At 47.3% G+C, this 71839-nt stretch overlaps 3 protein-coding genes and 2 pseudogenes across 3 annotated transcripts in view; 3 read left to right on the top strand and 2 right to left on the bottom strand.

Annotated features, from left to right (window-relative positions):
- Nucleotides 1-863, bottom strand: part of LOC136494763 (UDP-glycosyltransferase 73C7-like) — a 1772-nt gene extending 909 nt beyond the window's left edge. The window contains exon 1 of the mRNA XM_066490937.1: nucleotides 1-863. This exon is cut by the window's left edge and continues 909 nt beyond it. Within this exon, the coding sequence (XP_066347034.1) occupies nucleotides 1-674 (674 nt within the window). The 5' untranslated portion in view covers nucleotides 675-863.
- Nucleotides 864-29559: 28696 nt separating this feature from the next.
- On the top strand, nucleotides 29560-35985 carry LOC136492468 (protein NRT1/ PTR FAMILY 2.13-like). The gene is made up of 2 exons (XM_066488475.1): nucleotides 29560-29658; nucleotides 34717-35985. The coding sequence occupies exons 1-2, from the start codon at nucleotides 29560-29562 to the stop codon at nucleotides 35983-35985; spliced, it is 1368 nt and encodes a 455-aa protein (XP_066344572.1).
- A 424-nt stretch (nucleotides 35986-36409) lies between these two features.
- Nucleotides 36410-37797, top strand: LOC136492467 (protein trichome birefringence-like 8; annotated as a pseudogene).
- A 1997-nt stretch (nucleotides 37798-39794) lies between these two features.
- On the top strand, nucleotides 39795-52064 carry LOC136492642 (MAP3K epsilon protein kinase 1-like; annotated as a pseudogene).
- Nucleotides 52065-70966: 18902 nt separating this feature from the next.
- LOC136492466 (uncharacterized) overlaps nucleotides 70967-71839 on the bottom strand; it is a 2287-nt gene continuing 1414 nt past the window's right edge. The window contains exon 2 of the mRNA XM_066488474.1: nucleotides 70967-71322. Within this exon, the coding sequence (XP_066344571.1) occupies nucleotides 70967-71322 (356 nt within the window). The remainder of the gene's footprint in view (nucleotides 71323-71839) is intronic.

Genomic DNA, 71839 nt, shown 5'->3' with positions numbered 1-71839 from the left:
ACGCTGTTAAACACGACGGCGCAGCTCTGGGCCTCCGCGGCACGGAAGAGAGGGAGGTTCGCCAGCGCCTCCTCGTTGACCTGCGCCCTGTTGACCCTCACGGGGTGCGGGAAGCCGCCGGGGACCGCGAACGGGCCCGTGAGCACCACCTCGGGACGGTAGAGATGGAGCGCGACCATAGCCGCCGCGGCGAAGGCGCCGATAGTGTGGAACGTGACGTGCGGCACGCCGCAGTCGCGCGCGACTCGCGGCGCCCAGTAGAGCACGGCGTCCGAGACGACCGCCACGGGCCTGCGGCCGTCGTGGGCGCGGATGGCGGCGGTGAGCGCCGGGGCCAGGGCGGCCTCCGCGGCGGCGAAAAAGGTCGGTGCGAAGGAGGCCTCGTCCGGGAGGAGGGAGAAGTCCTCGTGCCCGCCGGGGCAGCGGAGCGGCGCCGCGTGGACCGGCACGGACGCCGGCGCGAGGGCCGCGAAGTGTGCCGTGGTGACGATGGCGGCCGTGGTGGCGGTGGCGGCGGCGACCTCGTGCTCTGCGCGGGAGGCTGCGGAGGAGGCCGCCGCCTTGGCCGCGAGCGGGACGAAGTGGCTGCGCGCGAGGAATGGCACGAAGACGAGGTGGAGAGGCGCGTCCGGGCGGCGCGCGGCGACCGCGCGCGATCGCTCGGCCTGCGACATGTCCGAGGTTTGGTGTGTCGTGGGCTGTGGTGAGGCTGGCCGGTTTGCGGAGGATGGACTGGACTGGGCTTCTTTTCAGGGTATTGGGTTGGGGGAGACGCAGATGCGTGTGGGACTAGGCCCCCTGAACTGCCGGTCATGAGAAATGTGCCTTGGATGGGCTGTTGGGATGGTGCGTTCCGTTTGTGAGTTGATTTGATGATGGGGACTGTAACCGTTGCATCCATGCACGAGCACACAGAAGAAATTAGATAAAAGAGACTTGAGATGAGTAGTATATTTGTCTCCAACACCGTTACCATCGCTGATGTAAAAGCTCTCTGCCCATTTCATATTTTTAGGTTTTTCAGTTGCCTTTTCAGTGATTGTCGGTGTTTCGAGTTGCCACCGACTAGTAAATTTTTAATATTACGTATCTGGCTCGGACGGTGTGATAAGAGGACACGAGGTTTATACTGATTCGGACAGAATGTCCATACGTCCAGTTCGTTGCTGCTGCTCGTGTTACTAGCACTGAAAGTTCATAGTAGGGGTTACAAACAGTCGAGAGAGGGACATGTCCTAAGTCTCTGATGAGAGGAGCGAACGCGTGGCGAGAGCTCGGCCGCTTCCCGGCTGTGTGCTTGTGTGTTCTGATCAGTTCGGGGTTTGATGAGTTCCAGTCCAAATCGATGCGATGTGTTGTCATGTCCCTTATAGGACGCTCTGCTTTCTCTTTTATAGGCCAAAGGAAAGCACGGGTTACCGTGGAGGGAAAAGAGGAGAATGAGAAGGAGAAGAAGTCCTCCAGGATCATTGGGTCCTTCTTTTTATTTACGCGGGTCCCGCCGACCTTGTAGACGTCAACAGGGACAGCTCCACGCCGCGGCCCTGTTCGTCACTGGCGCCATGCACAGGCGTCGTCTCCTGGTCATGGCGCTCCACTCCGTCCTGACAGACGTCATGGTGAACTGACACGCCTGTCAGTCCTCGTATGAGGATTAGGCAGAACAGCACCGGTACGTCCGACGCTATTCCTGATGTGACTCCCTAGGTATGGCCCGTCACGGCTACGGATTATATTGGGGCGTGCCGATCACCTCCCTAGTGTCAGAGCTTTGACATAGGTCCATTCGCTTGGACCTAGAGTGGTTGGCGGCAGTATAGGTCTCCGTCGGGAGAGATGGATCCCCTGGCCTTGGGGCCGGTCGAGGCGGAGTCCCCCCCAGAGGCTGGGTGAGGCGGAGCCAGCCCTCAGAGGTCGGGTGAGGCAGGCCCCGCGGCCTCGGTGTTGAGCGAGGCGGAGCCCGCCCTCAGAGGTTGGGCGAGGCAGAGCCCGCCCTCAGGGGTCGAGCGAGGCAAAGCCCACGGCTTCGGTGTCGGGCGAGGCAGAGCCCGCCCTCAGAGGTCGGGCGAGGCGGAGCCAACCCTTTGAGGTCAGACAAGGCGGAGCCAGCCCTCAGAGGTCGAGTAAGGCAGAGCCCACGACCTCAGTGTCGGGCGAGGCAGAGCCCATCCTCAGAGGTCGGGCGAGGCGGAGCCCATCCTCAGAGGCTGAGCGAGGCGGAGCTTACGTACCTGGGGTCGGTTGGAGCTGTAGTCATGCTCTTGACTGCTCAGATGAATTAATGTTGATGGTTATTAGCTCCTCTTCGGGTATCCTAGTATTGGTCCCCGACAGTGATACAACTGTATATGCATTTTGACATAGTAGTATGTATGAGTATGGTATGAACTATGAAGCACTGAAGCTGAATGAAGATATCATATATGTAGGGCCTCTTTGATATAGGGCCAAGGGGATGGCCGATGCTCCCTAGCTGCAACCCGGCCTATTTGATTTGCTTGGCCCAGCTAGCGGATAGCTTCGCGCGTGTAAAATGCACTCTCTCTCCTGCATCCGGAGAACACTCCTAGGGTTCGTTTCTTTGGAGCCAGGCTTCCTCTGTCCTCATGCGGGCGATTTTAGAGCGGCAGTGGCTCGTGCGGGCTCGCGTGAGAACAATGAAACTTCCTCTCGCGCTCCTACTCACCGAAATCCGCTGTCTTTATATGCCGCCCTCGCTGCCTTCTTCTCCCTCCTCCAGCTCCGTCTTCCCCACTGCGTTCGTGTTGAGTGACCGACAGTGTTGGTGTGGTGGTGGTACGGCGCTGCGAGCTTCTTCCTCTTCGATCTTTGTCTCCATTCAGGCGGTCGGGATCCGCTTGGCCGCAGCGCTGCTGCGCCTCCTGCCATCGTGGATGCGATCGTCTTCCTCCTTTGGTGGTGCAGCTAGTCTCGGTTGGGGTCGATCTGCTTCGTCCCAAACCGGATCTACTTTTGCTTCCACTGCGGCTCTTCTCCTTCTCCGTCTTACGCTTCTTCCTATCTCTGTCGACTCCCTTGAGGTGAAATCCCCCCAAATCCCCTTTGCTTTCATTCTAGTGTTTCCTGTTGTCCTATTTTGATTTTGATTCTCTCTCTGTGGAATGATTGTTTGGGTACATGATGCTTGTGTAGTTGCTATCAATGTTGATTTCGAGCACTGAAACATTTATGCTGCATTGTTGATACTTTTCATATGGTCAATGATGAATCTGTCCACTGTATGCTAAAATGTCAATTCTTTCATGATCGATGATGATTCTATCCAATGCACTGGAGGCATTCTTTTTATACAGTCGTGCTGTTAGCTTTTGATATGAATGATCGAACTTTTATGTTGAGGCCAGCCAGGGTCTACTACAGTTGAGTTGTATGTTTGAATGTTGAATGCATGTAGATGGATCCAACTGCACAACGTGAGATGATGGCCAGGCAAGCATCTGCCATGGTTGTGGTTATGCTTTCATTTTTGGTCACTAGACTGAGAAGAATTAGGGCCCAACTAGAGCATGTCCCTTATTGTCCTAGGTTATTAAGCCAACAGTATAGGCTATCCACCCTCCAAATGATATTTAACAGCACTGATGCTGAGTGTTTGGCTATGTTGCGTATGACCAGAGCTCCTTTTTTGCTCTATGTAACCTTTTTAGTGGTAGAGGCCTTATTAGAGAAACCAGTGGGTGTTCTGTTGAGGAGCAGGTTGCAATATTCCTCCATGTTGTTGGTCACAACCAGAGGTTCAGGGTAGTTCACTAGTCTTTTAGGAGGTTCATTAAGACAGTTAGTAGAGTCTTCCACCAAGTTTTCTATGTTGTTGGTGAGCTTAGGAATGAAATGATCAAGCCTCCTACCACTGCCGCACATCCAAAAATCATGGGTAGCCAGAGATGGTACCCATATATGTAGGTACTTATTATTCATGTTTATCTGCCTTGGGTTTAACCAATTGCTGTGTTTGCACTTATCCACTATCCTACATATTTCTAGGACTGAGATGGGTGAGGGCAGCAAGACAACTGAGCTGCTCACTTCCACTGTGGGAGTAAAGAGAAAGAGGAGTAATTTCAGTGAGGAAGAGATGCTGAAGATGACTAACATGACTGATGCTATCGCACTTAGAGAGATTGGGCCTGCACATGTGGATCCTGGCCTCTATCTTGTAGTGAGGGAGATGCCTAGCTTCACCACAGAAGCTCTCATTGTTTCCAACACCTACCTGCTAAAAAACAAGGCCCTTGGCAAGGGCTTTTGTGAACATGGCAATCAGCCATAGGGACATTTAGCTAAGGAACTACCTTGCCAAGAACTACTATATGTAGTTCTATCCATCTAGGACAGCAAGGCAAGCAGGGGGTTGACTGTTGACATGTATAGTTCCTCCACCTCTCTCACTCACTCTCTTCTCTTTTGGGTTCTATTTTGGTATAGCTTCTATGCATGGTAGATGGCTGACCAACACCTGTCCTTTTGGATTTGCATAGTTGGAGGGTGGCTAACTATATCTGAGCAAGTGTAACTAGGTAGTTCACTTAAGTGCCTACTTGTGGGCTGAACCTTTATTTGGAGACAAACAGATGTATTAATTAGTAACCTCTGTTGGTTACTGCTACTGCTACTATATTTGTCACTTTATGTTCCTGTTGCATTGGGAGGACTGTATTACATTGTGCTTTTCATGGGTGTCATTGAACCCGTGGGACACAACCATTCCCTAGCAACAACATGCTCATACCATGCTGATGGCAGTGAATGGATGTGCCCATGGATTTCATGGCTTTCATGATTTTGGGGATGGCCTTGTTTGAATCTTCACTTCATGCTTTCATATATTTCTATCATTTCCTAGATTTGATACCTATGTTTCCATGAGTTGGTGCCTAAAGTGGGTTTCTGATCTGGCCTATGATGCACAATGTAGAAAAAAACAATGAGGTGGCTGCGCAACTATTTTATGTTGTTATTGTTTTTTCATGGCTTGTTCTTGCTGATTTTCATGACTGTCATCAAATCCATATGAACCATCCATTCTCTTGCAACACCAGTTGGATGGCGGCAGAGAATGGATGGCCAGATGGGTTCCATGGCAGCCTTGATGTTCTATTCCTACTTATTTGCAGTTCCAAAGTTGCTGCTTTTCTAGACTTGTTTGCTACATGTGCAGCCACCTGTGATGAGTACTTACATGAATTGCAGCACCAAATTCTAGAGCTGAGGCCACTTTTTAGCCTATGATGTCAATTGTTTCTTTTCAACAAGATGAACCAAGCCATCGGTGTGGCATTTAGGATCATGGGTTGTTTCTTTCATCAATCCCTAGATCTTCAATGTCGCACTCATGCCTTGTTTCATGATTCACAAAGGACTAAGGCTAATTGCAATTCTGCTTTCACAGAAAATGGCACCTTGCTATGTGGTTTTCTATGGGAAGCAACCTGGAATCTATAGAACCTGGTATGAATGCAGTCAACAGGTTCTTGGATTCAAGAATGCAAGGTATTTGAAGTACAAAAATTATAAGGAGGCACTTAGAGATTTCAAAGCATCTCTGGGAGCAGTAACTCCCCTCCCCTCCCAGCTGCTCCCAGATGACTGCTGTGAAGGAATTCCTACAGCTACTGTTAAGAGTGGCTATTGGAAGAATGTGCTAATATTGGCTCTTCTAACCTGCTGTTTGCTCTTTGGATGAAGATAAACAAGTGTCCCTCGTGTAATTGCAATGTGTAGGTCAATGATGATAACAACCTAGGTTTCATTACCTGCCTTCATGCTTTTGTTCTATGTCTCATGAACCAATGTCTTAGCTGGTTATGTTTTTAGACTGCTGTTGTATGTACTGAATTCACATTTGTGCGGTTGATCTCTCTGTCATATTGGTTTTTAATTATCTCGAGGCAGGTATGATTAATTAATGCATCACAACAATAATTAGTCCTAAGGCCAATCTGATCAAAATCACTTTGCTATTGTTGTATCCTCTTGTCTAATCACATTTGCATTCTTAAATCTGTTGTTGTTTTCTCTATACACTGCTGGTTCTGGTATTTAGCCTATGGCTAGCCGGGCACCGACCGATGACGAAGGCAGTGGCTCCGCACCCTCTCGGCTTCGTCAGTGTCGTCTCCAGCGCCGTCCGCAGCCTCTTGCTCCGCGAAGCCGCCGCTCTGTCCCTGCGGTGGCCGACGACGCGAACCCTTGGACGACCGACACTGCACCCTTGCACAGTCGCACATCTCTTCTATGCCCACAACGCACCACACTGCCTGTTGATCGATATCTGCCCATACCACAGCTCACAGCCACAGGTACTCGATCGGGTTGATGTGTCGAGCTGTGGATGGATGGGCGGTGGTGCCAATTGGAGCGCACGCGCATCGGTATTTCTAGTGCTGGCGTCAAAAACCAAGCAGGCCAGTAGCACCATAACAGGCAGCAGCAAGTGATTACTGTCTTTGCTTCTTCAGGCTACCCAGCTCAAATGGCATCTCGCACATGCCGTCGACACGGGCCTTTTAGATGGATTTTTTTGATATAATATTATTTAAATAAATAATTATAAAATTAGATGCCACTTTTAAGAAATTACAAATCTAATAACCTATCGACAATTGGGATGCCCTACGCGAAGCCGAGATGGGTACATATCGGCTACTCGTAAGCTGACAAGTTGGTATGACAGCCGACTAACCAGTAGTATATATAACAACTACTCTATTTAACGCTCCGAGAATCCCTGGACTCTCAGGGCGTCGGCCACTGTTGGCCACGGTAGCTGACGCGTTATTTTTTTTTTACAATTTTTCATTTTTCATTATTTTATTTTATTTTTTCACTTTTCTATTTTAATTTTTTCCTTTTTTTTTCTTTTTTCATTTTTCCTTTGCTTTTCTTTTCCGGTTTTGTTTTTTCCTCCTTTATCTTCCTAGTATGACTCTTCACGGCACCTGGCAGGCCGATTGGTCCTATCGGCTCGTAGCGTGCCGACGGGTTTCGAATGGACTTTCCTTTTGTTTTTTTTTCAGCTCATCTAAATCAATTTGCACACCGACTTATTTATCATATTACCACTAATCCAAATCCAAAGAGGCTTACTCCATGGGTATGCTATTCTAATATGATTCTATATATTATTTTTTAATCAAGGACGATACGTTGAAATTTGAAGCAAGGTAGATTCGTAACGGTGGTGTGACACAGGTTTCGACGTACTTAGGATGTTTTGTTTTTCTTTTTGTTTACACCAAATTTTTGGAATGGATCGTGAAAATCACGACGTCAACGGTATCGACTCAGGCGTAGCAGAATCGGACTCTGCCAGAAAGGAAATCGTGGAGTTCAAATTAGATTATTTTCTTTTTACTTAAAAATTGTCTAGTCATTTTTGTGTAGGACTCTATATCAGCCCAGCCAGGGTACAAATATAGACCTCAGCTATTGTAACATTTTTCATCAATCGATCAATACACAATCTATTTTTCTAGCTTTACGCCATCGCACTAGGAATAGGAGTAACGTAATTCTCGGCGAGTTCTTTGGTAGGCTGCATCATTTGATCTCTTGCTAGATTTGATATTAATCAAAGTTATCGGTTCTATTGTGTTTAGTAAGGCTACATCTTGTGATCCAGCATGTGGTGGTGCAACCAGCCATGTTTGTTTTCCTGGATGAGAATGAGCCAGCTTGTGGTCGGAGGTCGCCGGAGAGTCGTCGAAAAGGGAGGGGGAGTCGTCGGAGAGGGAGGGGAAGTTGTCGTGTCGAGCTGGAGCCTGCGTGCACTCAATGACGGGGTTGGCAGCGGCGGGGAGGCTTTCACGGTAAACAAAAGGAGGTGACGAGAACGTCGCTGCCCGCTACAGCCGAGCACGGTAGGAACGAAAGAATTTTTCGTTTCTCCGGGGCTAGGCCTAGGGGTGCTTTGAGGGGCTTGCTGGCCTAGCTCGTGGGCTGGTCCAAGCAAACAAACAGCCTGGGTTGCACCCCTGGGCTCAATGGCTCATCTGGACCAGGTAAACAAACATCCCCTTATTGATCCAACTCGTCACTCTCGTAAGTGCTCGTAAGGCTAAGGTGTGCGTGCATGCATTTATAAGAATGAGCGTGCATGCACATCTAAAAGATTTTAATATTACACATAAACCTTTATAAGAAATAGACATAAATTTTTTATGTGACATACCCTTTTGTAAAATTATAATTTGTATATCTATTATAGTACTCTTATCTATAATTAAAAAATGTTTGATTTCTTGAGAAATGAGAATCTCTTATTTTAGGACTGATGGAGTATTTTCTTCTGTAATTATATATTCAAGTTTTCGAGTAAGCTGTTTAGACCTAAAATAACCTCAAAAATAAAATCTTTTAAATTCATGGTTTAAAAATTTAGCAAAGACAACATTGAGCGATGTCCATCAACAAATACCCCAATGAAGAGTGTCCTATAGCAAATTATCGAACAAATAAAGTAATATTTTCTAACTAAACAACTATGATTCTACGTCTTCTGAATATGTAAATACTTATACGTATCATAAATATATGCCGAAAATATATACTATTTTTTTATCTAACTATCAATAAATAACTAACCATCCACCCTAGTGTGGTATCTGCTGCTTTGCTGGACCAGGATGTGAACGATGACAAGAACATATAATGTGTTTGCTCCTGCACCTGTCACTGCGTCAGTGGTGCTTCTTTTGTCAGAAAACTTATCTAGCTCTCGTTGTCGGCCTGCGTGCCGAGGAAAAAATAATGTAAAGTTTGAGCAGACATGTGTTGCTCCTCTCGAGAGCTTTAAGTTTAATCCAAACCAGTTTAAGCTTTATCATATTTATCCTGTTGAGCCTACCCTTTGGATTCTGTCAATTTCTAACGTGTTCCTTCCTGTTTGTTGCTCTTATGTGACTGTCGTTTGCTCTGACTTCAATCAGTGTTCCACTCTTGGCTTTGGTATATACATGCTAGAGCCCAGCAATATCTTTTTGTTTTCTGATCATGAATCATAACAAAAGAACAACAAAAATTCTAGTTTGGAATATAAGAGGCATTAACTCTCAAGCAAAATGGGATGCTTTGCGTAGTAAAATTGAAGAGAGTGCATGTCAGATTGTGTGCTTGCAGAAAACCAAGCGTAATAATTTTGACCCCTTTTCCGAAAAAAGTTTTGCCCCAGATACCCGGACAATTTCAGCTTCTCCCCTTCGGTTGGGGCTTCTGGAGGTCTTATAACCATATGGAACAGCTCTATCCTAGATGGCACTACTATCCAATCTAATGCTTATGCTGTAACTGTAAAATTCCACAATAGATTGGATAACAAGGATTTCCACTTGACTAATATCTATGGGCCTTCTGTCTCTTCTGAAAAGATGGCTTTTGTTACTTGGTTGATCAACCTGGATACCAACAATTTTGATGACCGGCTCCTGGCTGGTGATTTCAATTTAATTCGATCTACTGAAAATAGAAATAAACCAGGAAGGGACTTAGGTGAAATGCAATTGTTCAATGATTGTATTTTGGGCCTGGATCTTGTGGAAATACCTTTCAATGGTAGAAACTTTACTTGGAGTAATATGCAGAATGACCCTTTACTAGTCAAACTTGATTGGGTTTTCTCATTAGTATCATGGAACCTGTCTTACCGTGGAACTGTGGTTCAGACCTTAGCTAGGCCTATTTAAGATCACATCCCCTTTGTGATTTATATTGACAGCTGCATTCAAAAAGCTAATTTTTTCAGGTTTGAAAACTTCTGGATTCAGCATCCTGGTTTCAAAAAGCTAATTTTTTCAGGTTTGAAAACTTCTGGATTCAGCATCCTGGTTTCAAAGAGACTGTTGAACTGCATTGGAAAAACTCCCCTGTCTTTGGTAATGCAGCAAGGAATATTTGTGCAAAATTCAAACAAGTAAGGGCTGGACTCAAATCTTGGAGCAAAAGCTTGTCCAATCTTACTAAACTTATTCACTCCTACTCCTTCTTGATGGGCTGGAAGACCAACGAGCTCTATCCATATTGGAATCAAACTTCAGAAGTCTTGTCAAAACTCATTTATCATACCTCATGGAGTCCAGGAGAATTTTCTGGAAACAAAGAAATACTATCAGATGGGTCCATCTAGGTGATGAAAACACATCTTTTTTCCACAACATTGCTACCATCTCCCACAAGAAGAACTTTATAACCTGTCTCTCTTCTGGTGATACATCCTTTTTTTATCATGATCAAAAAGCTCAAATTCTGTGGGACAGTTTTAAAGGGAGAATGGGCATCAGTGACTTCAAAGGGATTTTATATGACCTCTCTTCCCTGATCATTGCTCTTCCAATGGATCACTTGGATTTGGATAGTGATTTTAGTCAGGAGGAAATAACAGTTATTATTAAGGGTTTACCTAATAGTGATGCTCCTGGCCCTGATGGGTTCAACGGATTGTTCATCAAAACCTGCTGGGATATAATCAAGGGTGACTTCTTTAGACTCTTCAGAGATTTTTGTAGCTCTTCACTTGACCTAAGAAGCATCAATTCTTCTCAAATTGCCTTGATCCCCAAGAAATCCAACCCTGAATCTGTGGATGATTACAGACCCATTTCCTTACTCAACTATTCCCTCAAGTGTATCACCAAGATTCTCTCCATAAGGCTTCAGTCAGTCATCCTCCAATTAGTACATGCTAATCAGTATGGTTTTATTAAAGGAAGGACCATTCAAGACTGCCTGGCCTGGGCCTTCCAATTTCTTCACATGTGTCACCACTCCAAGAAAGAAATTGTAATTCTCAAGTTGGACTTTGAGAAAGGCTTTTGATAAGGTGGAACATGAGGCTATCATCCAAATTCTTAAGCACAAGGGATTCTCTGACAAATGGGTGGGCTGGATGCATAGTTTGCTGAACTCTGGTGAATCATATGTTCTACTAAATGGCATACCAGATAAACCTTTCCTTTGTAAGAGGGGTGTGAGACAAGGAGACCCACTCTCCCCTCTTCTCTTTGTTTTAACTGCAGATTTGCTACAGTCCATAGTCAACAATGCCTGGAGCAGGGGTATCTTAAAGCACCCTATTGATGAACCTTTTGGAGGTGATTATCCTATAGTGCAGTATGCAGACGATACACTACTCATCTTACCAGCAGATGGAAGGATCCTTTTCAATCTGAAATGCCTACTGTCGGTGCGAAAAGTGACCAACAAGTAAATATTTGTAGTTTTTGCCATGCGTTGTGATCGGATGTGGCCTAGCACTTAGTGACACAGGATTTATACTGGTTCAGGCAACGTGCACTACGTCCAGTTTCGGTCGGTCAGTGACTTTACTCCTGAGCCTAGTTGCTCAAAGTTTGCTGTGGGGTTACAAATGAGTAGGAATAAAAAGGGGGGTGTTAAAGGTCCGGTCGGACTCTGGACCGAAGGGCCGAGAGTGACGGAAGCTCTAACGTGCGCTAAGTATTGGAGCATATGCTCTGTTAGCTTTAGAGTTCTAGAGCTATTGAGGTTCGAATAATGCGATCTCTTTTTAGGAGAGAGCTCATCCCCTTTTATAGTCGAAGGGGATGGGCTCTTACAAGTTTAGAGAAGAGAGAGAATGTGTATGTGTGCTACCTAGTCTTGTTGCCCACGCTGTCGGGTACGAGACGGTCATCGGCGCCCACAATACTGTTGATGTTCATATGCATGTGGCAGGCTTTACCGTGTTTGCCTGGTATGACAAATGCCGGCGCCTACAACACTATTTAGACAAATGTTGGCACCCACAACACTGTTTGGGTCCTGACATGCCTGGAAGGTTGCTTTGTGCCTATCAGGCATGGCCTGGTAGCACCATCCTATAGGTGCGCAGGGTATGGTCCTCGGTATTACGGTTAGACTTTGAGCGCCTTACCATACCTGCTCCGCCTGATCCCCAGCCCTTATCGAGCGGGCATCCCCGGTCGGTCGTTCTCGGTCGGCCCCAACCGTGTCGGTCGGGGAAGAGCTACAAGCAGAGGTTCGGTGTATTCCTGATCAGAAAAAAGAAGGTCAGAGTCAGACTATGTCCCCTACTTGGCTAGGCCTTTTGGTCGGGGACTTAATCATTCTCCTGGCCTACCGTTAGGTATCTGGGCTGATGCTGGAGGTGCGCGTTGCCACCACACCGTCTGCTGGGCTGAGCATTTGCTGTGAAGCGGGTCCATTGGGGACCCCGGGTTTATGAACCCGACAGGAGCCCCCGAACCCTTTTGGGACTTTTGAGAAGTCATGAAGGTGTTGTTTACACTCGTTTTACGAGCGCATTCGATGGGTATAAGATCGTGGGTCGCTGTGGGGCGAGGAAGAGCGTCAACCCAAGCGTCGGGCATGACCGAGGGGTCGGGCGAGGTGGAACGCCAACCTAGGCATCTAGCGCGGCCGAGGGGTCAGGCGAGGTGGAGCGCCAACCCAAGTGTCGGGCGTGGCCGAGGGGTCGGGCAAGACAGAGCGCAAACTCAAGTGTCTGGCGCCAAAACAAATGTCGGGCACGGCCGAGGGTTTGGGCGAGGCGGAGCACCAACCCAAGTGTCCGGCGCGGCCGAGGGGTCGGGCAAGGTGGAATCGCTAACCCAAGTGTCGGGCGAGACGGAGTTGCCAACCCAAGTGTTGGGCGTGGCCGAGGGGTCAAGCGAGATGGAGTCGCTAACCTGAAGCGTCGGGCGCCGACCCAAGCATCGGGCGAGACGGAGCCACCAACCCAAGTGTTGGGCACGGCCGAGGGGTCGGGCGAGATGGAGTCACCAACCCAAGTGTCGGGCGTGGTCGAGGGGTCAATCTAGTTTCGTGTGTTACCTCGTCTGTGGTTTCCGCAATTGGAGGGGTTGAGCTAATGTCGCTTGCCTTGATGGCTCGAGTGACGCGCTCGGTGAGCTTAATAACGGGTACGTTCGGGTGGATTCCGGGTCCGTCGTTCGTAACGGGGTCGACATAGCCCTCATGTGGCATTCCACTACTCCTTAATCCACCTCTAGGCAGATGCCCGAGCCATTTCGAAGATCGACTCAGGTGGCCCACTGGCCTCCCCTTGATGGAGATTCTATGGGCATGGCTCGAGGTTAGGATTGAACGAGAAGGTCAAGATGACCCTGTCCACTTTAGAGTGGATTGGGCAAGGGCCGCTAGGGCTCATCTACTCTTTTCTCCCCTAGCTCTATTTGACGCAAGGTGGTCTCAAGCCCTTCATGGGCCGGCCTTCGAACCCCGGTCGATCGTCGCTCATATCGAATGAGGCGACTACCGCTTCATGACGCAACGCGAAGCATTGTGATGCAACAATTGCATATGTAATGCTTGGATGTATGGGATGAATGTATGAACACATGCATGAGAATGGATGAATGAATGATCATGCATGAGAAAACAAAAAAGGGGTTTTGGTAAAGTTACCTCGATGGCTAGAGCGATGGATTCGGGGAGCTCTTTATCGGATATGTCCAAATGGAACCCAGGCCCGTCGTTCATGATAGAGTCAACATAGCCCACATGGGGCATCCCACCGCTCCTTACCTGTCTCTCGGTAGCTGCCCGAGCTGTCCGATTGACTCATGTGACCCGTTGGTCTCTCCTCGATGGAGATCCTATTGGTGGGCCCTTCCAAACCCTGCCTAGGAAGGCAGAGGGTCATTTGCGTGCGGTTGCACCTTGTTTCCCATGCTTGGGTTGCAGTAGTGGTGGGCCCTTCCTAGGCCATGTCCTATTAACCAGGCGATGTCTTGTTGGGCAGGGCGCGTCCCATTAGCTAGGGCGCATCCCACCGCATGCCTCTCCGCATTAAATAGGGGGAAGGGAGAGGGGTTTTCCTCCCATTCTTTTGCCTTTCTCCAACTGTTGCCTCTTCTCCTTGTTCCTTTTCACCAAGCCCGTTTGTGCACCATGGCAGTTTCTAGGAGAGAGGGTAAAGCGAGGGAGAGGAGAACTCATAGATTCATTCGTGAATCCGAGGCACGATGTCGAACTAGAGGCCTTCCAATGTGGATGAGGAGGTGCTGGCCGCCTTCGCTAAGAAGTGGCTGCTCCCGTCGAAGGAGGTGGCGCATTGGAGGGCTGCTACACTGGGAGAAGTTGTTCCACAACCCTTGGCTGATGAGGTCGTCTCCTTCCTCGCCTTCCATGAGCATGGGCTTAGGTATCCCACGCACTAGTTCTTGCATGGGCTCCTCAATGAGTGGGGCCTAGAGCTGCAACACCTCAACCTGACTAGGGTGCTGCACATCACTGGCTTCATCACCGTCTACGAGGCCTTCCTCAGGATGGAGCTGCACGTGGACCTCTTCCGTCAGATCTTCAGTGGGCAAGCCCTATTTGAGGGGAAGCCACCCAGAATCGTGTCGGTTGGGGGATTCACTTTGTAGAAGAAGCCGAAGCCATCGACCCCTACCCTGCATACTCCCCCTGTGACTCCAATCGGGGGTGGCACGGTGAGTGGTTCTACTTTAGGAACCCAATGGAGGCGCCATTCCTGTCATTCACCGGAAGAAGGCCAGAGAGGAGGGAAAGTTGGTCATGGGGTCCTGTTGGTCGACATAACAAGTTGGAGGTTATCGAGGCAGAGCTTCAGAAGCTTGTGCAGCATGGCCTCGATGGGTTGCGGGTCTTCCATACCTTCTTCTGCCGTCGGGTCGCCCCATTGGTGAAGAGAAGGTGACCGATGTGGGAGTACCTTGGCCCGATGGATCCCGACTGTGCATCGCCAGAGGAGTTGTCGAAAGATGAAGTCTGGAGTCAACTTGATTGGGTGCTGCAGTTGAGGGACAAAGACTCCCTCGAAGGGACACCCGAACCTCTGCACGCCGTGAAGCTATCTAATTTGGTATGCCCACTCTTCTTTTCCCATGACCTTTCCTTCTTGCTCTTCTTTGTCTTAATTGATTTTGAGTTGCCTGTTTCATAGGGACTCGTGGATTACAAATCCTGGCTGCACCTTCCGAGGGGGCCAGAGGGTGCAGCTCGGCAAGTTGCCTAGAAAGAGGCGGCGCTTGCTAAGAAGAATAAGTAAGCTGAGAAGGCCTGGAGGAGGTTCAAAAAGGAGAAGGAGATCAGTCAATGGGTCTAGGGGGCAAGAGCTAGAGCGACGTGAAGGCAGAGCTCGAGTCGGAGGAGTCCACAAAGATGGGTGGCGACACAAGTGCCTCCGAGGACAAAGGAGACATGGGCGCTGTTGTGACCTTAGCAGAGCACCGTGAGCCTATGGCCACACCCATCGGTGGCGGGCGTGATATGGAGACACGTGGCGACGTTCCTAAGTCTAGGAAGTGTGCCGCAAATGAAGACACCGCCCTCAAACAAGAGGCAAAGTGGGCGCGGTCGCCACGCCCTTCGGAGGCATCGTCGGTTCCATGCCCCCTACTACGAGTGTGGTGGACCACGCCAGTTGGTTGGGGGACGTGATTGTCCCCCTATGTCATTGGGGTCGATGCGCGTTCATGACCCCCAACGGAGAGATACCCCGCCGGTTGCTCCGGTGGTTTTGCCATAAGCTAGCGGTCATGGCCGTTCGTGGGCTGACCAGGGGATGGCTAGGTTGGCTCCTCCCTCAGTCGATACGAGGGGGCATGGGTCATGACTTGCGAGTGATCTTCGTCTAGTTGGCTTGTCGTTAGCTGGTCGGGGCTTTAGGGCTCTGCCGCTTTCATCTAGGTAAGCATTCATGCTCCCTCCTATTCTCATAGTAGAGTTTTTGAGTGTGAATAACCCACGCTTGTTTAACAGTAGCCTAGGGCTGGTGGGACTAGGAGTCTCCCTACCTCCCATGTGAGAAGAGTGGAGACCCAGCCCACAGTGGGTCGCGACGAGCGGCGAAGAAAGCAGGCTGGCGGCGGCGCGACCTTCCTTACTGGGGGTTGTGTCTTCCTGGCTAGTTGCGAGCACGGCGGCAGCGGCGACAACGGTGATGGCGGAGGTTGGGTCAGAGGTGACCCTCGCCATCCCTCCCCTAATAGCTACAGAGGAGGAGAGGAGGGAAACCGAGCTCCCTGCCTCGCCCAGTGGAGGAGCGCATGGTTCACCCTTATGGTCAAAGCTGGAGGGGTCGAGAGGAGACGTGGCCAGGCTAGAGGTAGAACATCTGTCAGCGAGCCATGGAGTCTAGGTGGTGGAGATCCCCTTCTTTGATGAGGAAAACACCGGGGTGGAGCCGCCAGCCATCCTGCCGTCCTAGGAGCTAGTGATGATCTGGTCGTCGCATGATGCCTTGAGCTGGTGTGGCCTTGCCCCAGCAAGCCGGGAAAGGCCTGGTTCGTCCTTCATGATGAGGAGGAGGCGAAGCTCTGGCATCTGCTCAGGAAGAGAGGAGTATCGATGGAGTTCAATCTCGCCCTTACCAAGGCAAGACTCAAGGAGGCCTTGGAGAGGGTTGAGCTCGTCCATCAGGCGATGACAGTCAACCTGCCATGCGTTGCAGAGGTAGGTTCTCTACATTTTTTGTGTTATCCTTGACTCCTTAGCCTTTCAATGGTTGTCTTAGCATGCCTGCTTCTTGTCTAACAAGATCTAGAGACGATGTCGATCCATAAGTCCTAATTTCTTTGAGAGGAGCATGGTTGGATGGAGCATGAAGCGATGGCATCATGGTGGGTTGACGAGCTCAGGCACTAGCTAGAGTCTGCCCACTGTGAGTCCCAAGACTGGGCGGCCAAGACAATGGGAGCATGGGTGGTGGAGCTACGTGCAGTCGAGTGGGCGACTGTTGCCGAGCAGGAACTCGATGTGGCGAAAGTCCATCTGGCAGAGACCAAGGCGGCGCTTCAGAAGTCCTTGGAGGCTTTGGAGATGGAGCGAAAGGCCCGGTTGGATGCTGAACAAGAAGTGGTCGCACTCTAGGGGTAGGTGCTTGGGGTAGAGGAGTCGAACGCTCAACTGCTTGAGAGGGTGACCCTGCAAGAGGAAGGACTCTCCATCCTCGAAAGCGCCTGCCTTGGTATGTATCTATTCTGCCTTTGGTTGATGCCTTGGTTTTTCCTTTCCTTTGCTTCTGAACTTGTCGTCTTTCTCTAGAATTGGGTGGAAAAATCAGCTCTCTGGAGCAAGAGCTGGAGACGGCCAAAGCGGCGGTCGGTCGAGGCGTGGAGGTGCTAGCCTAGTCCCTTGAGGTGCGACACACTCTCTAGGGAGAGCTTGACTAGATTTGCAATGTCACATAGGTGGTCATCTCCAAAGTGTTTGGGTCAGGACCGAGCACCAGTACGCCCACCGTCTAGCTGGTGGAGGTCCCAAACAAAGTTCAGGTGCTCATCTCCAATGGCATGTTCTATGGGACATCAGGGGTGCTGACCTCGGTGGTGACCCATCACCCCAATCTGGACTGTGCGGCCATCTATAGAGGGTACGCCGATGGGTGGAGCACAGATGAAATCCATGCGCTGGGGGAGAGTTTGGTGCCATATGCACATATGGTCACAGAGCCAGTCACCGCGTAGTGGGTGATGGAGGCTCACCATTTGACCGTGGTTGAAGACATGCGCTGGGAAGATGTTGTCCAGCCCATGGAGGGAGTGGAGGCTGGGTCGGAGGCGAGTGTCATCCTACCCTCGACGAGCCAAACGTCGTTCCAACCAAAAGCGAGCTACCTTATCCTTGTCAACCGTGCCGTCAACTGATGCCGCTAGGCAGCCATAATAGAGTTTGGAGTAGAATTTGTTAGTAGATGTAAAAGATGAGTTTGTGGGGAAGCCCCCATATGAACAGTTTTACACTTGTGACTATTTTGAGTTCATTTGTGATGAAATCACTCGTGAGGGGAAGCTTTTCCCATCCGCCCTTGTTTTTACCCTCGCGTAGCTTAGTTTCTTGTCCTTTCTTTTTCGCACTTGCCTGTTGACCCATAGGCTGCAACCTTAAGAACCCAGGCATGGCCCGCGAGGCTCAGCTACTCATAACCGTAGGTCGTGGCAGGGTGTGATCGGTCGGGAGGTTAAAATGTAAGTTACATAGGGTAATCAAAGGAATGTAATGACCTTTTGTTTGGGCAAAAAGTATTACTATATGATAGTAAAAAAGGAGGGTGGTATCGCACCCCCGTGGAGCCCCCGAGTGACCCAGGCCAAGAGTGCTCGGGTTGGGGTGCTGCAGGAGCAAACACTGAATGGAAAGGAAACAGAAAGACCGAGCTTTAGGGGAAGAAACGACATAACTGTTCGATGTTCCATGTGTTGGTGAGAACGTTGATGTTGTCGTCCTTTAGCTAGTAGGCACCTAGTTAGATCACCTCAATCATTGTGTAGGGTCCTTCCCATGGTAGAGAGAGTTTATGTTTCTCCTTGGTCGACTAGGTTCTCCAGAGCATGAGATCACCGACCTCGAGGATTCTCCCCTTGATTTTTCTTTCATGGTACCTACGGAGAGTTTGCTGGTAGCTAGTGCAGCGGATGATAGTCATCTCACAAGCCTCCTTGAGTAGGTCGACCGTGTCCTACTATGCCTCCATAGCTCGGTCTCAGTCGAAGGCCTTCACTCTTGGGGCACCGTGGTCGAGGTCAGAGGACAAAACTGCTTCAGCTCCGTAGGCTAGGAAGAAGGGTGTGAACCCCATGGATCGATTCAGGGTCGTTCTTAGGCTCTAGAGGATCGCTGGGACCTCTGCAACCCATCACCCAGCATACTTATTGAGTCAGTCGAAGATGCAGGGCTTGAGTCCTTGGAGGACCATGCCATTGGCCCGCTCGACCTGACCGTTAGTACGTGGATGTCCGACTGAGGCCCAGTCAATCCTGATGCCGTATCCATCACATAAGTCCAAGAACTTTTTCCCAATGAAGCTTGTTCTGTGCTCGGTGATGATACAGTTAGGAACACCAAACCGATAGATGATGTGGAGGAAGAATTTGACCGCCTCTTTCGAGCAGATATTGGTGATGGGCTTTGCCTCTATCCACTTGGTAAACTTGTACACCACTATGAGTAGGTGAGTGAAGCCAGTTGAAGCCTTTTTGAGGGGTCTGATCATGTCGAGGCCCTAGACCACGAATGGCCAGGTGATGGGGATGGTTTGAAGCTCCTGCATCGGCAAATGAGTTTACCGAGCATAGAACTGGCATGCCTCACACCTACGGATGACCTGCTCTACGTCTCATAGTGCGGTGGGCCAGTAAAAACCTTGGCGGAAGGCTTTTCCAACCAACAACCTCAGGGCCATGTGGTGTCCATAGATTTCAGCATGGATTTTGAGAAGTTGTTTTCCTTGGTCGGTCGGGATGCACTTCATGAGTACTTCGGACGGGCTCCGCTTGTAAAGTTCATCACCAATGGCGACGAACGTCTTAGTGCATCGAGCGATTCATCACGCTTCAGTCCTTCTCAATGGGAGAACCTCCTCAAGAAGGTAGGTGAGTAGTGGTGCTCTCTACTTAGCTTGATTGAGTGCCACCACGGCGACGTCGGTGGGCGACATTGCCATGGAGGGGCCAAGGCTAGAGCCCCCAAGCACTCGGTCATGGCTAGGGCACATCAGGAGGTCAGAGTCCATGCTTGCCAGATTAGTATTGGAGTGCGTCTGGATTGGATCCTCTAGAACACAGGCAAATAGCTTGTAGAGATTGTTGATGAAGACCCCATCTAGAGATGGCATCCGTCTGGCAGCCAATTTTGCGAGAAAATTGGCGGCATCATTGTCCTTTTGGGGGACATGATGCAGTTCGATCCCTCAGAATTTGTCCTCGAGCTTGCACACCTCCTGGCAATATGATGTCATGAGAGGGCTCTTGCAGGAGGACTCCTTCATGAGTTGGTCGACGACCAACTCCGAGTCGCCATAGACATATAGCCATGTGGCGCCAAGCTCGACGGTGATGCATAGTCCATTGATGAGGGCCTCATATTCCACGACGTTGTTTGAGGCTAAAAAATGGAGACAGATCACGTAGCAGATCTCGCTCCCATCTGAGGAGATCAGAACCACCCCAGCCCCCGAGCTGGGCGCCATGACCGACCCATTGAAATACATCGTCCAGTACTCATGGGCGACGTCTGGGGTCAGGAGCTGAACTTCCATCCATTCGGTGATGAAGTTGGTGAGAGCCTAAGATTTAATAGCAGTGCGGAAGATATACCTGATGTCATGGTCCATGAGCTCAAGAGCCCACTTGGAGATCCGACCCACTATGTTGCGGTTACGGATGATGTCTCCCAGTGGGTATGAGGTGATGACGATGACCTCATGGTTGGTGAAGTAGTGCAGGAGCTTCCAGGTCACCATCAGCATGACATATAGAAGCTTCTGCACCTGAGGGTATCAAACCTTGGCATCAGTAAGTACCTCACCGATGAAGTACACTAGTTGTTGGACCTTTAGGGGGTGTCCTAGCTATTCTCTTTCGACAACTAGGGTGGCGCTCACCACATGGTTATTTGCCATGATGTAGAGGAGGAGGGGTTCTCCTCGATCAGGAGCGACGAGGATTGGGGCTGACGTCAATGATGCTTTGAGGCTTTCCAAAGCCTTCTATGCCTCTTTTGTCCAGATGAATGTGTCTGTCTTCTTGAGAAGTTTGTAGAGAGGCATCCCCCGCTCACCTAGTCAGGAGATGAACTAGCTCAGGGTGGCCAAACAACCGGTGAGCCTCTATATGCCCTTGACATTGTGTATAGGGTCCATGTTGGAGATGGCCATGATTTTATCAGGGTTGGCTTCGATGCCCCGCTCAGACACGATGTATCTGAGCAGCTTCCCCTTTGGGACCTTAAAGACATATTTTTTGGGATTCAATTTGATGTTGAACCTTTGGAGGTTCATGAATGTTGCGGCCAAGTTTGTGATCAGGTCGCTAGCTTGAGCCATTTTGACCACTATGTTATCTACATAGATGGCGATTGTTGGCTTTGACCACTCAACTTGGTCAGGTTGGTCGGGTGGGTCGATTTGGTTGGCAAAGCATTGCTGCATGCATCATTGATAGGTGGCGCCAACATTCTTTAGACCAAAAGGCATGGTTGTGTAATAGTACGAACCATACATCGTGATGAATGAAGTCATGACCTAGTCAGACTCTTTCATCGCGATCTGGTGGTAGCCAGAGCAGGCATCTAGAAAGGAGAGGATTTCGTATCATGAGATGGAGTCGATTATCTGGTCTATGCATGGCAAAGGAAAATGGTCCTTCAGACACGCCTTATTAAGGCAAGTATAATCAACACACATTCTCCATTTCTCGGTCTTCTTTTTAACAAGAACAGGATTGGCTATCCAGTTAGAGTGGTATACCTCTTTGATGAAACTGGCTACCAGAAGTTTGGCAATCTCCTCGCCTATGGCCCAGCACCTCTCATCGTCAAAGCGACGCAGGCATTGCTTGGTAGGCTTTGAGCCCGGGATGAGGCGTAATGCATGCTTGGCAACCTCCCGTGATATGCCTAGCATGTCAGAAGGTTTCCACATGAATACATCGTGGTTGGTGTGTAGAAAGTTGGTGAGCTTGTTTTCCTATTTGGCCAGGGGATTGGTCCTGATCCGCACCATTTTGGTTGATTTGATGGGTCGATTCCCACCGCCTTGGTTTCCTTGGTCGGGTGGAAGGCACTCGATGAGGTCGGCTCAATGCAGTCTAGGACTGCTAGAGTTGAATAATTCCCAAGCTTCGGGAGCTCGGCGAAGTTGATGACGGCCATGGTGAGCTCATAATGCTCGTGGTCGCACATGTAGGCATGCAAAAAGGTGCTACCCACAATGATGACGTCATTCGGTGCCAGCATCTTTAACTTGAGGTAGGTGTAGTTGGGGATTGCCATGAACTTGGCGTAGCATGGCCGCCTCAAGATGGCGTGGTAGGACCTAGGAAAGTCCACCACCTCGAAGGTGAGGACCTCCGAGTGGAAGTTGGCTCAGTTGCCAAACATGATGGGCAGGTCGATCTACCTGAGCGGGTACGCCTATGTCCTTGGGATCATGCCATGGAAGGGAAAGCTCACTGGGTGGAGCTCTGATCGAGGATGCGCATGGCATTGAGGGTGTTGACGTAGAGAATGTTGAGGATGTTGCCTCCGTCCATCATCACCTTGGTGAGGCATTCTTGCGGACGATAAGGTCAATGACGAACAGGTAGTGACCCGGTTGGGCGATGTGGGAAGGATGGTCTCTCCGATCAAAAGTAATCGGAGAGTCTGACCAGCTAAGGAAAGAGGGGACAGCTGTCTCGATGGCACGTGCCTCTCTGTAGCGCACCTTGTGCTGGTGCTTGGAGTGGATGGCATTGGATCCCCCAAAGATCATGAGGCATTCCTCATGGTCAGGGAAGTCGTCATCATCCTTGCCTATCGTGCATCCTTTCTCGGCCACCTCTTTCTTGCCCTTCTCTTCCTTTGGCTTGCCGGCCTATCATAGGAAGTGCTTGAGGAGCTCGCAGTCTTTGTAGAGGTGCTTGACAGGGTAGGCGTGGTTGGCGCATGGACTCTCCATGAGCTTGTCGAAGTGGTTGGGCTGGCCCTGCTGGGGCTGCTTGCCCGCATGATTGGCTGTGGCGACCAAAGCTAGGTTGGCTGGTCGGTGTCGATCCTTCTTGTTTTCTTGCCCCTTTGTGTGGAGGGGACTTCGCCTTGGTCCTCATGCTTGGCCTTGCCCTGTCCAGATCGCCTCCTCATTGGAGGTGTGGTTCGTGGCGACATCGAGCAGGTCACGGGTGGTACGGGGCTTCAGACAACCGAGCTTGTGGATTAATGACTCGCAGGTTGTCCTAGAGAGGAACGCGCTGATGACGTCCACATCAACGACATTAGAAAGTGAGTTGCACCGCTTTGAGAACCTACGGATGTAATCCTGTAGGGACTTGTTGGGCTTCTGTTGGTAGCCATTGAGGTCCTAGGAATTCCCAGGACGGACATATGTCCCCTGAAAATTTCTAACAAAGACCCTCTTGAGCTCCGCCCAGTCGCAGATGCTGTTGTGCGGGAGGAATTCGAGCCATGCTCGAATATGCCCCCACGTAGATGGGGAGATACTGAATGATGAAGTGGTCATCATCCACTCCTCCAACTCGACAGGCGAGCCAGAAATCTGTAACACCCCGGTGTTATGCCTGCATTTAGGCACTACAAATCATGCATATCATGCATCATCAAGCATTCTAATCACACATGCCTAATCATGTAAATAACAACTGAAACATTGTTTCGAAACATTTGAAACATGTGTGAAACCTGAATGTTGCATACCTTTGTTAGAATTGTTTTGCCCTGAATTTTGCTTGCTAGGTTAGTAGAACTTGTTTGGCTACTATTGTAAATCATCTAGCAATGTTTAGTTCAATTTTTGGAGCAAGGTTTGTATTCAAATTAATTCAAAATTTGGCTTCAAAAGTAATTTCCCAAAAATTAGGGTTTGGAGTTAAACATTGACTTTGATTTTATAATTCAAAATCTAGAAAGAATTTAGCTTTGGTCATAACAGCAAAGTTGTAGAGAATTAAATTCTAATCAACTTTCATTTTTGGTATATTTTCAAAAGATATCATTTTATTGCTCAAAATAATATTTGAAGATGGTATTTAAAAATTCCTTGAAAATATATTTGGAAAAGGCTTTTTCTCCTTTGTGGGCCGCCGCCTCGCTTCTGGCCAACGACCGAAGTCAGCCCAGTCAGCCTCCCGCGCGTGCCTCGCCTCGCCTCGGCCCAGCCCAGCCTAGCGCCGCGCTGGCCTGCCTCCGCGCGCCTACCCGCTGACGCGCCGCGCCGCGCGCCCGACCGCGGCAGAGCGTGCCCGCCGCGTGGCGGCCATGCGCCGTCAACGCCGCAGCGCGTCGTAGCCGGCATGCGCCCGCGCCCACGCGCCCACCTACACCTGCTGGAGCCGGTGCGCTCGCTCACTCCCTCCCGCGCTGCCTTCCCTGTCCGCCAGAGCCGAGCGCCCCCAAGCTCTGCCTTTCGCCGCGCCACGCACCCGCCGACGCAATTCGCCACGGCTCCTCCACCTCGGCCGGCAATCACGCGCCCGTAGCTCCGCCTTGCCCTCCTTCAAGTTGTGCTCGCGTTTGCGTCACCTGCCGAGCTCAGGTAGAGCCGCCTTAGCCTCGCCACCGACGGCCATGGCGCCGCCGTGCTCGGCCGCCATGGAAGTCACCTTTCCTCTCTTCTCCAGCCCCGCCTAGCTGCCCTACCGCATTCGCCATCTTCTCGCGTATCCCATGCGCCCGCCAGCTCGCCCTGCCGTGGCCGGAGATGGCCGCCGGCCTCGCGGCCGAGCCGCGCCGCCGCGCCAGCGCAAGCGCCGGCATGGCCCTGCCTCAGCCAGGCCGTGGGCCGACGCCTTGCCGGGCCATCTTCCCCTCCCTTGCGCTCGGGCCGCACAGGCCAAAAGCGACCGTGGGCCAGCTGATTTCAGCGGGCTGGCCCAGTAGCGTTTGAATAAATGGTTTTCAATTTATTCTTTATTATTTGAAATTTGAAATGGTTTGAAAAATGTTTGGGTACTCAAAGTTGTTCCAAATCTGCTGAAATAAATTTGTCTAGGTTCCTTATCATCAGATCTACTTGGGAAAAATTGTGCATGTCATTTTTGAGATACTTTGCTGTAGAATTTTATTTAATCATGAATATTGCTGATAACTTGAAAAATATGTAGAAAAATATATAGGCTTCAGAAAAATATGATTCCAAGTTTGTTAATCTTCTTATGTCATGTATTTCCTAGGAAAAATATGTTTCATGCATGTGCTGTGGGAAAATTTTGAGGTGTAGTTCAAGTACCTTTAATAGCTGATTTTTTGTTATTTTGCTAGAGAGCAAACTTTGTATAAAACATGCATGTGATAATTTTTGTATAGTCATTGTATGCTATGAAGAACATAGGAAAAATACTAACTCTGTTGTTTGACACTTTTCACAGTACAAAGTATTTTCATGTATAAAATCATGCCATAGCTTGTGATTTTTGTGTAGGCTAATCCACTCATTCAAACACCATGAAAATCTGATGGTAGACTTCTTAGGGTAATACTATGCTGTAGTAATTTTCTAAGATTTTTCTAAGCAAGAAAAATAGAGGTTGCTATTCAAACCTATTATTAATTAGGGTTTAATTAAGCATTCTTTATGTGTTTAAGAAATTAGCAAAGCTTTGGTGTATCTTTGAAGCGTTTCATAAGATATGTTGACTTAACATATTAGTAGTAGAAGAGAATGCAGTAGATAACATGTGCTTGTAGTATATTTTCTTGGATGATGTTGACTACCTTGCATTCAAACATATCCATTGTATTCATCTCATCCGATGCACCGATTGCATAAGCACTTATGCACATTGCATCATACAGGATCGCAAACCGAGAACCCAGTCATCATACCTGAGGAGCTCGAGGAGCAGCTCGAGGTGCAGCAGCAGGAAGTGCTAGAAGCCGACGAGGAGGACGTTGAGGAACTTCCGGAGTGCCCCGATCACCGCCCGAGCTCCTTCGAGAGAGGCAAGCCCCGGAGCATTTTTCTCCCGGTTTGTAATGAATTAATTAAATGCTTTACTTTAATTGCTGCATTACGTTCAGGAGTTGTTTGCAACCGTTGCTGCATTATACCTTGTCTACCTTTGTTATACTATATCCTTGTTACCTGGGTATCTGCAGTCGAGTCAATGCTTAGCTGGCATAGACCGGTAGAAGTCGGGTGATTCCCTGTCACCTGCGAGCTATAGGTGGTTACCTGGATCTGCTTGGATGACTATGAAGTCATGGAATAACTAAGTGTCAAATGAAGTTGAGACCGGACGGAGACTTGCAGAGTTTTGGATTGTAGTGCTTTCCGTCTGTGTCGATTAAGGACCGACCGTTGTTGGGCCTCGAGTCATGTTGAACGCATGCCTTACATTTAGCTGGCCGAATAAAGTACCTTCCGACTATGAAGCTAGGAGATTTTTCGGGCCGAGTAGATTGGCCGCAACGCACTGTGCCGGAGCAGGTGTGGTAGGACACGGGGGCGAGATGATAAGACCAAAGTGCAGTCGGTCGGCCCCTGGGTACATGTGGTTCCTGGCAAACTCGTGATACCTGGAAAGTTGACTCGGTGATCAATATCTCACTTTAGCGGGTGAGTGAGGTTTATGTAAGGAATAAATCACCAGCTGGTTAGGAATCGATTCGAATCGCCATCGCTCCTGGATAGTGAGCACTTGACTTGAGTGACTTCATCGTAGTAAATGTTTATGGAACACTTGGACAGTTATAATAAATATGACAGTATGGAAGTTGTTTAATGGTCATTGGTTATCATTATCTGCTGAATCATGTGTTTGCTCTAGTATAGGTGCAAATCTAGTCGACAGGTTAATAACAATTAACTTGACAATAATGCTTTTAAAAAGGGTCTTGAAATGCTAAAAATGCTTCTTTTTGCAAATGAGTCAGCTACCCTACTATAAAGCCCTTCATAAACCTTGGTGTCATTTATTTTCGGTTGTGTCGGGTAAGTCTAGCTGAGTACCTTCTCGTACTCAGGGTTTTATTCCCACTTGTTGCAGATGGGCAGATGTATTACGGCTACTGTATCAACTGCCTGTATCCTGCAATGGGTGATGCTTAGGACCATGGGCATGGTCATTCCTTACGTCTCGTCTAATGCTTTTGTTGGAGATGATCATTCGCTGGCACTATATTTAAACTCCGCGTGAGTGTGTGTGTGGTTTGAACAAATGACTTCCGCTACTTTTATTCGAACTGGTTTTGTAATAACTATGTTGAAACTCTGATGTATCTGAGACTGTGAACTTTTATGTAATATGTGATGGTGACCGCTAAACTTATTACGATCTTGGCTGGAATGGAAGTTGGTTTGAAATCCGTCGTGATTTCACGGACTACCGGGTTATACGGGCTTAAGTTTGCTAAATCGTCTGCTTTGGCGGATGATTTTCTTACTTAATTTCGTATAATTGGTCGGTTCTGTTACAAAATCTTTGAGCCATATACCAAGGTTTGTTTCCCTGGTGTATCTAACAATGTTGGTGGGTGGTCGGAAGCGCTGTGAGAACGACGCTCTCTGGATGCGACGACCAAAGGCCCATGGTCCTTGGCCGTCCGGGCTAGGGCTTCGGTCATTTGGTCGGCCTCCACGCCTGGGGTGGCTATCCCCACACTCCTCGATGATCAAGCTGAGATCCGCATCGCCTTCTCTTGTCGCCACTCGATAGATGTCATCATCGTGCCAGGCATGGCGTCGATTGTTGATGACGCTGCGAGCGTCACGGTTCGGCCCAAGATGTTTGCGCACAGGTGGTTGGTGTGGAGCGGGCGCTGGGTTGGGCTGCGGTGTAGCCGCGACATCCTGCCCCACTCTCGGCAACTGTAGTGGTGAGTGGATGGAGCGATTCGACTGGTGCGGCCCCTGTCCCTCAGTGGGGCAAGAGGCTGCAAGCCGATGTCGCGACGTGGAGCACTCCGCTTGTTGAACGGCGGTGGTCTCCACCAGCGCCCGAAAGTTCCGATGGATCGCCAGCTCCTGGGGGTCGGCTGGCTCGGGGAGGCCTCGTGGAAGCATCACCGCAGCAGCGATGTTCTGGCCAGCTCGAGTGAACTGAGGGGGTCATTTCCTCCGTCTAGAATGTTGCGCTGGACCTGACAGGCGCAACCCCGAGCGCCGCTCGCCAGGTTCCGCGCGCGTCGCGGCTGGCTCTGCCACCTTTGTCATAACTCCTCGCCGTGCCTCTATGCACGAGCGAGGGCCTCTGCATGAGGGTCTGGAGGGGTGTGAGTCTATAGAGACTCCGCTACCACCGGTGGCTATCCCAAAGCGTCCGCCATAGCGCACTCCTAGGACAGAGGGTGGCCAGGTGCCACGATGTCGCCGATGCTGGAGCCGTCGCTTTCGACCTCGTCATCCACGAGGTCATGAAAAGAGGCGGGAGCGTAGCCTGCCATCCCCATGAATTCAGATGTAAGAGGGGGGCAGCGTCAGCATTCTTTGGAGCCCCCACGCGTATGCGTCCGCAGGGGACGTGAAGCTGTAGGGGAATTGGTCGCACGACGGTCGCGGTGGAGATAATGGGGTCCCTCCGGAGAGTCGGCGGAAGGTATTGAATAGTGAGTAAAGAACAATATGTACATCACTCACAGTGGGGTTCGAGCCCAGCAAGGGCTTGAGGCGAAGCACGAGTGTCTCGTCGTTGAGGTCATCGAGCAGCCCGGGGCTAGTGGAGAGCGCTCCTCCTCCAGTGGACGCCTCCTTGGCCAGGCCTTCCGGTCGGGGACTGGATCATTCTCCTGGCCTGCCGTTAGGTATCTAGGCCAGCCCGGGAGGTGCGCGTTGCTGCCACGTCGTCTGCCGGGCCGAGCATTTGCTGTGAAGTGGGCCCATTTGGGACCCCGGGTTTATGAACCCAGCACCTACTCAGATCTTTTTCAGACTCAATAGGTCTAAATGTTAATTTTCAGAAGTCATTCCTGGTGCCAATCAATGTTTCCTAGTCTAGAACCTCACATCTTGCTAGAACCTTTGGATGTGCTGTTGGAACTATGCCATTCACATATCTTGGCCTCCCCCTAGGAACAACAAAGCCTACTTTGCAAGATTTCTCCCCTATGATGACAAGAATTGAGACTAGGCTATCTGTTGTCAGTAAATTCTTTCATATCATGGAAGACTTATTTTGGTTAATTCAGTGATGATAGCCCTGCCAACTTTTTATATGTGCACCCTACAACTTCCTCCTCAGATTATTAAGCAAATAGATAGTTACAGGAAAACATGGCTTTGAAGTGGTGGTGAAATACACAGAAAAAGGGAGCTGCCTAGTAGCTTGGGAAGCAGCCTGCCGGTCAAAGAAAGAAGGGGGGCTTGGTATTATTGATCTCAAAACCCAGAACACTGCTCTTCTCTTGAAATATATGGACAAATTCTACAATTATGCTGATCTGCCTTGGGTGCACCTGACTTGGGATAAGCTTTATAGTAATCAGCAGACTCCACCACCGGTAAGAAGCCATTGTGGCTCCTTTTGGTGGAAAGATATTTTGAAACTCTTTGAAAAGTTTAAATCCATCTCTGTCTGCATTCCTAATAAAGGAAACACCTTGGTGTTTTGGTTAGAATCTTGGAATGGCAACTCACTGAAACTCAGGTTTCCGCACCTTTTTTCCTTTGCCAAAAAATCAAAATCCTCTTTATGCTTCATGAGCAATACTAAGTTGGAAAGAGTCTTTAGCCTACCCCTATCAAGTCAAGCTGCTGTCCAACTCACTGCAGTACAAGAAATTGTCAGCACCTTGAACCTGAACCCTGATGTTTTTGATTCATGGCTATATACCTGGGGAGCTCATTTCAGTTCTAGTAAAGCCTACAAAGCTTTGAGAGGAACCCTGGAAGCCTCTCCTTTGTTCAACTGGCTCTGGTCTTCAGGTAATCTGGGCAAACACAAGTTTTTCTTCTTGCTGCTACTGAGAGATCGACTCAATACAAGGAATATTTTAAGAAGAAAAAATCGTATTCTTGAAGATTATAGTTGTGTCCTTTGCAACATTGGTAGTGAAGAAACTCTAGAACATCTTTTCTTTACTTGCCCTTTCAGCCAAGATTGTTGGGATACCTTACATCTTGTGATCCAGCATGTGGTGGTGCAACCAGCGATGTTTGTTTTCCTGGATGAGAATGAGCCAGCCTGTGGCCCGAGCTGGAGCCTGCGTGCACTCAATGACGAGGTTGGCAGCGGTGGGGAGGCTTTCACGGTAAACAAAAGGAGGTGACGAGAACGTCGCTGCCCGCTACAGCCGAGCCCGGCAGGAACGAAAGAATTTTTCATTTCTCTAGGGCTAGGCCCAGGGGTGCTTTGAGGGGCTTGCTGGCCTGGCTCGTGGGCTGGTCCAAGCAAACAAACAGCCTGGGTTGCACCCCCTAGGCTCAATGGCTCATCTGGATCCGGCAAACAAATATCCCCTTACTGATCCAACTCGTCACTCTCGTAAGTGCTCGTAAGGCTAAGGTGTGCGTGCATGCATTTATAAGAATGAGTGTGCATGCACATCTAAAAGATTTTAATATTACACATAAACCTTTATAAGAAATAGACGTAATTTTTTTATGTGACATACCCTTTTGTAAAATTATAATTTGTATATCTATTATAGTACTCATATCTATTATTAAAAAATGTTTGACTTCTTGAGAGATGAGAATCACTTATTTTAGGACTGATGGAGTATTTTCTTCTGTAATTCTATATTCAAGTTTTCGAGTAAGCTGTTTAGACCTAAAATAACCTCAAAAATATAATCATTTAAATTCATGGTTTAAAAATTTAGAAAAGACAACATTGAGCGATGTCCATCAGCAAATACCCCAATGAAGAGTGTCCTATAGCAATTTATCGAACAAATAAAGTAATATTTTCTAACTAAACAACTATGATTCTACGTCTTCTGAATACGTAAATACTTAGACGTATCATAAATATGTGCCTAAAATATATACTATTTTTTTCATCTAACTATCAATAAATAACTAACCATCCACCCTAGTGTGGTATCTGCTGCTTTGCTGGACCAGGATATGAACGATGACAAGAACATATAATGTGTTTGCTCCAGCACCTGTCACTGCGTTGGTGGTGCTTCTTTTGTCAAAAAATATCCATCTTGTTAACTGTGGATCGGCAGTCTAAAAACGTCGGCGTGGGATTCCAAGCTGAGCCGTAAGGGGCATGGCAACAGACGCTGGGAATCGGCCGATGAACTCAGCTACATCGGCGGTGGCTCGATCATCCTGCTGCGGTGGACGTCGACGCTGCTGCAGTGTTCCGAGAAGGTCGTGGACATGTTGGACACGGTGCGGCTGAGGTTACCCACTGTGCCGATAAGGCTTAGTGTGGACAACGATGCGCAGCACTTGTCGCGTTACTCGATCTCTGAGCTTCAGTCGGACACCGATAATTCTGGGCTGCTGTCCCTGCCCATGGTGTTGCTTGTTGTTTGACGCATGCCTTTGCTTCGTCATGCATTACCATATCCGATTCCCAAATAAACAATTCTGATTTTCCTTCCTTGTACGTACATGATGCATCTTGTATAGTTTATTGCCAAATAAGGCTTCCTGGAATCCCTGGGCGAGATCAACTGTTTGCATATGAGCTCCATCTTCAAGTATCAAAATAATTTCCACGTGCGCATCCACGTGTGATTAACCGAGCATACAACACCATTAACCTCCACGCGATATATTACTCATGCACGGCTAATCATACTTGGTTACGTACATATGCATTGATTAGCCGAACATGCAAATATGCTGAACACGCGTGAGGCCAGCTTCTCTCCTTTTTCCTTCAGGCACGGATTCTATATAGCCATATATATCAACTGAGCCGAATAGGAATGGACGTGGCCAAACATTCTAATTGGCCGTACGTGCAAACCCACGTCTGGTGTTATATGCGTGCATGCATGCCTCCTTTTCTTTAATCTTCTAGCTTCTGTTGCTTTTTATCTTCACGTGAGGACCGAGGGATACCTGGACTTTGTGTCTCGATCTCCTTGTTAGGGATCTGGAACGCCTAGGTGAGCACACCGTCGAGCAGCTCACAGGTAACTCCGAAGAACGTCATGGCAACGAAGCCGACGTCGAGCGTGCCGTAGAGGATGAAGATGAGTCCGGCACGTGGGCACGTGCGCGGCGGGTTCAGCCCCCCGACGCGTAGTTGATGCGGGAGATCGAGACGCTGAGCGTGCTCATCCCAACGATCTTCTCGCTGTTGGTTAGCGTGACGAGCTCAAAATACCTTTTAGAAGACGGTTCTACGCTGATTGATTGTCTCCGCATTCAATTTAAGCGCTTGCGATTTTTTTTATAAAAGGAATAAAAACTTAAGCGCGTGCGAGTGCTGTCATCACATCTCAGAACAGCGAAAAGTTAACTGTTGTCTGAATTACTACACAGGTGTTTATTAACGCGGTAGGAAGTGCATGCATGCATTGCAGCGAAAACACATATATAGATTCCCCTTCTAGGTAATACTGGCATAAGATATATGGCTCGTTTCTTAAAAAAAACATTTTACTACTTATATATGATCCGTGTAACCGTGTTGTCAATGTTTGACACAAAAAATTCAGAGCTTCGGCTTTTGTTTGACCGCGCTTAATCTTCAAGCCAGGGCAGACGACACGCGGGACCGCTACAGGTACAGCCTTCCCTGGTTTCCTTGATCCTCGCTTAATCTCAATCACAAAAAAAATAGATCCTCGCTTAATCTCGGTGACCTGACCCTCCTCTCTGTTCTGATTTCTGTTCCCCCTTCCTGGAGAAATTCTCTCCTTTGGTTCACATTCACACACCGCCGCCAGCATCAGCCCATGGTATCTCTTTCTCCTCGCTCGGCTCTCCCGGCCGTCATGCATGCACGCGCCGCCGTCGTTGCATGGTCGCCGCGCGCGTATTAGAGGCCTTCGCCGTAGATGCGTCTCCAATTATCCATCCTCGATCGTCCTCGTGGCGCTATGCACTACCATGTACCATCGCCCTCACTGAATGAGAGATCCTCGGGCCGGGCTAGACTATTCGTCGCAAGCAGACTAGCAGAGGATACGTGGCAGTATATTGAGATTCCACGGTATGGATTGGGCGAAAACACTCAGAGAGCGGGCCCTAGACGATGGGCCGGGAGAAATATAATGAGCACCGTTTTCAAAACTAAAACGAATTAAGGGAGATGTTGAAATTTTACACGACATCACACAAAGCGAGAGTAAGGATGAGAAGGAGAAATTCTCGTTAAAGAAAAAGATGATGAGAAGAAAAAATAAAGAACTTTTTTCTTTTTTTTCTAAAGAAAACCTTTCCTTTTATCTACGTTGTGAACTTGTGAGCTCTGTACGTACTCCTACACGCTTGGCTTATCCCCAATTTTAAGTGAAAGGGTTTAGGGTTAGGCTAAATCACTCATCCATAGGTCTATTTAAATTACCTTTGAAAATATAGTAACCAGAAAATTAACTCTGTGTTCCAAAACACTGCACATTTAGTCAAACTTAGATGCTTTTAACTATCGAAGAAAACTAGAATGACTTATATTTTGGAAAGGGGCGAGTGATAAGACTACGCTGCTTTTGCAAGTCATTTCGACCCTTTATGAAGCTATTGCTCTACTCACTTCGTCCCTAAATATTTGTCGTTTTCGTTTTTCGATAAACAACTTTGACTAAATATATATTAAAAAATATTAATATTTATGATACATAATTAGTATCATTGGATATATATTTGAATCTAGTTTTTTAATAAATTTATTTAGAGATAGAAATGTTGCACGTATTTTCTATAAATCGAGTCAAAGTTATCGGCACGCAAATCGTGGCGACTAACATTTAGGGATGGAGAGAGCATGTGACATGACAATTGCATGATGCACATGGAGTAGATGTGGACGTCAGAGCTTCACGACACATTGCGGCGCGCGTCGGGGCTGGGGCTGGCCTCGGGACGGAGCTGGTAGTACTTGCCTCGATCGCGTACCACGTCCGCACCCCGCGCATCGGCATCTCTCACGTAATATTTGTGACACAACGCAAACGGGCCCGGGGGCCAAAAGCGTCGATCGTGGAAGGGAAGACATCATCCGCACGCGACGACTGCGAAACCCAACGGCGTTGCACCGAGCGAGGCTCAGAAGGAATCGAGTGAAGGCTATACCTGTGGTAGTTCCTCGAGGCTGCCCAGGTTTGAAGATATTGAGCACGTTCTGACGTTCGTTAAGGTCAAACCAAAGCCAAAAGCTCTCGATTCGGTCGTCAGCATGAAACATCACAAACAAAGATAGTGACGACCTCGGTATATCCGGAACATATGATTGTATAACCGAACCTTACCTGATCTATATATATTCTATCTAGATGCCCAATCTGGATGGGTTTCTCAGGGAGTCTGGGGTGACTTTGTTCTACGCGCCCCCAACAGCTTTCACAGTTTCACCCAAGGAAGTATTTTATTTATGCTCAGCTAGCAGTACCCACCTGGCTGCAGTTGCATATAATTTTGTGCGAGAGGATGAACTTCCAGAGAGCATGCATATTTCACCGATTTTGAGTGATATTAGGGAGCTTAGTGCTGTCTTTCTTAAATTTTCTCTAGTATACACCAATCGTTCGTGTAATCAAGTAGCTCATGTCTTGGCTAAGCAAGTCTCAGATGATAACTGGATGTCAGGATGTATGGGTGAATGGCAATCAGCCCCAGCCTGTATTATTCATCTGATAACTGAAGATTGTAATCCTGATGCTATACAATCAATAGAAGCTCTTTGTCGCAAAAAAAAAACCTTTTTCCCTCTTGACTGACATATTACCTAAAAAAGTAACATCATTAAATTCTTAAGTAAATTAGAAAAATGCGAACACCTAAGTTAGAGAATTGATCTAGAACCAACTATAGACAAGTTACACCACAACCAATCTAATTAACCAGTTGAGCATTTTTTTGAGATAAGCATTAACCAGTTGAGATATGCTCTATTGGTTCATTAGAAAAAAGATATTGATTTGGTTAGATATTGGTTCACTAGGAAAAGATATCCAAGCCCATATCGGGTACTCGCAAGCCGACAAGTGCGCACGCCAGCGGACTAAACAATAGTAAGTAGCTATCGGCTACTCGCAAGCCGACAAGCGTCGGCCACTGTTGACCACGCTAGCTGACGCGATTTTTTTTAAAATTTTTATTTCTATTTTAATTTCCCCCTTTTTATTTTTCCATTTTTTCTTTGCTTTTCTTTTCCGGTTTTCTCGGCCGGAGGGCAGCACAAGGGAGGGCTGACGCGCTTCTACGGCTGGTACTACGCCGTCGCCATGGTAGCCACGTTCCTGGCGCTCACCGTCGTACTGTACATCCAGGTCAGCGTGAGCTGGGGCGTTGGCTTCGCCATCCCCACGGCGCTCATGGCGGTCGCCTTCGTGGTTTTCCTCGTAGGCACCAAGGTGTACGTCTACGTGCCGCCCGAGGGCAGCATCTTCTCGAGCGTCGCGTGGGTGTTCGTCGTGTCGTGCCGCAAGTGGAGGCTCCCGCTGCCGCACCCCGAGGACGCGCGGCGGCAGGAGGAGCTCCGGTACAACCCTCCGGCCGCCGTCGGGAACGGGTGTCGCGTGTTCAAGCTCCCCCTTACTCTGCAGCTCAGCTTTCTAAACAAGGCGGCCATCGTGACCGACGCCGCGGGCGAGATACGGCCCGACGGCGCCCCGGCGAGGCCGTGGAACCTGTGCAGCGTGCAGCAGGTGGAGGAGGCCAAGTGCCTCCTGGATATCATCCCCGTGTGGATCTCCGGCACCCTGTGGTTCACCGTGGTAACGGAGCTGATAAACTACACGTTCCTCCAGGCGTCAACCATGGACCTCCACATGGGGAAGCACTTCACCATCCCGCCGGCGTCGATCGTCGCCGTGCTCTACCTCTCCGTCGCGCTATTCGTGCCCGTCTACGACCTGCTCATCGTTCGCGCCGCGCAGCGGGTCACCAAGGCAGGACGCGGCATCACCTTGCTCCAGAGGCAGGGCGCCGGGCTGGTGGTCGGCGCGCTGGCGTTCGTGGTCGTGGCCGCCGTGGAGCGGAGGCGGAGGCACTCCGCACTGGCACACGGCAGCGGCATGTCCCCGCTGTCAGTGTTCCTCCTGGCATCGCAGCTCGCCGTGATGGGCGTGTCGGGTGGGTTCAGCATGGTGGGACAGACGGAGTTCTACAACACGCAGCTCCCAGACCAGATGCGCACTCTCGCCAATGCGGCCTTCTACTGCGCGCAGGGCGTCAGCAGCTACCTGGCCACGCTCGTGGTCAACATCGTGAACGCGAGGACGAGGCAACACGGTGGGTCTGCGGGCTGGGTCACCGACGGCATCAACGCCGGGAGGATCGACTACTTCTACTATGCCATGGCGGTGCTCACTGGAGCCATCTTCGTGTGCTCGCACTTCTACCAGTACAAGGGCGAGCAGGCTGCTGAAACTCCTGTTGGACGTGAACCTGTAACGGACAGTGGTAGCTCAAGCGAGAGTGACGCCGCACTCCTAAAGACATAAAAGGCGTTCGGCTGTACTACTTCCCGCTTGTTTCAGTTTATTTTTTCTCACAGAATACTATTCAACCATCCGGAATAATCCAAAATTCACTATTCCACCTACCAGCTGAACGACCTAATAGTACAAAGCTAAAGAGACTATATTTGTTCCATTCTGATAAATAAATTGGTTATATATCATTCTGATGCTACAACTATAACCAGTATGCACGATTACATAGGACCATATTTCTAAACAAAACAAGTAGCCAACTTGGAGGCGAGGAAACCAACCATAGCGGTAACCCTTAAAACAACCTTAATTAAATTAAGACTATTGTTATTTACCTGTTGACAGTTTTTTTACTAAATCTGTCAGATTTCTATACGTTTGATTGTGCTTTAAATTTTATGCTACAACTGTCTACTAGGTCGCATTTTAAAAAATGGCAAGCCTAGCGCCTGGACATCCAGTCCTAGGTCTGCGTCCGGACGAGGCTCCCGTTCGACGCACCCGCCATGCCCCCTCACGTAAATCGAAATAGAATTGCGTCCGCTGCGCCCGTGCAACAGGAGAGCGGTCCGGGAAGCCGATCAGCCGGCACAAGGGGTACCTCGCCATGGTTTTCGCCGACTACAACCTCTCCGTCGAGTACTACCGCGCGCCCATGATCATGATGGTCCATTGCTTCCTGGCGCCAAACGCGATGGGCAGCGGTGTGAAGGGAGCCGTCCGCCTAGACGTGCTCCCATGGCATGCCGACCGGTGGGCCGGAGCCGACGTGCTCGTGCTTAACACCGGCCACTGGTGGAACTAGCATAAAACCGTCAAGGCGTACGTATGCATGCATGCCATGGTTATTTTGTACCAGTGACGGATCCAGCTCATGAGGTTAGGAGGGGCCCTTTCTTCTTCTCCTACCTTCCATCCCTTACCTTCTTCTTCATTCTTCCTAAAAAATCAAGGAGGGGCTCCATTGTCTGAACGGCGGTAGGGTGGGCTTGAGGGCCCCCCCCCCCCCCCCCCCCGCTAGATCCGCCGTTGTTTTGTACCCTCTGGGTAACTAAAACACTAATTTGAGGTTGTTGTGCGTGTGTGGCTCTTGAGCAGATATTTCATGGTTGGCGACCGCTTGAATAAAACCATGGACATCAAGGATGTTTTTCGATGGTCCCTGCAAATGGTGAAAGATTGGGAATTGAGTAGTACTCGATTTCCCAAAAACTATTTCTTCTTCAGGAGCTATTCTCCCTTGCATTACAGGTAAGTTAAGCTAAGTGGTGTTAATTGCATTGCGATAAAGAGAACTGTGGCTTATGGTATGACAATATATATGGTCTAGCGATTGCGACTATTTGAGGATATCTCCATGGCTATAATGCTCAACCAACAATCTATATTTTAAAAAATAAACCTAGTGAACTTTAATTTTCTTCGTTAGTTATTCACCTAGGTAACCATGTTTTTTCTGCACCTGAAAATGGCAGCAATGGCACCTGGGACACTGGTGGTTCGTGCGCTAGCTAGCGAGAACCACTACTGAGCACTAGCGTCCACTCCGATGAAGAGTACTCATGGATGAACGCGATGATTGCTAAGATGACGGATGGCATCAAGAGCCACGGAAGGAAGGCAACGTTTTTGAACTTCACTCACATGACGGAGCTTAGACGAGATGGCCACCCGTCAGGGCACAGGGGGCCCGGAACGCCGGCGGACCCGCTGGAGGATTGCAGCCACCGGTGCCTCCCCGGCGTGCCGGACGTTTGGAATCAGGTCCTCTACGCACACCTCTTGTCCGCAGGGTATGGCACGCATAGGAATGAGAGATAACTAGTCGTATTGGTACGTGTATGTAGACTTGCGTGGTTTGCTCGTAGAAATTAAAGCTAACTGAAATAGGTTTATTTGTGCTACTACAGTTATATTGATTAGTTTTACACTTTCACTATCAGTTCTGTGCTGGCACAACCCATGAACATTTGAAAGGGCTCTTAAGTCTTAAGGGAAGAGAATAATCAAACAATTACATAAGAGTCTTAACCTACAATGGAGAAATGTTAACCTTACGTGCTGATCTACATATCACTTCTTAAAACCACTACTTTTCAAACTACAAAATCTCCTAGCGCCGGCTGCTTGTGTGAGCAGCAACGCTTGTGCCAAGCGCCTATTCAAATGTACATGGTGGCAAAAAAAATCGCAGAATCTGCAGCGACATTATACTGGTCCTAAGACAACAATATGAATTTTCTTACTTTCTAAGAAATAAAAGTGCATTATTTTCAAGAAGCACCAAGCGCTCACGCAATTCAAATGAAGAGACACGTCTCGTAGAATTTCTTGTAGTCCATAAGCATATAATCCAAACTTTGTAATGGAAAACAATATACAATTTCTACACTCGGCCGACTGCATTAGTTAGCCCCACAGTCACAAGTCATAAGTCCCGTGTTTTTGCACGAAGCAGAAGCTTGTGCATTTCCTACAAATCAAACCCAGAACCCTTCCCCCTCACGCAATCCTTTTGTTACCATCCTAGTATAGAGTTACCAATAGGATAATCTTTACTTTTAAACCTTGTCAGAAACATTTTCCATAGGCGGTTCATGTAAGGATCCACACGTGGAAATGATATTTTTCATATGTTTCTTGTGTGAGTCCCCTTGTGAAAATATCTGAAAACATTAGTATTTTTATAATTGTGTTGATTGATATGGTTCATTTTTTAAATTTAACAGTCAGTGAGCGAGCCTTTTAATTAACCACTGGCCCCACTAAATCCTAAGCCACCTGAACATTTACAATAAGTTGATCCAGTTGGATCCGCTCTTTTCTCTCTCGTACAGTTGTTGCTTCCGGCTATTTATTCAGTCGTCAATCAGCATTGATCTGGGTTAGCTAGGATAATTTGTTATGTTAGCTCAGCAACAACTTTTATATGGTAGGAAACTATCGGAATACACCTCATCATCATATTTTTTCTCACCATCTCTCATGAAAGCCCATCCTTGACATTATTTTCTCTAGAATTCATGGTAAGCCTTGTCCATATTTTGCGGTCTATTAGATGATACCTTGCAAGCAATTTGTACATCACGTTTGCATAGGCCAATATGGCGTAAATATTTTTTTATGCTCTTTTGAAATTAGAATGCCCACTATTTCATTCCACTTCTCAGACATTATGCCATTACTCATAAAGATTTTCACTTCTCTAATCACATTCAACCCAATTGTATCTAAGTACTGCCTGTAGAAAAGTACTAGTATCCCATCAGCTATTCAGCTGGAGCCTTGGTATTGTAGAATAGAAAATACAAATATTGTAAAATATCAAGATACCTGAGAAATCGGGATCAAGGGTCGAAAGAACCTGAGAGACTGAAGTATAGATTATTCATGCATGAAGCTGTTGGTGAAGCTATTTTACCAAATAGTTTTTTTCAAAACAGCTCAGCTTCACCTGAAAAGTTGCTCGTGAGTTGTTTTAAAAAAAAACGGGAAGTTGGTGAGGAGATCCCAAAGCAGGCAATTGAGAAATGGTGTGCCGTGCCGGTGTTCTTCCGTCCCTGTGCAAAAAGCAAAAGGGCTTGAAGATATACATGACACAAGTGTGTGACGAAACCATGTCACATTTTCGTTCAATGGCTTGAAAAAGAGACTGAAACGGACACTGGATGGATCCCCATATCTCATATGCTAGTCGATGACAGCTAATTGACAGTCCACCGCCCCCGCTTATCCCCGCAACATCCTCGTTGGCCTCCGCAACATCAAGGGCCCACCCCCCGGTATAAAAGTGGATCCATTCCGTTAGTTTCCCACGCCCAGAAAAATATCGAAACGAGGACCAAAAATAGTAAGAATTACGGAAAAGCCCCCTCTCCAGTGTGTCTCTCTCTTCCGTTTCTCTCCTCGGCCTTCGTCTTCCTGCTTGCCCCCGTCCGCCAATTCTCTTCCCCACACAAACCCTAGAGCAAGGCTGAATGGCCCTCGCCACGAGCTCGCGAGAGACTCTGCAACGCCGCGGTGACTGCTGATCCGCCCGCCCCCGCCGCGCCCGGCGGCGCCCGGGGCCCTGTCACGGAGGAGGCGACGATATGGGGTCGAGGCAGCACAATGCGCAGTTCCACAAATCCAAGACGCTCGACAACAAATACGTGAGGATTCTCGCGCCTTCCGCCTCAGATCCGGGTGGAATTCGTGTTTTGTTGCTGCGAATTTTGGGGTTATCTTACTCTCACTCACTGCGCCTGCGCCCACGCGTGTGCAGATGCTTGGAGATGAGATAGGGAAGGGGGCGTACGGCCGCGTATACAAGGGGCTTGACCTGGAGAATGGCGATTTCGTGGCCATCAAACAGGTCTCGCTGGAGAACATTCCGCAGGAGGATCTCAACATTATAATGGTGAGTTTTTTTTTTTGTTTAAACTTAACTTATTATCATGCACAGGAACTGACGAATTGCGTGAAATGTGGTTTCGGGGGAGCTGTGGAGCTAACACACAGTGGCTGCAGTGCAGCTATAATATGTAGTTTGAGCTATGCAGCTCGCCCTTTTGTAGCGTACTTTTTGCTGTGAGATTACATCCAAGGGCTAGTTTCTGCTAGCTTACTCATGTGGGTCGTAAGCAAGCTCCCTGTTTGGTAGGTTCAAACTTGGAATTATAGCAGAAGTCAAGGACATGCGTTACTTGTGTTTTGGCATGTTAATTGGTCATGTAGCGAGTTGGTTATACGTTTGCTGATTGCGATCATATGGAACTTTTGAGCTGTTAATTGTTTTATGTGTGGAAGATATGATACATATGGGTCCGTTTAGAAGACTGAATCGGTTCCGATTCTAGCAAGAAACGGTAGAATCCGGGCCAAACACAGAAACGTTTCACGTTTGCTTCTTTGGAACCTGAAACGCCAGAAGGGTGGTTTCGCATGGATTCTACTTTTGCTACTGTGTACTAATAATTATAGTTTTTTTAATTATAATCCTTTTCTAGTGCAACAAATTAAAATGGGTTGTATTGAAGTTGTTCTTCACCCACAAAAAGTTTAGAATTTTTTTGAAGCATAGTTCATTTATATGATTTTTTTTATTAAAAATACTCTTTTAGGAATCTGAATCTAGGCTACCATCCAAATAGTTTCATAAAGTGATTCTAATTCTTCACCCGAAACATTTCTGGAGAGAATCTGGATCCGAAACGTTTCTACGAGAATCTGGATCCATACCAAAAGCACCCATAGTTCCACAAAACATTTGTAGTATGATATTCTATTGGGATCTCATAAAAACATGACTCATGACATAAAGGAGTGCTACTTTAGGTCCCTACTTCATTTTCATGATACAATTGGCTTGATTATCACAGCAATGTATTATTTCCAAATTTACTACCTATAGACAAGTTTTGTTTTGTCACATTGTTCACGAGAAAAAGATTTTCTGCAGTTTCTACACTATGACTAATAGTGACTGCAGCCTTATTTGTCTTTGCAAGCAAACAATGACATTTTGAACCTCTCCAACTTTCCTGCAATTGATGGGTTTGTCTTTTGGCTACATAACTACATATAAGTGGATTGACAGCAAATAAAAGCAATGTGTAGGCTGACACGTGGTTCATCTAAATCTAATCTATAGTTGTATAGGTATCGTGTAAATTGTTAATATCTAAAATAGAACTTTATGTGTTGGTGTTAATTTTGTGAATTGCTTGCTAAGTTAGTTCTCTTTCATCATTTTGATATTGGTTTCATGTATCACCTAACGCTTGAAGTTGATCTTGAAATCTATGTGTATGGCTTGTTAAATGTTGTCCTTTGGAGCATATCTGATGCATCTGTCCTGAGCTTGTGAAATAACAACTTTAGTTGTTTGTTTATTTACCATATGGACATACTGTTGGACTTACTTGGCCACATATGTTATCAAGGGACCATAGGATGTATTTTAGAACACTGGGTTTAAGGAAGTAATACATTTTTTGCATTCTTATATAACCATCCCTATCACTTTCTTATATAGCTCTTGTTGTAAACATTTCCCCCTCTTTTTGGTGAATATTACTGTTTTCTTCTGCAAGCCTAGGGTTCTAATTAATTGTCTTTGTGCATTTGTGCATGTTTAACGATTCTGCACAATGCTCTTCATGGTTTGCTGGTATGGTGTATGCAGCAAGAGATCGACCTTTTGAAAGTAAGTTTTGTTGTTTTTATGTTATACAGCTATAATCACATCTCTATTATTTTTCCTGTTAACTTGCACAAATCGATTTCTGATATATTCCTTGTCATCAGAATTTTTAGATCTTTTGCATGCTTTACTGGTGTGTAAGGTAGGAGTTGCTGTAGCTTATGAAAATTCATAAAGATCACACTAAATTCTTGCTTTGGTCTAATATATATACTGTTATACACTTTGAGGTGCTTATATTTCATTCTTTGATCATTTAGTGCATCATACCTAGTCTCTCCCTAAACATGTATAATGTAAGAGGTAATAGAATCTGGAAATAGTAACTAGTGTGGTGGGAAAGCTAAAACTATTTATTCTTGCAGTTGGTTTTAGTAGCTTCTATTGTTTCTGAAATTGAAAGCAGGACCTTGATTGTTTTATGCACTTATGCGGGACTCCAAATCTTTTGTTTTTTTGTGCAGAATCTTAATCACAAAAATATTGTCAAGTATCTGGGATCACTGAAGACAAAGAGCCACCTCCATATTATTTTAGAGTAAGCATTGAAAATGTCTTCATAGTTGATACGAGGTAGGGGTATACAATATACATCTAGTGAATTTCGACATGGAAGTTCTAATACCATAGGGATAACTGCAGGTATGTGGAGAATGGCTCACTTGCCAATATTATCAAGCCAAACAAATTTGGACCTTTTCCTGAATCTTTGGTGGCTGTATACATTGCCCAGGTGCTTGTGGTGGTTACTGCAATACTAGTACTTTTCTCTTTTCTCCTTATTTCATCTGATTTTAGTTTTTATGTGACCAGGTGTTGGAAGGTCTTGTTTATCTGCATGAACAAGGTGTCATTCATAGAGATATCAAGGGCGCAAATATACTGACTACCAAAGAGGTTAATGGCTGTATATTATTTGCCCCTTTTTTTCTTTGTTTCAATAATTGAATATGGTAAAAAAAAATCTTGTAACACCTAGATCTGAATGTTAGTAAAAAAAAAGGTGCAAGGACACTTATCTTGGAACTTGGAAGCAACCTTCTAATACCATAATTGGAAGCATAAAACCATGAAAACATGTAGTGACATGACTGATGCAGCGAAAAAGAAAGAAACAAAGGGGCATCCTAGAGATAAAATCATAGACAAATAGTGGGCTAGCAGAGATTTTGTGAGCATGAATTGTTAATATGAAGTGTGTATCCCCCCTTAATTCTAAACTTGCAATAGAAACATAGCAGTAACACATTTTCTCTATATATCTTCATTTGTGTACCCTGCTTGTTTAGGGCCTTGTCAAACTTGCTGATTTTGGAGTTGCCACTAAATTGACTGAAGCTGACATCAACACTCATTCTGTGGTCGGCACTCCATACTGGATGGCGCCTGAGGTTGGCTATTGATTAACCATTTGTTGAATACGATGTTTCTACTGAATTATTGTCCTCTATGCCACTTAGCATACTGGAGTAGTTTATTATCTTAATTTTGTGTGTCTTACTATTAAATGAGTTGAAGGTTGCCTGGTTCCATTGTTCTGTGGATGTAAAATCTGTAGAATCAACAATGACTAATGCAACCATTAATTTAACATTAATTCATCAGGTTGAACACCCATTTCATAGAAAATATAGCAATGTCTGCTTATGTGGGGGACAAATTGATTAGAACTTGGGGAAGATGATCATGAGGCCAATAGAACTTATTTACACCAATGTGTTACATTGTTCTGGAATTCCTATATGTATTTTCAATATTTTGTGATCATGGTTTTGCAAATGCATGCCAGTGGCACCACAAAAGTATAGATTTCTAAAGGATGTGTAGCCCAAGATTGACTAAACATATCTAGTCTAGGCTGAAGAGTTTTACTTACATATTCAACTAGGACAGCTGGACTGAGTTAATTTGCAAATTCATATCACTGGCTGTGTTTCTTATTCCGATAGATATATGGGATGATATTAATTGCTATGATGGCTACTATGGCCTTTCATCTTTCACCATAAAAAAATATATAATTGCATTTTATTACAGTCTAGGATTTGAGTTTCATTCATCATCTTATCAACACATGACTACATTAGGTTTTTAATACAGTCTAGGATTTGAGTTTCATTCATCATCTTATCGACACATGACTACATTAGGTCATCGAAATGTCCGGTGTTTGCGCTGCTTCTGATATCTGGAGTGTGGGTTGCACCGTAATTGAGTTGCTGACATGTGCCCCGCCATATTATGATCTCCAACCTATGCCTGCACTGTTCCGTATTGTTCAGGTTGGTTGCATACAGCTGTTTCGATCTATGTTCATCTTTGCAAGTTACTCTTTATTCTGCTATGTGAGTATACTATTTATTTTGTATAGGATGTGCATCCACCAATACCAGAAGGACTGTCGCCTGAGATTACCGATTTTCTCCGGCAATGTTTCCAAAAGGTTCTCTGTCGTAATGTTATTTGAGGACTTCAATTTGTATTTCTTTAGTTACATGGTCTGACTTTAAAAAAAAAAAAAACTTTAGGATGCGATGCAAAGGCCTGATGCAAAGGCATTATTGATGCATCCATGGTTGCAAAACTCAAGACGAGCTTTGCCTGCTTCCCTTCGGCAACCTACTCCATTGAGGTATAAATGAGAGTTTCCCGTGATAGTGAATAGTTTGATGAACAGATATACAGTCTAGAAAAGTACAGACATCATTGACTTTTCTTTGCTTCATAATATATCACTAGATTGGATGTTCATTGATTATTTGAATCTTCTTTCCATTGAGAAGACTTAAATTCTCCTCCTGTCGGTACAATCAGGAACATCGACGGGGATGATGAAGGCTCAAGAGGTGATAATAGCTCGGGTTTATGCGGCACACCAGGAGATACTCAAACAACTATTGCTTCTAATGTTGACCAGGTAACACTAGCAGGGTTTTTTACACATCATGTTTAGCTCAGGGATTGATCCTCCCAAATCTTCTGCAGTGCACCCACTATATTCTTATCCTCTGAGGCTTGCCAATTAAAATTTATTTTATTTATGCTGCTCTAGGAGAATGGGAAAAAAGAACCAATTATGGACTCTGCTGCGCAAAATAAATCTGAAGGGCTTCATGATGGAAATTTAAAACTTACTGAGGGCAGTAGTTCAAACAATGTGGTGCCTATGAAAGATAATGTGGTCCTTAATAAAGATCCGACACTAGTTTTACATGAGAAGTTACCGGTGGAATCTTCATCTGGAGGTGCTGATTTGAATGGCAAAGTAATGGCACATGAACTATTGCAAGGTGGTCTGCCAAGTAAGGTAGAGCTGGAGGATAAAGAAAGTTCAAGTGTTGAGGATGGTGATGTGTTCTCCTTTCAGGCTGGAAGACAGAATATTGACTTCCAAAAGGTGAGATCTTTGTGCATAGCATTTTGACTTGAAGAAATCTTCTGTTAGTTCCTTAATCAAGAACTGTAAGGAGTCACTATGACGCACATGTTTGTATTTTATATTTTTATATGCACTCTACATATGCTTTCTTAATTCTTAAACAACCACTTGTTGTACGAGTGGAAGTTGGAAAAGCTGAAATAAAATGTAGGTAGGAGGAAATATACTTGAACTGCCTTATGTGTGTGAAGGAACATAATGGGATTATGCACGGTCCATTCGATTTGAGTTAGGTTACAATCGATCGAATGATGCAGCCACTAGGCTGCCACTTTGGTAAATAATTTTCAAATTTAGCTGTTCACATGCAACTATGAAACCATCATAACGCACATCTCCCACCTCTCATTCGTGAATCAATCTTGTTGGTTACTTGTCAATTGGTCTATAATACTTTCACTAGGTGAATAGTTGGCAATATTTACTCATTATCAAGGTCTTGAATTTATTTTATTTTATTGGAAGTTCTTTAAATTGCCCTTGAATGTATCCTGTCTTGACAGGTGGTTGAACCTTCAGTTATTGAGGGGCCGAAACAGCTTAGTAGATTTAGTGACAAACCTGAAGATGCCTCTTTGGAAGACTTATTTCCACCAATCGATAAACGGGGAGATAATGGGGCTGAACCTTCGACATCAACTACTGTCCAAGAACTTCAATATAATGGTGTACACAATGAATTCGCGAAGGGGCTCAATGCCAGGGTGGAGAAGCAAAAAGAAAATGATAGTCGAGTCCATGAATGGTGGAAAACTAATTGAATTTGCCATGCAACTAGAAAATATTGATGCGTCGGTACTGCACAACACTACTGTTGCTCTATCTATGTACCTTTGATATTTAAAATAGATGAATTTCTGTTTATTCTAGCTCTGATTTCGATGGTATTGGCCAATTTTATAGGGTTTTGGTGAACATATTCCTGGAGAGAGTCTTTTCCCCCTGCAGGTGTGCCATGTCTAACTTCTATTACCATGATGCATTCTACAACTTTGGTCTGTGTTTGTGCAAATTGATGTCAATACTTTGGCATATGTAATGATGTCCACTAGGCTGTAAGGTGCCTTCAGGGCTCAAGGCGTCACTGACGCCTTGCCAAAAGCAGTGAGAGGGAAGGAAGGAACAAGCGGGAAGGCAACCGCTGGTTCCAGTGCTTGTCGATATGGGAGGGGATGGGGGCAGCATGCAGGCTGCTGGAACCATGTAAAGAGCTTGCTTTTGGGTCAGTGATGCTTGTTGCTGCTCCCCTCGCTCTGTTCAGAATACCACTGGTAGTGTGCCCTTACGTAGCTGCTGCTGGCGCTTAATCGTGGTGGGATGCATGTTAGGTGTATAACAAGGCATGGACTATCTCTTTGAGAGGAGGATGGGCTAGAGTACCTAGAAAGGGTGACGAGCTGGATAGTCTAGGAAGGCAGTCTCTCCTCTTTTCTTGTGTTATTTTCCTTCTCTTGAAATGCTAATATGTGTATGGCGTCGTGTCACCTTAGCACCTTAAGTGCCTTGGCAATATGAGGGGGGTTGGTTTGCCATGCCTCGCCTTAAAACCTAAGAACGATGCTTTGGCAATGTTCTTGGCAAACCTTTACAATTCTATAAATGTACATGTTCTATATATGGCTCTGTCAGTTGTTCAATTCTGGTAATATGATTCTTGCAATTCTTGTGCAAAAGAATGCCCCTGTTGGTTGATTACATGATAAGTTTCTATTTGAAATATACGATACTTGCATTTGAAATGGACAGTATGTTGGATGGCTTATTTGCTGATAAACTTAACTGTTTACTGTCGTAAAAGAGATCGCCCCAAACAATTAATTATTCCTACTCAGTACAGTGCATTTTTGTTTACATTTAGACTATGTCCTGCTAACCATACATTGCTTTCGTACAGTTCTAATTGCTAGGGTTTGACCTTGAAATACCTTTTGTTCTCTATTTTTGTAGTCTGTGGAATACAGCAAAATAGTAGCACAACTGAAACCAGGGGAAAGTGAAGATGTAATACTGTTGGCGTGCCAAAAGCTTCTATCAATCTTCAGTCACCGGCCTGAGCAAAAACAGATTTATATGACACAGAATGGTTTCCTCCCGCTGATGGAACTCCTTGAAATTCCTAAAAATCGTGTATGATGTTTCACTGTGGTTTTTGCAAACATTTTTTTCCTGGCTCTTTACACCGAATAGTTGGTTGTTTTGTTATTTTTATTTATTATTATTTTTGCAGATTTTATTCTCAGTTCTGCAGCTTATCAACAACATTGTAAAAGATAGTACAGGCTTCCTGGAAAATGCTTGCCTTGTTGGCCTTGTAAGACTAATATTCCAGAGCAATTCATGACCTTCATGCTCTGTTGACTTTGTGGGAATGGATAGTTGATATTTAAAAGTTATCTGCAGATTCCAGTGGTGATGAATTTTGCAGAGCCAAATCGCCCAAAGGATGTTCGGGTGCAAGCATCCTTGTTTCTTCAGCAGCTTTGTCAAGCCAGGTCTTTTTCTTTCTCCTGACATAGTTGATAGTTTCTGACATTTTTTAATAAAAGAGTGGAAGGGACAAATGCTTTGGTGTACTAATTTCCAGTTTCCATCTCCAGCACCTTGACATTGCAAATGTTCATTGCAGTGCCAAGGGATCCCTGTTTTGGTAAGCTTTATGGAGCCTGACTATGCAAAATACAGGCAAGTCTGTCTGCTGGTCTAATTATTCCTACATATTTTTCCTCTGTATTAATTTGTTTTAAATGCTTGGATCTAACTAATATACTGGAAAATATTTTAAATTAGCAGGGATATGGTTCATCTTGCAATTGACGGCATTTGGCAGGTCTTCAAGCTCCAGCATTCAACTCCAAGAAATGACTTCTGCCGTATAGCGGCAAAAAATGGGATGCTTCCTAGGCTGGTGAATACACTACACAGCCTGAACGAAGCAACAAGATTTGCCTCAGTCTCAGGGTCAGGTGCTTCAGTAACACAGAATGGCTCAACCCCCCGACGAAGATCTGGCCAATTAGACCCTTCAGTTCTTGAAAGTTGCAAGGCACGGCTGGATCATCATCATTCATCTGGTTCTCTGCAATCTCTACAAGCAGATGCAGATAAGCACCATAGTATTAATGGACTCATCATCATCTCCTAGGTTCAGCGATAAAACCGGCAGTAACTTGGAGAGGAATGAGAACGACTTGGTTATTCGGCCACCGAGGCTTAGTGTTTCTGCTGGAAGGACATCTACAGACAGATCACCAAAGCACGTAGAACTAGTTTCAAATGGTCATAATAGCGGTCAAAATGACCATGTCCGACCTCTACTGAGTTTATTGGAGAAAGAACCACCTTCTCGACATGTATCTGGACAACTTGATTACGTTCACCACATATCTGGATTGGAAAGGCATGAAACCATTTTGCCACTATTACATACATCGACAGAGAGGAAAACAAATGGTGAACTTGACTTAATGATGGATTTTGCTGGTACATTGTTCTGTGCCCATTCTTTCAGATGTTAGTCCTTAGCATATTGGTGCATCCTCCCATTGTGCATTCTGCTTTTCACCTAAGTAGTTTGCTTTATGTTCCACTTTTCTCTCTTGAGTTTATATACTCTTTATCAAATGCTAACTTTTTCGGTTTTCGTTACACATGGACAAAGAAACCTAAAAATAGAATATTTCTATTCTAACCTTTCTTTACTCTTTTTAAGTTTATATGCCATCACCAGTGCTTCATCTCGTTCATATGAAGATGTGCAGCTCTCGTGCATAGTTACTAAGTTTCATTTGTGTAAATGACAGTAATGTCGTACTTTATTGTAACACTCTAGCAGTCATTTGTGAACTGTAGAAACGATTTGGTGTACAGAAAGAATCATCCACTCTATCTATTTGCAAAAGATGTGTAGCATGTATGTATTTATGTGCTAATAGATTGGTTTTTGAATTTAATGCAGAGGTCTCTAGACATGGAAGGGAGAATGGCCATCTGGACTTCTAGTATAAAAGCTTCAAATAGAGTTCATAGCATGAAATATGCACCTTCGGCAAGTGCCTCTAATGAAGGGGCATCAACTTCTGGAGCTGCATCGCAAACAGCATCTGGTGTGTTATCTGGATCAGGGGTGCTCAATTTAAGACCAGGGAGTACAACATCATCAGGCCCATTAGCTCAGATGTTATCTTCCATGAGCGCAGATGTGGCACGTGAATATCTTGAGAAAGTAGCAGATCTTCTTTTGGAGTTTGCACAGGCAGACACCGTGGTAAAATCTCTGATGGCCAGCCAAAGCCTTCTTACAAGGCTTTTCCAGATGTTTAGCAAGATAGAACCTCCTATTCTCCTTAAGGTAAAAGTCTAAAACATTTAGTTTGTTCTGCTATGTACTTGTTCATGTGACTCAATTTCTTTGTGTTTGTGTTTGTTTGGTTATGGAACTATTTGTTCTTTTTGTGCAGATTCTTAGGTGCATTAATCATTTGTCGGGTGATCCTAATTGTCTCGAGACACTTCAACGCACAGATGCAATCAAACATCTGATACCAATTCTCGAGCTTCGTGATGGACCTCTGGTTTATCAAATACATAGTGAGGTGCGCAGTGTTTTTCTTAAAGACTTGCAACCAAGCATGATTACTAAGGAAAGAAATCCCACTAAGTAGCTTTTGAGGACATCATTTTCCTTTTTATATGGTGAAACATTCGGAGTCAATAGTTTTGAAAATTAAGTTATGGCCCATGTTCTATATCTGCTGGAGTTGGTCCTACTACATACTCTCTTCGTTTCAAATTATAAGACATTTTGGCTTTTCTAGCAATGTATCTAGACTTAGTGTATATGTATATTGAAGTGCATAGCAAAATTCAATGTATCTAGAAAAGCCAAAACATCTTATAATTTGGAGTCTAGGGAGTATTATTCAGAGGGTGCTGCGGGAGTGGGAGTGGGACTATGCCTAAACGAGTGAAGTAACAATACTATACTTCATTTGATGCCTTGTTATAGCAGTATGCAATACATATCACATACTCATAGTTGGACTAGCAAAACATCTTACTTATTGCTTAGAGTGAGAAAACTGTAGACAGCAGAACAGCATTGTGTACAAGATGACATGTGCTTGTAGCTGTGCTCCTTTTTTTTTGTACCTTTTTAGTTGAAATCTGATGCTATTAAATGCTAACTAATTTCTCAGCAGATAATTTGCCTTCTGTTGCGCTATTTTCTGAGCACATAATTGACTGCCTCCGCCTTTCTGTCTCTAGGTCCTCAATGCTTTGTTCAACCTTTGCAAGATTAATAAAAGAAGACAGGAACAAGCAGCTGAAAATGGAATCATCCCTCACTTGATGAATTTTGTCATGTCAGACTCACCTCTGAGGCAATATGCCCTGCCTTTGCTGTGTGATATGGCTCATGCTTCTCGCAACTCTAGAGAGCAGTTGAGGGTTCATGGAGGATTAGATGTGTACTTAAATCTGTTGGAGGATGATGCATGGGCATGCACGGCATTAGATTCTATTGCTGTTTGTTTGGCTCACGATAATGATCACAGAAAAGTAGAACAGGCACTGTTGAAAAAAGAGGCAATTCAGAAATTAGTGAAGTTCTTCCAAGACTGCCCAGAGCAGTATTTTGTCCATACATTGGACGCTTTCTTGAAGATAATCACGTAAGAGTATAAGGCATATTTCCTGATTAGTCGCAATCATGCTACAGATTACTGATCCGTACATTATATACATGTTTTTTGGCAGGAAATCTTCTAGGCTAAATACAGCAATGGCCACCAATGGTTTGACATCATTGCTCATTGCAAGACTTGACCATCGAGAAGCTATTGCCCGCTTGACTCTGCTGAAACTCATAAAGGTTTGATGCCTAGCCTTAGCTGGATAGTCCTGAATTTTTGGGACGCTCACTGTGAATGGAATGATTCTTGTAGTTTGTAGAGTTTCAACTTTGTGGTTTATGTATTTTTCCAGGTTGTCTATGAGCACCATCCTCGACCAAAGCAGCTCATAGTAGAGAATGACCTCCCTCAGAAGCTACAGAACCTCATTGAAGAACGCAGGGATGGACAACGAGGCGGCCAACAGGTGTTGGTCAAACAAATGGCCACCTCATTGCTGAAAGCGCTGCACATCAATACAGTATTGTGATTTTAGTGGGTCATGTGTTTTCCTCTCAAGTTGTATATGTTTGCCCTAGAGGAAAAGGTGTCTTTTCTTTTTGCCTCCTTTTCTGCTGTGGTGATTTCGCATGAGCACCAGACTCCCTTGTACCTGATCCTTCTTTTTTCGGGAAAGGTTCAACGTTTAGGTGCAGGATAAAATGGGCTTTCTATCCTTCAGGGCTGTTTATATTTAGCGTATGTTAGTGAAGAAATTGTAAATTAGACATCTAATTAAAAATACAAAACCCATGTTGGCATTTTGTTCCATGTTAGTAAAATTTGCAAGATATTTCATCTGGGTGTGGTAGCTGCAATTGGTCTTAAGAAATATATTCGGTATATATACAGCGCATGCTTGGACTAAGATAAATGGCTGATATTGTGGATCCACAAAGCACATATTTTGATAGCGGCTGCCCAGAGGTTGTGTTGAGCTTAAAGTGAACGGAATGAATAAAGATTTGGGAACAACTCGTGTTTCACTGATCTCATAGAATATATACATGTGAAGGGGTGTGTTCAAAGGACAATCGATGGGAGAAGTTACATCTCGTCACCGAGACATGCCCCTTCGGTGACACAGTTAATTACTAATCTAATATCTAATCCTAACTGCTTGTACGGACGGATGAGATCATCTGTAGAAGGACGCCTGTTGGTGTACTGGCGTCATTTCACAACACTCCCTTGATCGAATCTTCTTTGAGATCAATGCAGCTGTATACTTGGATTCCTCGAAAAACCTCGTGGGAAAAATCTGAGAAATATGTATGTATAGATATGCTATAAAAACTCCTTTAAACCTTATAGGAAAATAAGGAGAAAATAGCATATATGAGTGTGATTTAAATAAATCACTATGTTATTGGTATCCCATTAAAAACCCCAGTGGAGAAAAATATTGGAGTTACGACATATAGATTACTCCTCCAAAAATCATTTCGGGAAAAATACGAGGAGCAATATAAAGTGATATGTCGCTAAAACTCATGTAAAAATCCAGTGGAAAAATTAGGAGAAAATATGATGACATATTATTGGTATTGCCTCTTGGATAACTCACATGAAAAATCTTTTCAGAGAAAAACCATGGATGAGTTGTGAGGGCAATATGTGTCTTTGATATTTCCCACAAAAACCTCGGTGGGGAAATAGGAAATATGACACATGCTTATGTTAATATTACCTCATTAAAAACTTTAACAGGAAACCTTGTAAGTAAAACTTGTGAAAGAAAAAAATATAATATGATGCTGGTACAGGTCAACATTTAGGAGATGTCTCATCCGGATTCTGGTAAATCTCGAAGTCGCCGCATACCAATTCCATGTACCAATTTTTGAAACACAGAAGTTGGTAAGGACTTAGTAAATAGGCCAGCGAGATTATCACATGACTTAATTTGCAAAATGTTTATTTCCCCGCTTTCTTATAATTCATGTGGATAAAATAGTTTAGGAACAATATGCTTAGTGATATTGCTCTTTATGTAACCTGTTTGCATCTGTATAACACGAGCGGAATTATCTTTATAGATAACTGTAGGTGATTCAATTGAACCAATACCACATGACTGTTGTATGTGATTAATCATTCTGCGAAGCCATACACATTCTCGTGATGTCTCATATAGAGCAATAATTTTAGAATGAATAGTAGAAGTCACTGTCAGAGTCTGCTTAGAAGACTTACATGAAATAGTTGTACCTTTATGTAGGAATACAAATCCTGTTTGGAATTTTCCGTTATGAGGATCAGATAAGTAACATGCATCAGTATAACCAATCATACTGGGATCATGATTTTTCTTGAAGAATAAACCAAGATCCTTTGTGCCATTAAGGTATATGAGGATACACTTCGCTCCCGTCCAATGACGATGAGTTGGGTCTGCACTATGCCTAGCCAGTAAGTTCACTGTAAATACGATATCAGGCCTGGTGCAATTTGTAAGATACATAAGTGCGCCAATAACACTGAGATATGGGATTTCTGGTCCCAACACCTTTTTCCCAATATCCCGTGGTCTAAATGGATCTTTCCCTATTTCTAAGGAACGAACAACCATCGGAGTTTTATTAGGGTATGATTTATCCATATTGAATTTCTCCAATATTTTCTAGATATAGGCTGTTTAATGCACTAAAATCCCTGAAGGACGGTGCTCAAGTTGTAAGCCTAGGCAATACTTGGTTTTACCCAAATCCTTCATCTCGAATTCCGTCTTTAGATATTTGCGTGCTTCTTCTATATCCTTTGAGCTGCCATGATATTTAAATCATCAACATATACGGATATAATATAAAATCTCGTTCGAGATTTCTTAATGAAAACACATGGGCAATCATCATTGTTAGTGTATCCTTTCTTTAGAAGGAATTTACTTAGTCGGTTGTACCACATTCGTCCCGACTGCTACAAGCCATATAATGACTTTTGTAGTTTTACACAATACATGTTGCGATTTGCGTTTGGATTTAGAATTTGGATTCCATCGAGAACCTTCATATATATGTCCGAATCAGGTGACCCATATAGATATGATGTCACCACATCCATCAGCTACATAGATAGATGATTTTGAACTACCAATGATATTAAGTATCGGAAAGTAATTCCACCCATTACTGGAGAATATGTTTCATTGTAATCAATGTCGGGTCTCTTCATGAACCCTTGAAAGAACCTAGGATGCCGCCTAGAGGGGGGGTGAATAGGCATTTCTAAAAATTAACACCTTTAAATACGAAAACAATTTGAAAAGGGAGTTTCTAAAATGGAAACTTCAAATTAAGAGTAATACCACCCCTCACAAGTTAGCCACAGAGTAAACAAGGTATAAAGAATATATCTAGAAGCTACAACCCTGCAACATAAAGTTAGAACAGAGAATAAATATTTTCAGCACAGGTGGGAAATACCGGACGTGTCCGGTATGAATATCGGACGCATCCGGTATACACGATTTCTGCAGAGCGGCTCTAAACTTGCTTCTTTTGATTTCCATCTTCAAGCTAAACTGCAAGTACCTACTAGAGATGACAATATACATAGAGAACCTGCATAAGAGCTGGAGCAACACAAATATCAATTGAAATGCGAATTGAGACACGATATTTGTTTTACCGAAGTTCAAACTCGTTCGAGTCCTACTCTCCGTTGAGGGGGCTACGGGCAACCCAGCGAAGGTCACTCTAGCTGGAGTCTTTTCCAACTCCTTTTTCTCCTTCCACTAGTTGATTTTGAGGCGGTGGAATCGACCGTTACAAACTTTCCGAGGCACACCACAATCTCTCGGGTGCTCTCCGGTGACGTCTAGCCATCTAGGACTGAAGAGTCCAAGAGTAACAAATGCAAATCATGAGATTAACAATATGCACAAGTGCTCAAGTGGATGGATTGCTCTCTTTTTGAATTTCTCTCAACCCACTAATTGATTTGGCAAATTGGATCACACACTCACTAAGAGAGGGTTTAAGAGAGTTCACAAGGCTCAAAAACGTGTATGTGTATTAGCAGAATCAGCAGCCTCCAAAGGTGGAGGCTTGGGGTATTTATAGCCGCCTTGGAAAAACTAGCCGTTTTATAGCCGTTGCCATACCAGACACGTCCGGTATGACTTACACTGCCCCAATGGTAACTAAGTTACAGTGACAATGTGAGGCATCGGAACTCCCAATGAATGCCGAAACTCCCAACTGTCGGAACTCCCGACTCACGTCGGACTCCCGACCCTCAGCATATTTGAAAACTAAGTAACTGAGTTGAAATTTGTGAGGTGTTGGAACTCCCAATGCATGCCGGAACTTCCGACCGTCGGAACTCCTGACTCACGTCGTAACTCCCGACCCTCAAGGTGTTGGTGTTTTGTACAAGCACCGGCAAGTAAATTTATAGTAATGCGCGTTAGGCTCGGATGGTGTGCTAAAAGACATAAGATTTATACTGGTTCAGGCCGAATGTCCCTACGTCCAGTCTGTTGCTGCTTGTGTTATTAGCACCAAAAAATAGTTCATTGTAGGGGGTACAAACGATCGAGAGAGGGACTGGTCCCAAGTCTCTGATGGAAGGGTCAAAAGGATGCCAAAAGCTTGGTAGCAGCTTGACTATGTGTGTTGTGTGTTGTGCTGTCAAAAGTCGGTCCCTTTGTTGGAGGAAGCGCATCCCCTTTTATAGATGAAGGGGACGGCTTTACAAGTGAGAGGTCTAGGGTGTGTACGCTACCTAGTCTTGTTGTTCATGTCTACCAAGCCTTGTTGTCCATTCCAGTGGGTGCAAAAGGATGATAAGCGCCTACAATACTGTCGATGCCATTGTAGAATGTCAGGTAGGCTACAGAGTACTACCCCGCGTAGGGTATGGACTCTGGTATAGTGGTTTTGACTTATAAGCCTTGCCCAACCTTGCTTCGGACGCCTTCTGGTTCCTATGAGTCTCTGTCGGAGGGACGCGGGGTTGGGGTCTGGAGTAGCGCTGTGGGCAAGGTCTTTCGATTGGAGAGGGCGTCCGAAGGCTGAAGCGAGCTCTCCGATCTAGTGGACCCAAGGGGCCGGGAAGTGGACGCCGCTCCCCTGTGATCATAACGTGGTGACCGCACATTTGTCACTTGTGGAGGATGTGAGTCCTCTCCTGGACCGTAGTGGTTGTCGCATATCTACGTCGGGTTCTGTGTCCCAGAGCTGAAGGCGGCGCCTACAACTCTATAGGGCGAAGAACATGCACCCACAACACTTTTCAGACTCTGCTACATCCAGGAGGGTCTAGAGCACCCATCTCGTCGTTCCCTAGCAGTACTTTTCCTATCGAGGCACAGGGTATGGTCCTTGAAGCCGTGGTTGACCCGAATGTCTTGTCCTACCCTGCACCTATCATCGTGAGGGAACGGGGAGAGGTTGTCAGGCAAGATGAAACTAGTCCTTGGACATTGAGTGAGACGAGGTTCGTCTTCGGACGTCGGGTGAGGCAAAGTCCAGTCCTTATCCCTTGGGCGAGACCGAGCCCATCCCTCGGGGGTCGGGTGAGGTGGAGTCTCTTGGGCGAGGTGGAGCTGGCCCTTATCCCTCGGGCGAGACCGAGCCCATCCCTCAGGGGTCGAGCGAGGTGGAGTCAATCCCTAAGCTCTTAGGCAAGGCAGAGCTAGCCCTTATCCCTCGGGCGAGACAAGCTTGGCCCTCGGGGGTCAGACGAGGCGGAATCTATCCCTAAACCCTCGGGTGAGGTGGAGCTGTCCCAAAGGCATCGGGCGAGGCGGAACCAAACTCCCGTCACTCGGGCAAGAAATGCAGCGGCGCCCTTGTCCATCTAGAAGTTTTTAACGTTTGATGGCTATCGGTTCCACCTCTTGGGGTACCCCGATGTTAGGTCCCCGACAGTAGCCCCCGAGCCTCTGGGCGATTCAGACAGAATCGTCCGGGGGGTGTTTTCAATTTCATCGGAGTTAATTTGCCAGAGGGTGCACGCGAGCGCACCCGATGGGTGTAGCCCCTGAGCCCCTGGGTGACTCGGACAGAATCGTCTGGGGGGTAGTATCGGATCCTTCGCGGGTAAGGCTGAAGAACTTGGTTTTTTGTCGACGGGATTTTTTAAGGGAATCGTGGTATTCCGTTCGTGGGAATTTTACTCAGTTCTAGCCTGGCTGGGTCCTGACTATGGATCAAGGACCTGGTGACGCTTGCATCTTTGAGTTCTGGTTTCTCATGGGCCCATCCTTCGTTGGGGCGGCCATTGAGTTGGTTTGGGCTGACCCCCGGTCGTTATGGGCCCAGATGGATTAGAGAAGAGATTTTCTTGGTCCACGTCCCCTCTGTGGGAAAAGAGTTCGGTCGCTTCAGGAAGGCGAACCGTCCAACGTGATTTTGATGGGAGAGGATAGGGATCGCGGGTGCGTGTCCCGCGACGTGACGCAATGGTGCGCGTGGTAGGCCCGGAGATCAAGGCGGACGGTTGCCCTTCTCACATCCGTCGCCCCTATAAAACCACGGGGTTCGCCCCTAAGGTTCCATATTTCGCCCCCTTGTCTTCGCGTCTGAAGCCTCCACCGCCAATCACCCTAGCCTCCTACGCCTGTGCTACCACCACCATCAAACTTGCTGCTGCCTTCTTCTCCGTGTTGCTCCCATTGTCGCAATGGACCCAGGGTACAAATCCAACATCTCCCTTCAGCACCTGGAGGGCCTTGTCCGCCGAGGCCTCCTTTGCCCGTTGACTGCTGCCGAGGAGTGGTGACTACCCGGTGAGGAGGAGGAGCCGCAGCCGCCTGAAGGGTATGTCGTGTCCTTTGCTCACTTCCATGAGCGGGGATTCACCATGCCCGCCCATCCATTTTTCTAGGGATTGCTGGACTATTATCAGGTGGAACTGCAGCACCTTTCCCCCAACGGGATCCAGCACATTGCGGCATTCGTCGCCCTGTGTGAGGGGTTCTTGGGGATCGATCCCTACTTTGACCTATGGTAGTATATCTTTGCCATTAATCTAGTGAAGAGGCAGGTCAGGCAGCAAGAGCTGCATGCGCCGGTGGGGTGCGCCAGCATCCACCTCCGCAACAACCAAGGGAGGATGTACCCGCTAATGCGTTTGTCCACCTCCAACAAGGGATGGCATTCGCAATGGTTTTATATCAAGAATGACGCCGCCGCCCCCTTGCCAGCTTTCTCTGGGCGCTACATCTTGGAGGCCCCGGGGTCGTGGGGTGGGGCGTCCCGGGCAAGAGGAAGAAACAACTCAACAGCCTTCTCGCCGCCATCCAAACTTTGAAGCAGAGGGGCGTGAAAGGGTCAGGGATCATCGGTGCCTACCATGTGAGGAGGGTGGCGCCGCTGATGGCGTGCGCACTTCCCCTGTATCAGATGGTGCCCGAAGCATCGTTCGAAGGGACGGTGCTCGTCGATGAGGCGCTCCCTTTCTCTGAAGTGGCGCAGCGAATCAAGGAGGCGATGGAGCCCACGAAGGACTCTGCTGGTGCTATCCTTAACTTCGTGTATCCGGTGCCGGGCCATCCCCTGATGCGACCAGAACTGGGGTTTGTCGACTTCATAAGTTTTCATGCCTCTCTCTCCTTTCTTCTCTTGTAATTTCTAATCCTTTGATGTTAACGTTGGGATGGCGGGACCAGTCGGGGGGACTGCACTTCAAGGACAGCCCAGCTCCATTGCCAAAGGACCCAACCCAAGCGGTAGTGAACCGCGCCGTGGCTGGTTGGGACAAGAAGACGCGGGAGCTTGCGAAGAAGAAGGCGATACGGAAGCAGCAAGCTCGAGATCGATGAGAGGAGACAAGTAGTGAAGACGATGATGATGACGACGAGTTAGATGAGGAACTAGCCAGCATAGATTAGGGTGACCTGGTGTATGAGGACTCATTGCCTATGCAGGGACCCTTCTCGTTCCACACGGAGGGAAGCGAGTCTACGGGAGTAGTGGAGCCGGGCCCGCCCCTGGGTCTGGTGAGATCCGGTGGATCCGCCGCTACCCTCGGGGTGCCGGTGGAGGATCGGTGGACGAGAGGGGTCAGATCCGAGACCGTCCCCGCGGTGCTGGTGGGAGGGTGGCTCCAACACCATGCCTCGAGAGGTGATGGAGGGGAGCAGCTCTGGTGCTGTGCCCCATGAGACGGTGGAGGGGAGCGGCTCTGATGCCATGCCCCGAGAGGTGATGGAGGGGAGCGGCTCTGGCGCCGCGCCTCATGAGACAAGGGAGACAAGCCCCCCCCCCGCCTCAGAGCAGGGGGCAGGCTCAAAATGGTCCCGCCCGCATGAGTTGGAGCAGGGGTCCAGGGGTTCATCCCCGAAATGTACCCGCCTCCTGAAAGCGTCAGAGTACATCATCGACTCCCCTTGTTGTTCCCTTTATTTTTCTGTTCTGATCTTACGCTTCTTCCTCTTTTGTAGATTCTTGCGACGGGGCCACCCTCTGGGGCCGGCGCCCAAGAAGAGCCTTGCCCTTCAGATGGGATGGCTGGTGCTGCCTGACATCGCCCCTATTTCGGGTGGGAGCATCGCGGCCTCGTTGGCTGGTCCGGCGGCGCCCGCGGTGGCGCCCGTGCCCTTGGTGGTTGCTGAACAGGCAACCGCGACCACGTTAGCTAGGAGCAGCCGGATGTAGCCATGGTCGTGTCTGAGGGGGTGGCATAGTCCACGCCTTCGATGGCCACAGAGACGGCGCTCGACGTGGATCGAGCGGAGTTGGATGCGGCCACGGTGGTGTCTGAGGGAGCAGCGTAGTCTGCGCCACCGGAGGTCCAGATGGGGGAGGCCGCGACCGTGTCAGGCCCGGCGAGGTCGGATGTGGCCGTGGTGGCCTCCGAGGTGGGCCGAACAGGGGAGGATACGGCCGGTGGGTCTTCGGGCGTCTTGGCGGTGGTGGGAAGGACTCGCCGGCTATCACCCCTAGCCCTATTATCGGGGGGCAGCCATTCCCCCGCGCGGAGCGGGCCGATGCTCCATTGGATGGATGGTCGGGATCCATCGTCGGCTCTATTCTCGCTTGATGATGTTGCCGAGAGTGTGGAGCGAGAGAACCTTGACATCAGGTTCTCGGCCATGATCAATGCCTTGAACTAGGCCAATGGAGCCCTACGTGAAATCATCATTCCTTCTAGCCGGGTATTTGCCTTGTTCTCCTCCTTTTCGTATCCTTGTGTTTTTGTGTTTTTGATACCGGTCCTCTTTTTAGAATCTTGCTGCCCGTAGCCAGAACAAATCTGGGTTTCTCCTTGAGCGAAAGGCGGAGTGGGACCACCTCACCGAGGAGGCCTGGCTACGAGGAGAAGTGAGCACGTAGCTTGCTGTCGTCCAGCGGCGGGAGGCCGAGGCACGTCGTGACGTGGAGGAGTTCCATGCAATGTTTGAGGATTTGTCGATGAGGACGAAGCTGGATGAGGAGGAGATCGCTAGGCTCCGAAAGGAGTGAGACGAGCTGCTACAGAAGAATGCCATGGCTAGTGAGCGGGCCGGTGAGCTCCTGGCGGAGCTACAGACGGAGCGGGACCTCAAGCTGAAGGCTGAGGAGAGGTCCGCGACGTTGCAGGAGAAGGTGAGCCAGCATGCCGTGGTGGTCGATCAGGCCATCCGAGAGCACGACGAAGCGCGTCGGGAGGCCAAGGCACACCGGGCGGATCTTGGAGTCAAGGTGGCCCGACGGCTGGATGCCAAGGAAGTTTCTACCGGTCTACGTGCCGATCTCGCCGAGGCACGGGGGCTTCTTCAAGTCGAAGGTGATGAGTATGATCGCCTATCTTCCACTGTCCTGGTGGTCTGTGATGACCTACGGGTGACACAAGAGGAGGGGGCTAATTCCCTCATGGTCTATGCTGCTGTTATCACGGCACGCGTGGGCCAGCTTGAGGAGAGCACCTTTTGCCTTGGGATCACACAAGCCTTCACTGTTGCCCATTCCCATTATGCTCAGGAGATCAACCTGGGGGTGATGAGCCAAGGCTTCACGCCTGTCTATGAAGACACTGAGCTAGATGAGATGGAGAAGGCGGTGGCTCCCCTTGCGCGGAACCTAGCGGACAAGCTGAAAGAAGAGGTTCTCCCTTCGTGGAAGTAGTTAGTGGAATTGGTTTGATAAACACTTATTTGTAACATGTGAACAAGTGTCAGTGCTTTTGTGTCCTAGAAATGGTTGCGTAAGTCTCATTTCGTTTGTTTAATCTTACCTTCTTCTCTTTTTTGTGATGAAAAGATTTCGACAATCGATCCTTCCATTTGTTAAGACCATAGGGCACGAAGTTTTGTGGAGGAAATTTTAAGTGTGCTGGTGAGCAAAATTACCGTAGCTGTCGGGGCATGGGCTCACGCGGGTGACCCGGGTTCGATCCCCGGCAACGATGCCATCTTGCCAGTCTGTTCCCCCAAATCTTGCCGCCAGTCTTAATGCGAGGAGGAGATCTAATGTAATGTTTTTTCGAAAAAAGAAAGGAGGTACCCATACCTTTATTAGCCCTCGAGTGAGATCTGACCCCTTGCAGTTGCTGGGGTCGGATGTTACTGGAGACCGGAGCGAGAGAGGTGAACTCACATTTGTGTTTGCTTGTACCTCTTACCTAGGACTTTGATGATCGCTGCGTGATCATGCGCTATGAGCTCGCTAACGGGGATGTTCGGATGGAATCCGATCTTGTTTGCTTCGCGGCGGGATCGACGAAGCCCTCGGGGGGCATTCCATTACTCCTTTGCCCGCCTTCTAATAGATTCCCCCTCAATGGGGTTTCTATGGGCTTGGCTAGAGGTTGGATTGAATAAGAAGGTTGAGATGACCCTATTCGCCTTAATGCGGGTCGGGCAAAGGCTGTTGAGGCTCATCTGTGTTTTCTCCCCTAGCTCTTGTTCGATGCGAGGCGGCCTCGGACCCTTCGCTGGTCAGCCACCGAACCTCGGTCTCTCGATCTTGGATTGAGTGGCTCGAGCCCCCGAGCCCTTGAGGGTCTGCTAGGGGTCGGTCGTGTTTTCGCGCGCTACCCCGTCCTCGGTTTCCACGGCCGGAGGGGCTGAGTTGACGACACTTGCCTCGATGGCTCGAGTGTCACACTCAATGAGCTCGCTAACGGGTATGTTCATGTGGAATCCGGATCCATCATTCGTTGATGGGGTCGGCAGAGCCCTCATGTGGCATTCCACTACTTCTAAACCCACCTCCCGGTAGATGCCCGAGCCATTTGTTAGGCTCAGGCAGCCCGTTGGCCTCTCCTTGATGGAGATTCTGTGGGTCTGGCTCGAGGTTAAAATTGAACAAGAAGGATCAAAATGTCCCTATCCATTTCTAGACGGGGTCGGGCAAGGCCGCTGGCTATCGCGGGCTTCATCTAGCTAGTCCATGGCGTCTTGGTGGGATGCCTTGGCCCCCTGTTTGTTGTTTGCTCTAATTCTTGGTGCTCCATAGTCAAGGTCCATTGGGAGAACGGTCTCAGAACCGTAGACCATGAAGAAGGGTGTGTAGCCGGTGGCCCGGCTAGGAGTTGTCCTTAGGCTCTAGAGCACGGCCAGAAGCTCAGCGAGCTAGCGCGCGCCGAACTTGTTCAACCGGTTGAAAATTCTAGGCTTAAGGCCTTGTAGGAGCATGCCATTTCTGCGCTCGACCTACCCATTCGTCCGAGGGTGCGCGACGGCTGCCCAATTAAACCGGATGTGTTGTTCATCATAGAATCGAATGAATTTCCTACTGGTGAACTGCGTGCTGTTGTCTGTGATGATGGAGTTCGGTACTCTGAAGCGATGGATGATGTCGAGGAAGAATAGCATAGCTTGCTTGGATTTGATCGTGGAGATCGGTCGAGCTTCGATCCATTTTGTAAACTTGTCTATGGTGACAAGTAGATGGGTGAAGCCCCCAGGCGCCTTTTTGAGTGGCCCAACCAGGTCGAGCTCCCAGACCGCGAAGGGCCACATGATGGGGATCATCTAGAGCGCCTGGGCTAGAAGGTGAATTTGTCGAGCGTAGTACTGACACCCTTTGCAAGTGCGTACAATTTGCTCGGCGTCAGTTACTGCAGTGGGCCAGTAGAAGCCCTGTCAGAATGTGTTTCTAACCAAGGTTCTTGGCGCGGCATGGTGACCGCAGACTCCACCGTGGATATCGCTCAGCAGAAGTTTTCCCTGTTCGCCAGGGATACAGAGCTGTAGGATCCCGATATGGCTCCGTTTGTAGAGTTTGCCTTCTACAAGAATGAAGGACTTGGCGTGACGTGCGAGCCGTCGGGCTTTTGTCTTGTCTACGGGTAGTGTGTCATGGAGGAGGTAGTCGAGGTAAAGCATTCTCCAGTCGTCGAGAGGGTTGAGCTCTGCTGCTGGTGCCTCTTCAAGCTCCATGACCTCAGGATTGGGTAGAGCTATCGGTGGGTTGGCCCCCGAGGCTAGATCAAATGGGCCTTCATTGGCCTATTTTGATCCCTTATAGCGCACCGAGGGTTTGTGTTGATCGCTGGTGAAGATACCTGCCGAGACTGGCTCTCGGCCAGACGCTGCTTTTGTGAGTGCGTTGGTGTGACAGAACCGACCAATTATACGAAATTAAGTAAGAAAATCATCCACCAGAGTAGACGATTGACAAACTTAAGAACCGACCAATTATACGAAATTAAGCTCGTGCCTGTCTCTTCTTCTGCTTCTTCCCTTTGAGCTTATCCTCACTACGCAAGCCAGTCAAAGTCTAGTAGGTACTCTCGAGACCCTCATACGCTCTGATGGCGGCGAACATAGCACTCATTGCCTGGTTGTCGCTAGCCTGTCCCTCAGCTGGACCTCTGACCAATGCACTTCCCGGAGGCTGAACCCAAATGGCATCACGAGGATCATCCCTAGGAAAAGTACCAGCTAGAGCTGCAGCAAGCTCACTGGGAAATCTGCTCATAATGTCCCTGATGACACGGAAGGTTGCTCCCTCTGCACCCTCAGCTGGAGTGCGACCCTCAAACTCCAAATGCCAACCATCCCAATCTGGAGCATCACCGAGAGCAGGAACCGTGATCTCCACCACTGCAAGTCCATCATCTGCTAACTGGCTTTCATTCCAAGAGTACACCGGCTCTTGACCCTCTGGGTACCCCACATCATGGAGCACTCTCCAAAGCAAAGTCAGCATGCCAAACTCGCTCAAGAAGGTGTCCGTGGTGCGGTGCTCCCTTAGGGCCAACGGACGTCGGGGTGCTCTTCCTCCGGTGGACTTACGGGCGGTCTGCTTCGTGCGGGCTATCTGTAGCAAAAGTTCTTTTATTACTTCGGGGAAACATATTTTAGGTGATACACTTTTATCAAAATGAGATAATCAATTTATAAGGGGAGGTATGCACGAGATGAATGAGATGCCCAAGTAACATGATGTATGTACGGTTCGTACGTTCTCACAAACTTAGGAAATAATAATTTCTAACGACGAATTCGGTGGCATAACAATGATCTCTCAAATACGTAGTTAATACGTTCTACACGATAGCGTTGTTATGTACCTGCAGAAGATCTATTTCAGCCCAATTCCCAATGAATGCATAAAAGCAGTAAGGTTTTATCTACACGCTCTACACGAATCCCCAGATACGTGTACAACGGTAGTAACTACCCGAACCATCGTCCTATTGACGGCATCGCCTCCACAGACGGAAGACCCATACATGAGATACCTTTGTAAAACATGCATAGAACATGTAATTACTCCAGCATCATATAATCATTCACCCTAGATCGGCGGTGTATCCGATCATGCTCTCACAACTCACACTTACCGAGGCGTAGAGGCAAATGATCCATTCATTACCACTCAAACAAGTGGCACTCATACAATAGCACGCCGTATGAGCGACGAAAGAGAAATATGATGCAAGAACCCCAGTCAGTACTTAATTAAGCCACCTAAAGTCCTTAACTGGGCATAAAGGATATGATCACTGGCACACTTTATAGTTTTAAAATCACGTTTTCCAAATGCCTTTTTGTTTTAAATACACTTGTGAAGAGTAACACGCTAAACCATGCTCTGATACCAGCTATGACAGAACCGACCAATTATACGAAATTAAGTAAGAAAATCATCCACCAGAGCAGACGATTGACAAACTTAAGCCCGTATAACCTGGTAGTCCGTGAAATCACGAAGGATTTCATACCAACTCGTGTCCCAGCCATGATCGTAATAAGTTTAGCGGTCACCATCACATATTACATAAAAGTTCGCGGTCTCAGATACATCAGAGTTTAAACATAGTTATTACAAACCAGTTCGAATAAAAGTAGCGGAAATCATTTGTTCAAACCACACACACACTCACGCGGAGTTTAAATATAGTGCCAGCGGATGATCATCTCCAACAAAAGCATCAGATGAGACGTAAGGAATGACCATGCCCATGGTCCTAAGCATCACTCATCGCAGGATAAAGGCAGTTGATACAGTAGCCATAATACATCTGCCCATCTGCAACAAGTGGGAATAAAACCCTGAGTACGAGAAGGTACTCAGCCAGACTTACCCGACATAACCGAAAATAAATGACACCAAGGATTATGAAGGGCTTTATAGTAGGGTAGCTGACTCATTTGCAAAAAGAAGCATTTTTAGCATTTCAAGAACCTTTCTAAAAGCATTATTGCCAAGTGAATTATTATTAACCTGTCAACTAGATTTGCACCTATGCTAGAGTAATCATGTGATTAAGCAGATAATGATAACCAATGATCATTAAACAATTTCCATACTGTCATATTCACTATAACTGTCCAAGTGTTCCATAACATTTACTACGATGAAGTAACTCAAGTCAAGTGCTCACTATCCAGGAGCGATGACGATTCGAATCGATTCCTAACCAGCTGGTGATTTATTCCTTACACAAACCTCACTCACCCGCTAAAGTGAGATATTGATCACCGAGTCAACTTTCCAGGAATCTCGAGTTTGCCAGGAACCACATGTACCCGGGGGCCGACCGACTGCACTTTGGTCTTATCATCCCGCCCCCGTGTCCTACCACACCTGCTCCGGTACAGTGCGTTGCGGGCAATCTACTCGGCCCGAAAAATCTCCCAGCTTCGCGGTCGGAAGGTACTTTATCCGGCCAGCTAAATGTAAGGCATGCGTTCAACATGACTCGAGGCCCAACAACGGTCGGTCCTTAATCGACACAGACGGAAACACTACAGTCCAAAACTCTGCAAGTCTCCGTCCGGTCTCAACTTCATTTAACACTTAGTTATACCATGACTTCATAGTCATCCAAGCAGATCCAGGTAACCACCTATAGCTCGCAGGTGACAGGAAATCACTCGACTTCTACCGGTCTAAGCCAGCTAAGCATTGACTCGACTGCGGATACCAGGGTAACAAGGATATAGTATAACAAAGGTAAGCAAGGTATAATGCAGCAACGATTGCAAACAACTCCTGAACGTAATGCATCAATTTAAAGTAAAGTATTTAATTAAATAATTGCAAACCGAGAGAAAATGCTCCGGGGCTTGCCTCTCTCGAAGGAGCTCGGACGGTGATCGGGGCACTCCGAAAGTTCCTCAACGTCCTCCTCGTTGACTTCTGGCACTTCCTGCTGCTGCACCTCGAGCTGCTCCTCGGGCTCCTCGGGTATGACGACTGGGTTCTCGGTTTGCGATCCTGTATGATGCAATGCGCGTAAGTGATTATGCAAACGGTGCATCGAAGGAGATGAATGTAATGGATATGTTGAAATGCAAGGTAGTCAACATCATCCAAGAACTATACTACAAGCACATGTCATCTACTGCATTCTCTTCTACTACTAATATGTTAAGTTAACATACCTTATGAAATGCTTCAAAGATACACCAAAGCTTTACTAATTTCCTAATCACACTTAAAGCAACACTTGCTTAAACTCTAATTAATAATAGGTTTGAATAGCAACATATATTTCTGATGTTCCTAAAAATCTGAGAAAATTACAGTAGCATACTACTACCCTAAACAGACTACCATAAAAATTTCATGGCATTTGGATAAGTAAACTATCCTACACAAAAATGACAAGCTATAGCATAAAAATGAGCATGAAATTACTTTGTACTATGAAAAGTGTCAAACAACAGAATTAGTATTTTTCCTAGGTTCTTAATAGCATATAATGACTGTACAAAAATTATCACATGCATGTTTTATACAAAGTTTGCTCTCTAACAAAAATAACAGAATTCAGCAATTAAAGGTATTTGAACTACACCTCAAAATTTTCCCACAACACATGCATGAAACATATTTTTCCTAAGAAGTACATGACACTAGAAGATTAACAAACTTGGAAATCATATTTTTCTGAATCCTATAGATTTTTCTACATATTTTTCAAGTTATCAGCAATATTCATGATTAAATAAAGTTCCACAGAAAAGTATTTCAAAAATGGCATGCAATAATTTTCCCTAGTAGATCTGATGATAAGGAACCTAGCAAAATTTGTTTCAACAAATTTGGAGCCATATAACTCGAGATCTACATTTTCCAAGCTATTTCATTCATTTCTGAAATCATTTTAGAAATCGTTTTGAAAACCAGCCGAAGAAAACGCTGGGTGCACCCGGATCTAAACACGCATGCACACACAGAGACTGACAACGGGCCCGGGGGTCATCGGGACCCCACCCGTCAGCCCCTGAGGCAGAGGAGGCCACGCTGTCCGGCGGGAACTCGCCGTCGGCGAGGTGACCGGCGACGAGGTCGCCACCAATGTGACCACCTTGCCAAGGCGGACACGGTAGTGCAAATGGTAGGGTCGAAGGAGCTCGAGAGCGAGCTAGCCTATGGCCATGGCGGCGCGGTGGTGCGGCTCACCGTCGGCCGGCCATCTCCGGACGAGAGGTGGTGTGAGAAGTGGCGCGGGAGCTTCACCGAGCTCGGGCGGTGCTCGTGCGCGTGAAACGAGAGTGAGAGGGAGTACGGAGGGGCGAGGTCCGCAGAGCGGAGTGCTCCGGTGAGCTCGGCCATGACTCCGGCGAGGGATTCCCGGGGAAGGGGAGCTTCCCATGTCTTACCGAGGCGAGCACGAGGCGTGCGAGGAGGAGGCGGTGCTCAGGGCGAGATGGAGTGAGCTCAGGTGAACTGGCACGGCCAGAACGGCTACGCCGGCGATGGCACACGGCGGAGCGAGCGCTGTGGCTGCTGCTTGCGCTGGCGAAGGAGAGAGCGAACTGGCAGAGTGAGGAGGGGCACAGCGGGGTCGGCAGGTGAAGGCGAGCGCGTGGCGTAGCGGGGCCCACCGGGGTGCCACCCGTACGCCGTCGCCGGCGTTCGGCGGCCACGCGGCGGCTGCGGCCCGACGCCGGTCGGCGTGGCGCGCTGGTGAGCGAGCGAGGCGCGGGGCAGGCTGGGCTGGCTTGCGGGGCTGGGCCGGAAAGGAGGCGGCGGCCCGCTAAGGAAAATGAAGATTTTCAATTTATATTTTCAAGATATTTTTAAATGCCAACTTTCAAACATTATTTTGAGCAAGAAAATGACATCTTTTGAAAATGTACCAAAAATGAAAGTTGCTTAGAATTTAATTCCCTACAACTTTTCTTTTATGACCAAAGTCCAATTCTATCTAGATTTTAAATTATAGAATCAAAGTTAAATTTTAACTCAAAAACCCTAATTTTGGGAATTTACTTTGGAAGCAAAGTTTTGAATTAATTTGAATACAAACCTTGCTCCAAAAATTTTGCTAAACAATTCTAGATGATTTACAAGCATACCCAACAGTTTCTACTCAACTAGCAAGCAAGAATCAGAGCAAAACAACTCTAATAAGTGTATGCATCATTTACTTTTCACAAACATGTTTCGTATGTTTCGAAGTAATGTTTCAGTTGTTATATGCAAGATTACGCATGTATAAATAGGATGCTTGATGATGCACGATATGTATGATTAGCAATGCCTAAATGCAGGCATAACACCGGGGTGTTACAGTTGGCTACTTCATTGAGGCGCCTTGGGATGTGATTGAGCTTGAGGCCATCGAATCTATCCTCCAGTCGTCGGACTTCTTGGCAATATGTCGCCATCTTGGTGTTGTGGTAGTTTGACTCCTTCATAACCTAATCGACGACCAGCTAGGAGTCGCCCCTAATGTCGAGGCGTCAGATGCCCAGCTCGATGGTGATTCGTAGGCCGTTGATGAGCGCTTCGTATTCTATGATATTGTTTGATGAGGGGAAATGGAGCCGAAGCATGTACCTCATGTGTACCCCGAGGGGTGATACGAAGACTAGTCCTGCATCGACGCCTTTTTCATCAGCGATCCATCAAAGTACATTGTCCAGTACTCTTAATCGATGACTACTGGTGGCATCTGGACTTCGGTCCGCTTCACGATGAAGTCGGCCAACACCTAGGATTTGATCGCCGTTCGAGAGGCATAAGTAATGCCCTGATCCATCAGCTCGAGCGCCCACTTTGCGGTTCTTCCTGTAGCGTCCTGGCTATGGATGACCTCATTGAGGGGGAACGACGTCATGACTATCATAGGGTGTGACCCGAAGTAGTGGCGTAGCTTCCTTTTGGTGATGAGAATGGTGCAGAAGAGTTTCTGGATTTGGGAGTAGCGAGTTTTGGAGTCGGATAATACCTTGCTGATGAAATATATAGGGCACTGCACCTTGAAGGCGTGTCCCTCTTCTTCCCGCTCTACTACCAAGGCGGCGCTAACTAGTTGCGTTGTGGACACTATGTATAGGAGGAGGGATTCTTCGTTGCTTGGAGGGTCTAGGACCGGGGGTTTAGTTAGAAATTGCTTAACCATGTCAAGCGCCTCCTGAGCCTCGGTTGTCCACTCGAAGCAGTCGGACTTCTTTAGGAGTCGATAAAGGGGGAGTCCTCATTCGTCGAGGCACGAAATGAATCGGCTGAGGGCGGCAAGGCACCCTGTGATCCGCTAAACCCCCTTTATGTTTTGGATCGGGCCCATCCTCGTGATGGCTAAGATCTTCTTTGGGTTGGCTTCGATGCCGTGCTCAGAGATAATGAAGCCGAGCAGCATGCCCCTCGAAACCCTAAAAACACATTTTTTGGGATTGAGTTTGATGCTGTTTGCCCAGAGTTTCGCAAAGGTTCATTCGAGGTCGGCGACAAGGTGGTCAACCCATTTGGACTTAACTACGATGTCATCGACGTAGGCCTCAACGGTCCACCCGATGAGGTCCCCGAAGCAGTTGAGCATACAGCGCCAATAAGTTGCCCCTATGTTCTTTAGACCGAACGGCATTGAAATGTAGCAGAACGATCTGAAGGGGGTGATAAAAGACATCGCGAGCTAGTCGGACTCTTTCATCGCGATCTGGTGGTAGTCGGAGTATGTTTCAAGGAAGCAGAGGGTTTCGCACCCTGAGGTGGAATCGACTATTTGGTCTATTCGTGGCAAAGGAAATGGATCCTTTGGACATGCCTTGTTGAGGCCCGTGTAATTGACACACATCCTCCATTTCCCGCTCTTTTTTTGCACAAGAACGGGATTTGCTAACCACTCTGGGTGGTGTACTTCCCTGATGAACCTAGCAACCAATAGTTTTGCTATCTCTTCATCGATGGCCCTGCGTTTTTCCTCGTCGAAGCGGCGTAGGCATTGCTTCACTGGCTTGGAGCATGGCAGGATTTTTAGGGTATGCTCGTCGACCTCCCTCGGGATGCCTGGCATATCCGAGGGTTTCCATGCAAAGATGCCTTTGTTATCGCGGAGGAAGTCGATGGGCGCGTTTTCCTATTTGGAGGAGAGCGCGGTCCTGATGCGGACTTTTTTGCCCTCAAAGCTGCTAGGGTCCATGAGGAACTCCTTGGACCCTTCCACCGATTCGAACGATCCGGACGACCTCTTTGTGTCGGGTGCTTCTTCGACGACCTTCTCTCTAAGGGCGGTGAGTTCTTCGGAGGCAACGACTGCTGTGGCATGGCCGTAGCATTCGACTTTGCACTCGTAAGAACGACAGAAGGAGGTGCCGATGGTGATGACCCTGTGGGGGCTCGGCATCTTTAGCTTGAGGTACGTGTTGTCGGGAACATCCATGAACTTCGCGTAGCATGGACGTCTGAGGATGGCGTGGAAGGTTCCGGGGAACCCTACCACATCGAAAGTAAGGGTATTAGTCCTGTAATTGGACTGATCCTCGAAAGTGATGGGCAGATCAATCTGCCCTAGCGGTATGGCCTATCTACCAGGTACGATGCCATGGAAAGGCGCTCAGATGGGGTGGAGGTTCGTTCGGTCGACACCCATCTCGTCGAGTGTCTTGGCGTACATGATGTTGAGGCTACTGCCTTCGTCCATCAGTACTTTCATGAGTTGCTTTGGGCCGACGATCGGATCGACAACCAGTGGGTACCTTCCTGGGTGTGGGACGGTATCCGGATGGTCGGTCCGGTCGAAGGTTATTGCAGATTCTGTCCACCGGAGGAAGGCGGGTGTGGCCGGTCCGACCGTATAGACCACACGGCGCGCGACCTTCTAGCAGCGTTTGGAGTCATAGGCCGCTGATCCTCTGAAGATCATGAGGGCACCGTTGGGCATCAGGAAGGCATTGTCCTTCTCCTCTGCGTCATCTATGGTAGGGGTAGGTTCCTTCCCCTGCTCCCCTTT

The sequence above is a fragment of the Miscanthus floridulus genome, chromosome 11 (assembly GCF_019320115.1).
Source record: "Miscanthus floridulus cultivar M001 chromosome 11, ASM1932011v1, whole genome shotgun sequence".
NCBI classification, from domain to species: domain Eukaryota; kingdom Viridiplantae; phylum Streptophyta; class Magnoliopsida; order Poales; family Poaceae; genus Miscanthus; species Miscanthus floridulus.
This window is presented reverse-complemented; position numbering and strand designations above follow the sequence as displayed.

Bases quoted from the DNA above. Each gene is read 5' to 3' on its own strand.
- LOC136492468 (XM_066488475.1), top strand. From the start codon at position 29,560: ATGTTTGTTTTCCTGGATGAGAATGAGCCAGCCTGTGGCCCGAGCTGG. The intron at 29,659-34,716 runs GTAAACAAAAGG...GCCGGAGGGCAG, and splicing joins GCGGTGGGGAGGCTTTCACG to CACAAGGGAGGGCTGACGCG.